The 71,112-nt window shown below is 32.7% G+C and overlaps 5 protein-coding genes, 1 long non-coding RNA gene and 1 pseudogene across 21 annotated transcripts; 4 read left to right on the top strand and 3 right to left on the bottom strand.

The window, feature by feature from the left end:
* The first annotated feature begins 23,488 nt into the window (after window positions 1–23,488).
* Window positions 23,489–29,520, top strand: LOC107941938 (protein EMBRYO SAC DEVELOPMENT ARREST 30). Of its 4 annotated transcripts, XR_005920488.1 has the most exons (12): window positions 23,490–23,889; window positions 23,996–24,216; window positions 24,341–24,425; window positions 25,037–25,107; window positions 25,188–25,276; window positions 25,360–25,603; window positions 25,800–25,912; window positions 26,116–26,206; window positions 26,346–26,474; window positions 27,229–27,782; window positions 27,936–28,470; window positions 29,393–29,520. XR_005920488.1 is itself a non-coding variant. In XM_016875566.2 (11 exons), the coding sequence occupies exons 2-11, from the start codon at window positions 24,191–24,193 to the stop codon at window positions 28,360–28,362; spliced, it is 1,821 nt and encodes a 606-aa protein (XP_016731055.2). In that variant the 5' UTR covers window positions 23,489–23,889; window positions 23,996–24,190; the 3' UTR covers window positions 28,363–28,779. The 4 variants fall into 4 exon arrangements, 3 of the variants coding, with proteins under 3 accessions (XP_016731055.2, XP_016731053.2, XP_016731054.2); XM_016875566.2 differs by lacking the exon at window positions 29,393–29,520 and having other exon boundaries at window positions 23,489–23,889; window positions 24,349–24,425; window positions 27,936–28,779; XM_016875564.2 differs by lacking the exon at window positions 29,393–29,520 and having other exon boundaries at window positions 27,936–28,779.
* LOC107941932 (syntaxin-132-like) lies at window positions 29,171–33,952 on the bottom strand (annotated as a pseudogene). The gene is made up of 13 exons (XR_001695723.2): window positions 33,622–33,952; window positions 32,928–33,029; window positions 32,693–32,749; window positions 32,133–32,181; window positions 31,834–31,922; window positions 31,672–31,745; window positions 30,927–30,969; window positions 30,772–30,832; window positions 30,656–30,681; window positions 30,499–30,575; window positions 30,094–30,174; window positions 29,641–29,706; window positions 29,171–29,541 (listed from the first exon to the last, which is right to left on the bottom strand). The product of XR_001695723.2 is annotated as a syntaxin-132-like (transcript).
* Window positions 33,953–34,910: 958 nt separating this feature from the next.
* On the top strand, window positions 34,911–36,287 carry LOC107941935 (nucleolar protein 58-like). 5 transcript variants are annotated; one of them, XM_016875562.2, is made up of 3 exons: window positions 34,913–35,047; window positions 35,218–35,287; window positions 35,427–36,287. In XM_016875562.2, the coding sequence occupies exon 3, from the start codon at window positions 35,498–35,500 to the stop codon at window positions 36,074–36,076; it is 579 nt and encodes a 192-aa protein (XP_016731051.1). In that variant the 5' UTR covers window positions 34,913–35,047; window positions 35,218–35,287; window positions 35,427–35,497; the 3' UTR covers window positions 36,077–36,287. The 5 variants fall into 5 exon arrangements, with proteins under 5 accessions (XP_016731049.1, XP_016731051.1, XP_016731048.1 ...); XM_016875559.2 differs by having other exon boundaries at window positions 34,914–35,047; window positions 35,415–36,287; XM_016875560.2 differs by lacking the exon at window positions 35,218–35,287 and having other exon boundaries at window positions 34,911–35,047; window positions 35,427–36,286.
* A 2,878-nt stretch (window positions 36,288–39,165) lies between these two features.
* Window positions 39,166–43,336, top strand: LOC107941934 (DNA ligase 1). 3 transcript variants are annotated; one of them, XM_041104102.1, is made up of 2 exons: window positions 39,166–39,458; window positions 41,001–43,336. In XM_041104102.1, exons 1-2 carry the CDS (start codon window positions 39,401–39,403, stop codon window positions 43,166–43,168), a joined length of 2,226 nt encoding a protein of 741 aa, XP_040960036.1. In that variant the 5' UTR covers window positions 39,166–39,400; the 3' UTR covers window positions 43,169–43,336. The 3 variants fall into 3 exon arrangements, with proteins under 3 accessions (XP_040960036.1, XP_040960038.1, XP_040960037.1); XM_041104104.1 differs by having other exon boundaries at window positions 39,308–39,564; XM_041104103.1 differs by having other exon boundaries at window positions 39,325–40,007.
* A 799-nt stretch (window positions 43,337–44,135) lies between these two features.
* LOC107941933 (uncharacterized) lies at window positions 44,136–49,376 on the top strand. 5 transcript variants are annotated; one of them, XR_005920484.1, is made up of 4 exons: window positions 44,140–44,287; window positions 44,799–44,912; window positions 45,327–48,657; window positions 48,940–49,376. It is a non-coding gene; the product is annotated as an uncharacterized lncRNA (long non-coding RNA). The 5 variants fall into 5 exon arrangements; XR_005920485.1 differs by having other exon boundaries at window positions 45,317–48,657; XR_005920487.1 differs by lacking the exon at window positions 44,799–44,912 and having other exon boundaries at window positions 44,136–44,287.
* On the bottom strand, window positions 49,343–52,752 carry LOC107941936 (beta-glucosidase BoGH3B). Its single transcript, XM_016875563.2, has 10 exons — window positions 52,592–52,752; window positions 51,943–52,195; window positions 51,647–51,851; window positions 51,484–51,574; window positions 51,255–51,400; window positions 50,920–51,163; window positions 50,743–50,847; window positions 50,485–50,667; window positions 50,204–50,408; window positions 49,343–50,116 (listed from the first exon to the last, which is right to left on the bottom strand). The coding sequence occupies exons 2-10, from the start codon at window positions 52,172–52,174 to the stop codon at window positions 49,629–49,631; spliced, it is 1,899 nt and encodes a 632-aa protein (XP_016731052.2). The 5' UTR covers window positions 52,175–52,195; window positions 52,592–52,752; the 3' UTR covers window positions 49,343–49,628.
* Window positions 52,753–55,834: 3,082 nt separating this feature from the next.
* LOC107941931 (beta-glucosidase BoGH3B) lies at window positions 55,835–59,832 on the bottom strand. 2 transcript variants are annotated; one of them, XM_016875555.2, is made up of 10 exons: window positions 59,592–59,832; window positions 58,956–59,201; window positions 58,648–58,852; window positions 58,466–58,556; window positions 58,215–58,360; window positions 57,440–57,683; window positions 57,221–57,325; window positions 56,967–57,149; window positions 56,620–56,824; window positions 55,835–56,534 (listed from the first exon to the last, which is right to left on the bottom strand). In XM_016875555.2, the coding sequence occupies exons 2-10, from the start codon at window positions 59,179–59,181 to the stop codon at window positions 56,005–56,007; spliced, it is 1,935 nt and encodes a 644-aa protein (XP_016731044.1). In that variant the 5' UTR covers window positions 59,182–59,201; window positions 59,592–59,832; the 3' UTR covers window positions 55,835–56,004. The 2 variants fall into 2 exon arrangements, with proteins under 2 accessions (XP_016731044.1, XP_040960035.1); XM_041104101.1 differs by lacking the exon at window positions 59,592–59,832 and having other exon boundaries at window positions 58,766–58,852; window positions 58,956–59,005.
* Between the last annotated feature and the right edge of the window lie 11,280 nt (window positions 59,833–71,112).

Genomic DNA, 71,112 nt, shown 5'->3' with positions numbered 1-71,112 from the left:
TTGATGAATTTGATGTTATTCTTGGTTTGGATTGGCTGACCGCGCATGATGCGGTTGTGAATTGCAAAAGCAAGACTATTGATTTGAGGTGCGCAAATAACGAAGTAATCCAAGTTGAGTCTACGGATTTGGAGGGGTTGCCAGCTGTAATATCAGCAATGTTGGCCCAGAAATATGTAAGAAAAGGGTGCGAAGCATACCTTGCGTATGTACTTGATGATAAAGAATTAGAAAAGAAACCCGAATCTGTGCGGGTGGTTTGTGAATACCCGGATGTTTTTCCTGAAGAATTACCGGGTTTACCACCTGTTCGGGAGGTAGAGTTTGGTATTGAGCTTGTACCTGGGACTACGCCGATTTCGATAGCTCCGTATCGTATGGCACCAACCGAGTTAAAAGAGTTAAAAGCTCAGTTGCAAGAATTGACGGATAGAGGTTTTGCTCGACCAAGTTTCTCACCTTGGGGTGCACCAGTATTGTTCGTGAAAAAGAAGGACGGAACCATGAGGTTGTGCATTGACTATCGTCAACTGAATAAAGTGACGATAAAGAACAAATATCCGTTGCCGCGCATCGATGATTTGTTCGACCAACTGAAGGGAGCCTCAGTGTTCTCAAAAATAGATTTGAGATCGGGCTATTATCAGTTGCGAATTCGAGATTCGGACATACCCAAAACTGCTTTCAGAACGAGGTACGGTCACTACGAGTTCTTAGTGATGCCGTTTGGGCTCACTAATGCCCCTGCGGTATTTATGGATTTGATGAATCGGATCTTCAGACCATATTTGGATCGGTTCGTAGTTGTGTTCATTGATGACATCTTGGTCTATTCAAGAGATGAGATCGAACATGCTGAACACTTGAGATTAGTGTTGCAAGTTTTGCGGGATAAGAAGTTATATGCTAAGTTCAGTAAGTGTGGGTTCTGGTTAAGAGAGGTTAGCTTCTTGGGTCATGTGGTATCCGCATCGGGTATTCGAGTTGACCCGAACAAAATCTCAGCCATACTTAACTGGAAACCTCCGAGAAATATTACTGAGGTTCGGAGCTTTTTGGGACTCGCCGGTTATTACCGACGATTTGTCAAAGGTTTCTCGATGATAGCCACACCAATGACGAAGCTACTTCAAAAGGATGCTAAGTTCGAATGGACGGAGAAATGTCAGAAAGGCTTCGATCAACTGAAAACTCATTTGACTGAAGCTCCAATTTTAGTGCAACCCGAATCATGCAAAGAGTTTGTCATTTATAGTGACGCATCCCTACTCGGGTTGGGTTGCGTATTGATGCAAGAAGGTCGAGTTGTGGCCTATGCGTCGAGACAATTGAAGCCACACGAGAGAAATTATCCAACCCATGATCTCGAGCTAGCCGCCATCGTATTTGCTTTGAAAATATGGCGACATTATTTGTTTGGCGAAAAGTGCCATGTATTTTCGGATCACAAAAGTCTCAAATATTTGATGACTCAAAGAGACTTAAATCTGCGACAAAGACGTTGGCTTGAGTTGTTGAAAGATTACGAGCTTGTCATTGATTACCACCCGGGAAAGGCTAATGTGGTTGCGGACGCCTTAAGCCGGAAATCGCTGTTTGCTTTACGAGCGATGAATGTGCACTTGTCTGTTCTACCTGACAATGTGTTAGTAGCTGAATTAAAGGCCAAACCATCGTTGATTCATCAAATTCGTGAAGCTCAGAAAGTCGACGATGAATTGGTTGCAAAACGAGCTGAATGTATTCCGAATATGGAATCCGAATTTCAAATTGATGATGACGATTGTTTGAGGTTCAGAAGTCGGTTGTGTGTTCCAAGGAATTCAGAACTCATTTCGATGATTCTGAACGAAGCCCATTGTAGCCGAATGTCAATTCACCCGGGGAGTACGAAAATGTACAACGATTTGAAACGTCGATTTTGGTGGCATGGTATGAAACGAGACATCTCCGACTTTGTTTCGAGATGTTTAACATGTCAACAAGTGAAAGCGGAACATCAAGTGCCTTCAGGATTACTTCAGCCGATCATGATACCCGAGTGGAAATGGGATCGAGTCACAATGGACTTTGTGTCCGGACTACCATTGTCAACAAGTAAGAAGGATGCGATTTGGGTTGTTGTTGATAGACTGACTAAGTCGGCTCACTTTATCCCCGTGCGTACGGATTTTTCATTGGATAAACTAGCCGAATTGTATGTTTCTCAGATTGTGAGATTACACGGGGTACCTATTTCTATCGTGTCGGATAGAGATCCGAGATTCACCTCACGATTTTGGAAGAAATTGCAAGAAGCTTTGGGTACCAAGCTGCATTTTAGCACCGCTTTTCACCCCCAAACCGATGGTCAATCCGAGCGGATAATTCAGATACTTGAGGATATGTTGAGATGTTGCATCCTCGAGTTCAGTAGTTCATGGGAACGGTATTTACCTTTGATTGAATTCGCTTACAACAATAGTTTTCAATCAAGTATTAAGATGGCACCTTACGAGGCCTTGTACGGTCGTAAATGCCGTACACCATTGTTTTGGACCGAGCTCGGTGAAAGTAAAATTTTCGGAGTTGATTTGATTAAAGATGCCGAACAGAAAGTAAAGGTAATCCGTGAAAGTCTGAAGGTAGCCACAGATCGTCAGAAATCATATGCGGATTTGAAACGAAAGGACATTGAATATCAGGTGGGAGATAAAGTGTTCCTTAAAGTTTCGCCTTGGAAAAAGGTACTCAGGTTTGGCCGTAAGGGCAAGTTGAGCCCGAGATTCATTGGGCCGTACGAAATCTCCGAACGAGTTGGTCCGGTTGCGTATAGATTGATTTTGCCCCCTGAGCTTGAAAAGATTCACGACGTCTTTCATGTTTCGATGCTTCGACGCTATCGATCTGATCCATCGCATATAATTAGCCCATCAGAGGTTGAAATTCAAGCCGATATGAGTTATGAAGAAGAACCGATACGTATCCTAGCTCGTGAAGTGAAGGAGTTGCGAAACAAAAGGGTTCCGTTAGTGAAGGTGTTATGGCTCAAACATGGGATCGAGGAAGCTACTTGAGAAACCGAGAGCTCGATGAAAGAACGATACCCAAACCTATTTATCGGTAAGATTTTCGGGGACGAAAATTTCTTAAGTGGGGGAGAGTTGTAACAGCCCAAAATTGACCCTAGTCGGGAAGTGGTTTCGGGACTACAAAACCGAGTCATAAAAATAATTAATTTCCATATTCTATGTTTATTATGTGTGTACATGAGTATGTGGAAGTTTCATTTTCCAATTTTGCCAATTGCATGAGAAATTATTAAATAGGGATCGATATGAGACATGGTGAAAATATGATAGGCTAATTTGAAATGGTCTATTAATGCATGTTATGAAAATGATGGGTTTGCATGTCAAATTACCCAAAATTTGAGCTAGTGGTTGGCCATGCTATGGGCGGAAACATGTTGGGAACATGTTGGCTTAGTGAGGTATGTTAGAAAAAAATAAAATAAGGAGTATGGGTAATAAAGAAATGAAAACAAAAAAATGAGTGGTTGTTTTCCCCCCATTGCCGTGAGCTAAAGAAAGGAAAAGAAAAATTTTGTTCATCCTTTTTCATCCTCTTTTGACCGAAAATTCTAAGGGAGGAGGAAGGAGTTCTTGCTTCATGTTTGGTTTGGAAGAGAATTAGGAGGAAGTTTGGCCATGCATGTAACTAGATTGAGGTATGTTTGATATTATTCTTTGAGATTCATGTATATTTTAAGTTGTAAGTTTGAAATCTACCTAGCCATGGTTCAAACTTTGTTAAATGATGGAGATGATATTCGGCCATGCATGTTACATTCTTGGTTGGTATTTTAATGTCTTTGGTGATGAGGTATGGAGATGGTTGACTTTGAGTGTTTGAACTAACTAAGGATCAAATAGATGCATGGGTACAAAGTAGGAAGAATCGGCTACTATGGTTGATACTAATGCCGAATGTGAAAATGTTATATTAAGTAATGTATGTGAATTGTGTTAATAATATGAAAAAAATATTTAGATGTATTATAATTGATAAAGTATTAAATCAAAAGTTGCTAAAATTGCCATTTCTTTAGCCGAATATGTGTTTGATCAATGAAGAATTTGTTGGAAAATATAGGTGAACTTGGTAAGAGTACTCGGCTTAGTGTATAAATGATATAAAGATTTTAGAAATTATTTTTGGTTAGGTGTATGTATGATTAGGTATATTCGGCCATATGAGTAAATATATAGATGATGTTAAATTTGATTATGTATAATGGGCCATATAGGGTACACATTGTGATATTAACTTTGATTCTCTATAATTGATCAAGTGGGTGATTAGTAAGGGTGATTGCCGAATATACTAACATACATATGCATGTGTAATTGGATTGTAAATATTTAGCAAGGCGGTTAAACTAGTTGATTTATTGATTAAGCTCAAGGAGTTAAAGGAGGAGAATCGAGCAAAGGCAAAGAAAAGATCATCGAGTAGCCGAGTTGGAACCATCTTACCCAACACAAGTAAGTCATTAAGCATATCTTTGGTATTGATTTAAATGATCGTAATACCTATACCATTGTGTTTAATGAGATGAAAGTATACAAATGTATATGTAAGTAGAGATGAAATTGTCGAATGTAAAAAGGAAGTGGAGCCTATAGAGTGGCTGGTTTTCGGCACTAAGTGTGCGGGCAAGAAGTGTTCACGGTCATGAGATTGGCACTAAGTGTGCGGGTTTAAATTGTACAGCACTAAGTGTGCGAGTTTAAAGTACATGGCACTAAGTGTGCGCGGTTGATTATTAAGCACTATGTGTGCGAACCCAATATATATTTTCTATAAATTATTTACATTAAGGGTGCGACTTTACCGAGTCGATTTTGGACAGCGGAAAAGGTAAGTGTGCGAACTTGAAATGCATGGCACTAAGTGTGTGAGTTTAAAGTGCATGGCACTAAGTGTGCGTGGTTGATTACTAAACGTTATGCGTGCAACCCAATATATATTTTCTATAAAATTATTTACATGAAGGGTGCGACTTTACCGAGTCAATTTTGGACAGCGGAAAAAGGTAAGTACCTTGAGTTCATGGCTAATAGGCGCTATGTTTATATTTGGAGTTGAGCTTGGTAAGTTTTGAACCTATGTGACGATTATAGTTGAAGTCACGTACAATGGGTTCATTGTGGAATAGGTGAAAGTTCGTTTAATTGTATGATTATAACGAAAATAAAATGATGTATGAAAGGTCAATGTAGGACTTGGTATGAGATTGAACCATAGGGTTTAAGGAACTATGGTATAGTTTGGTATGGATGGAGTACTTAACCTCATTTCATTGTTTCTTGTTGTGATAATTTTATTAATGGATGGTTGTGGAATGCTTATGGCTTACTGAGTTATATACTCATTCGGTGTTTGCTTGTCACCTATTCTAGGTTTCTTGGACTCGTCTCTTTTTGCGTGATCGTGCAGTCGTCGAAGTCATCACACCGGCTAGCAACCTTTGGTATTTTCTTCTTAGTTGGTCTAAGAGAACATTTCGGCATGTATAGGCTAATATGTTTTGTTGAAATTTGGTATGTAAACTTTTAGCCATGCGAAAATGGCATAATGTTCGGTTGAATTTGGTTCTAATGTTGGGTCGTAAGTCTTGGTAATACGATTTTTATGCCATATGTCATGGCTGATTAATTTTGGTGTTAAGATTCATGATACGGCAATAGCGTAGTAGGGAGATGTTTGACAATGATTAGCCTTTGGTATGGCTAGTCATGATTATAATTTTGTGATATGTATGATGAATTACTAGTTAGATCAATGAGAAATCACGAAATGGACATAGTTGCTTCAGTAACAGATGCTGGCAGCAACAGTGACGTGGGATTGAAAAATTACAAAAATTAGTAGGAATGGTATTAAATAGTGAATAAATTATGTAATCGAAGCTCGATGAGTCTATTTTCATATAGAAGTAACAAAACAATCATATGGACAGTATGTTAAGAGATATTCAGGTTCTCGTGAGACAGGGCTAGAACGGTTTCTGGGTTCCCTGTTCCGACTTTGGAAATTCATTATAAATTAACCAGAGATAATTAGGAGCCATGCCATATATGTATAGATTTCTCTCTGAGTCTAGTTTCTATAGAAACAAACGGCATCAGTATTGAAGCTCTTTACAGGGAGATATCTAGGTCGTAATGCGCAAAGGTCAGTGTAGTCGACCCCAGTAACATGGGAGACTTTGACTAATAAACTGTACTAATTGGCCCGACCAAAAATCCTAGAAAAAATATGTAGATGGGCATATGAGTCTAGTTTCAGGGAAAATTCACGGAACTGGATTTCGAGTTCTAGAACTCAAGATATTATTTTTAAAGCGACTAGCACGCAGATTGGCAGCTTGTCTGGAAAAATTTTAATAAGTGGTTTGAAGCCTGTTAACACCTCGTGTTCGACTCCGGCGACGGTCTCGGGTTCGGGGTGTTACAACACGGGTAGAGACACGGGCTTGTGTCCCATGTAGCTTTCAAAGGGTTACAAGTTAGGTTGTTACACAGCCTAGCACACAGCCTGGCACATGGGTGTGAGGGGTTATTTTGAAGGGTACACGGCCTGGCACACGAGCATGCGGTTTGGCAGTGTGACCCAAGTCAGTGAATTACACGGGCACAGACACGGGTTGGGACACGGTTGTGTGTCCCTATTTTGAATGCCCATACTGCTTGACCACACGGCTGTGTGACCCCTGTAGGTTTGAAAATTTTCCTTATTTCCTGAAAAATTCTCTAACTTTTCGATTTAATCCCGACTTGTTTCTAATGTGTTTTTAGGGCCTCGAGACTCTGTATACGGGACAATATGTAAGATTTGGATTGGATTTAATATGATTATTGATATGAATTGAAATGTTTGAAATTTATTTTCGTTTGATTTGTAAACTCCGATAATGCACTGTAATCCTATTTTTACAATTGGTGAGTAAAAAATATATAACAATTGACGATGTATATGAGTTAGGGGTGTTACAATTCAAGTATTTTTACAATTAACTCTTTATTTTTTAAATTTATTTACAACAAAAATATTAATTCTTTATTGCTTTAAATTGTTAAATATTTAAAATTTGAAGTTAACAAAATGATTAATATTTATTTTTTATCATATCATTAGATTTTATATTTTAGGTCATTATCTCTTTATTTTTTTTAAAAAAAAATTGTAACAATCTTATTTTTATTTTCTATTCTTTGGATTACTAGGAGTATTTTATTTTAAATTTGTTTGATATATATTTTCTGAATTGTTATATCTTAATATTTTCATGTATCATTATATTATAATTTTAGATTATTATCTTTTTATTTTAAAAGACATAATGACTTATTTGGCCCTTTAACTTTACAAAAAGAAAATCATTTTAGCCATTTATTTCATTTTTCACCTCTTTTAAGCCTTGAATTTGCATATTTGTCAAATTACTTCAAAATGGATGGAAAAGTTAGCGTATATTAAATTTGCTGACATATGGCATTTTAAAGTTTTAAATTTTAAAAAATAATTATTTGATGATGTGGTATCCACGTAACAATCCACATATATGTCATGTCAGTAAAGTTAATAGACAATAACTTTTCCATCCATTTTGGGGTGATTTGACAAACAATGTAAGTTTAAGGGCTAAAAAAGGTGAAAAATTAAATGGAGTGCTAAAATTATTTTTTTATAAGTTAGAGGGCCAAATAGATCATTATGCCTTTTTGAAAATTTTAACAACCTTATTTTATTAATAAAAAATATATAAAATATATAAAATAATAAAAAGTTCAAGAATGAATCTAGACAAATGTAATTTTTGTTCTTTTACATATTTATATATATTTATAAAATTTTAAAATTTTTATTTATATATTATATCTTGTAAATTGTTATATATTTTTTAAAATATTATAAGCTTTTTATATATTTTAATTGTATATATTTTTATATTTTATAGATTTAAAAAAAATAACCTAAAAACCCATATTTTATAAAAAAAATACTAAAAAATATCTAGAATGAATTTGGACAAATGTGTGTTCAGGTTCATTCTTGATGTGAAAACATATACTTTTTAATTAATTTATATATATTAAAGCTTTTTTTTAATTTTGAATTATGTTCACCATGTGCCATACTAAGAGACTATCACATGTCACCACTGGATTGACCATCAATGTCATATCAACACAAATTAGTGGTGTCAACCTGAGTGATAGAATACAAATTTATGTACCAACTAGGTATGTAATAGCTTGATTTTCAGTGGTGATGGAACAGTGGTTTTGGGACCACAGATTTCTGTCGTATCGACTCGTAAATATTATTTTTAGAACATTTATAGAGTCATTAGAGTCGTATTAAAATTTGGTTTAGAAATATTAACGTTTAGATAATTAATTAAAGAAAAAGGACTAAACTGAAAAGATGCAAAAGTTAGTAATTAGTTAATTAAATGACTAAATAGCCTATTAACCACATGAGGAGGAACCAATATAGCAATTAGTCCCTAATAGTTAATGTTGGACAACTAAATAAGTGATAATAATAAATTAATGTGTAATGGATGGCAAATTTTTATTTAAAATGAAATTAAAACAAAATTAAGTAATACAAAAATGGTTTCTTCTTCATTTTAATCTTCCATTACCGAAACACCATAGAAAGACTTGGAGAATTGGCTAAGCATTGAAGTCTTGCATGTGAGTTCAATTCTTACCCGTTTCTTGTAATTTTTCTGTTTTTGAGATCGTTGCAACTAGGTCTAGCTAGCCCGTACCTTTGTTTTTGATTCTGTTAAAAATGTTGGAAGTTTTCATTGATGAATATTGAATATTTTTTTATGAATACCATATATTTGGAGCTTTGATTATACTATTTGATGAATTTGTAAACTGATTTTTGTTAGATTTTGATTTTAGGATTAAATTGTAAAAATGTCAAAATTTTAGGGTTAATAGTGAATTTTATGTTTATTAGGGACTATTTTAGGGCCTATTATATTTGGATAAAATATTGACTTGAGAAAAATGGTTAATTTGATGAATTTCGAGTTAAGGGATTAAATTGCAAAAATTGTAAAAGTTTGGGGTAATTGTGTAAATTTGAAAAATAAAAGGGTATTAATTGTAAAATATATTGGAAATGAAATATATGCTAGTAAATGAGTAATTTTACATTTTAGATCAAGATCCAGTGGATACTCGTGGAAAAGGAAAAATAGCAGAATAGTCCCTAAACTTTTGTAGTTTCTACAATTCAGTCCAGTTAAGTTTGTATAATTAAAATTTAACATTTATATAAATTGATGATTGGTATTACATGATATTATATATATTCCATTGTTGGAAATGAATCATTATCTGAGGTATAATACTGAATTTGATGTTCGGTTTGAATTGAACGCGGAATAGAGTACAATCGTGTTTTTGGTGTATTAGGGGGGTTTGGAGTAGAGATGATATTAGGAGATATTTGTATATTACTAAAGTAAACCGAGGTTCATCATGTGTTGCAAAGTCTCACGTTATATTTTCTATTTGGCATGTTTCGAGTGGATCAGCTCTTATGAGCTTCTGTTCAACTCTTATGAGCTTCTATTGGTGTGTTTCGGGTGGACCAGCTCTTACGAGCTTCTATTTGGCATATTTCGGTTGGATCAACTCTTATGAGCTTTTGTGTGGTGTGTTCGGTCTATCTGACGGTATACTCTTATCCGTAAGCCATTCTTTGAATGGAAAGTTTCGATAAGGTAATTTGTTTAATGAATTTAAAAAATATGTTATTTATTCAATATTGATCTGAACATAGATGAATTTATTGATTGAAATTGTGAATGACAGGGAATTCTCATGGATGATTATTATTGTTTGAATTATTATAATTAGTTCGGTAAGATTTATTGTTTAATACATCAAACTTACTAAGCTTCATTAAGCTTACTTGTGTTGTTTAATGTCATTGTAGATTCTCGGAAGGTTGGATGATCGGATCGGCACTCAAGTCACACTATCCAGCTCATCTCGATAATTTTTGGAACATTTAGTTTAGATTATATGGCATGTATAGGCTCTTGTGTGGTTTTGGTTAATGTTTGACTTATGTAAATATTTTGAATAATATTTTGTGCAAATAACCAACTTGCATATTACTTGAGAATGAGGTATATTTTTTATGCTAGTATGAATGGTATTTATAAATGAAATGTTGTGATTGTGGTACCTTTGATAAGTATTTTGATTATGTATTGCTTGAATGAATTGATGAATTGAATTGATGTTTATTTTGATGTATAATTATATATACTTGCGGTATCAATGAGTGTACATTGGTTAGGCACTTATTAGGTTGGTTTTGGTGTGTTTATGGCTCGATTAATGTCATTTTGAATTGGTATTTTATTTTGTATTTGAGTTTCTTAAGGTCCAAGCAAACTTGAAATGGTAAACTTGTGTTTTAAGGTTCATTTTGAGACCACACGGCCTAAGACACGAGCGTGTGTCTCAGCCGTGTGTGACACACGGCCATGCGACACAGTCGTGTGTCCCCTGTAGGTTCAAGGCATGCAAGTCAGACAGTTATACGACCTCGCACACGGGCGTGTGGCTTGGCCGTTTGACCCATGTCAGTGAGTTACACGGGCATGGGCATGGGCACGGGTTGGGACACAGCCGTGTGTGTAACACCCCTAACCCAAATCCGTCGTCAAAACAGGATTACAGAGCATTATCGGGGTTTACAAATAAAACAGACAAAAAATGATAACATTTCATATCATATAGCATTCATGTAAAAAAACCAATTAAAATCAAACATATTGTCTCTTATACGAGCCCTCGAGGCCTAAAATACGCATTAGAAATAAATCGAGACTAAATTGACAACTCAAAAACTTTTTCTGAAACATTTAAAATATTCAAAATTGCAAGGGTCACATGGCCGTGTGGACATTCGAAATAGGGACACACGACCGTGTCCGAGCCCATGTCCATGCCCGTGTAACACACTGACTTGTGCCAAGTGTGTTTTGACCGTGTGAGCATACTGACTTGCACTCTTTAAAAGATATAGAGGACACACGACCGTGTCACTTGGCTGTGTGTCACACACGACTAAGACACATTGATCGTGTCTCTGCCGGTGTGGATGAAAATAAGCCATTTTACAAGCCATATTTCTCACCCAATTTGGTATCAAACTACATCCAACATTATGCATATCAACAAGCCATAATTAGGCATCCAAAACAAGCCAAAATCAAGCTTTAAACATATAATATCTTTACATACAACCAATGTGCCTTTAGGCACCTCAAATGACAGCTTATAACATGTGCAATCATGTATTCAATATATCCAAATGTAAAACTAATTTATAATATTTGTACCCAAAGTTTACCAAGCTAATTTGCATCATTTCAAACCAAGTCACTTACCTACCAAAACATACCATTTGGTGCCAAAATGTATATCAAATACTAACATATTTAGATATATAACCCTTACATATCAAGGTAATGATCAATTCATCACATCCCAAAACACATGTATAAAATGCACATTTAGCTAACATTTTACCTTTCACTATACAACCATAGACCAAACCATACATCAACCATATAAGAAAAATATGCACAAACCAAAATGTGCCAAAACACAAGCCAAATAAGTGGCTAATCTCAACAAAATACAAATAGGCTAACATTAGCCAAAACAACCTATACATGCCATTATAACTAAAAAATAACCAACCAAAAATACTGAATGAGCCGATGGATAGTGTGATATTGTAACACCCCTAACCCGTATCCGTTGCCGGAATAGGGTCAGAGTATTACCTAGTAACCGTAATCTAAATCATTCATTTTCAAACATTTAAAAAAAACAATCATAATATAATTCATCATTAACATGCCAAAAACAATCATCCTAGGTACCTAACCAATGTACTCTTATTGGTACCACATTTATATCATCAGAACATATCATCAATGCATCATTCAAATCAAAATTATAAACATGCCAAAATCCATCAATTTGGCCTAGCTCATATCTAGCTAAAACATTAACTTAAATTAACATGCACATATCAAGCTTTGGTTTAATTTACCATACCATACTATGGCTTCAAACACAAACACATGTTTATATATATACCAAACCAACATTACACATATAACCTCATTTACAATCCATCCACAAAATAAATATCATCTAGACATCCCAGGTACATGCCGACAAAAAAGATAAATATCACCACATTTGAGTTCGAGATCGTTGTAATTGATGATCAAAAGAGAAGTACCTAACTTGGGCACGGAAAACAAAACCGTACATTGAGTAAAACTCAGTGATATTTCTATAATCTGAACATTTAATATTAACACAATTAAAAATTTAAACACATGTTAATGACTAAGATCATAACTATCATATGTCAACCTTTTGAATTCATACATATTAGCACATCATTTCAACATCATTTCGTACTATACTCAAATTACACATGCTAACATCTTTTATTTGATTAACAATGTCCCAGTTCACACAATTGCTATATAAATAGCTATTCACATATCAAACCACAATTGTTTATACATTGGTATTAGCTATTCAATACTCAATTCATGAGTACGTAACTCATGTATCTCATTTAGTCACCACATATCTCATTTTCATGTTTCAAATCACTATCCCATTTTAAATTCACATACAATATTATCCAATATCAATTATAGAACTGTTTTATTTAATTACCCCTATTAACATGACTCGAACTCGGAGGGATACTCGAATCCAACCAACACATCAGTTTGGCACCCAGTGCCTCATTGAATAAATCCGAAGTAGCAACTCCGTCCAGCGCTATATAAATTGACAAACAATGTCTCATCGACTCGAAGTCAAAGAAATCCCTGAACTCTTCCTATCCTATGGCATGCCATCTATATCCGACTCAACCCGATACAGTTAATAGGGTGCCAATTCACTTTCCAAATACAACCAATATTCAATTATCATATTTGCACATTATCACATTTACACATATATATTCATTTCAATTCAAATCATCAATACATTCATAATATATATATCAATTCAATCTATTTCAATCAACTTTAATTCAATTCAATATCAAAGTTCCAAATACTCACCTCAACCACTTATCATATGCATTAAATCAAAATACAACAATTAGTAACTAGGTTCGGATTATAGAAATACAAACCGTGAATTCCGAGCTATTCAACATCAATTTTATCATTCCCCTTTTTAGTCGAGGATTCCGGTACGACATTAGCTACGGAACTAAAACAATTAAAATTCATCAATACAACACAATTTAATTTCATATTGAATATTTTAATTTTTACTCAATATTTACCTAAATTTCAATTTAGTCCCTAAATCGAGACTAATTTTTATTCTTTACATTTAATTATATATTTTCATACAAATTTCACTTTAAAATAAATTTAACTCCTTATTTTCACTTAAACCCCTAAATTTTAATTTTTTCACAATTTAGTCCCTATTACTCAAAATTTACAATTTATTCTATAATTTAATCCTTTTTATTTCTAGCTTAAAAATCTATCAATTTAATCCATAATACTAAAACTATTCAACATTAACAACATTTAAAATATTAATAATTGTGAAAATTTCGACATGGGTCGGGTAGTACTTAACACCGGGATTCAAAAAATATAAAAATTATAGGAAAATGGAGTAAATTAATTAACCAATTGAAGTTTAAACCTTAGAAACCCTAAGGTCGTGCGTTCTCCTTCTTTCTTGTTCCTTTTCTTTCTTCTTTTTACTATATTAATTATTATTTTTATTATTTTATAATACATATACACATTTAACTTAATAAATAAGATTTCTTAATATTGTAATATATTTTTATAACATATGTCGTCCACTATACATATCTATATAGGTATAATTACTACATTGGCCCTTTAATTAATTTTTAATCTATAATTCAACTTTTAACTCAAATGCGATTTAGTCCTTATACCTAATTACTTTTAATTCAAGTAAATTCGCTTAACAAAAACCTAATTAACTACACAACTAACTTTGTAAATATTTATTAAAAATATTTACAAGTCTGATTTACGAAAACGAAATCTCGGGAATATACTTTTAAACACCCCTGACTATCGAGTCGTTACAGATATAGCTCCAACAAGCTTATAACTCGAACGAGCTTCGGAATCACTATAAAATACAGAAAATAACACAGAGTAAGCATTTAAACTTAGTAAGTTCATATAACACAGAATTTAACTTATCATTTAACCATAATTTAGGTAAGTAAATATAACATATCCCAACCAATTTGGCCAAAAGCCTAAACACATGTTCACTAACATATTAGCCATGTAAATCACATATAAAATCCAATACACCTGGTTGAATTCAACAAGTAATCACATTTCATATACATGTATTATTCATTTCATATATCAATGTACCATGTAACATCACTTTCATGTATTTCATGTAAATACTTGTAATAGTTCATATTGAACTCATATAATCTTGTAATAGAACTGTGTCCGTTGAACCATTTAGAATATCATTGGATACGCGGGTAGTACACATGAGGTGCACTGAACTGTAATCCGTCAATTTCTAAACATGTATGCTCATACGAGCTCTGAATCGGTATGCTCTTACGAGCTGTAAACGGTAAGCTCCTCTGAGCTAAATAACGGTAAGCTCATGCAAGCTGAGAATCGATAAGCTCATACGAGCTAAAATTGGTAACCCTAATGACATGTCATTTGTATCCTACGAATTCTTAAGGTTCAAACGGGGCTCGGTAGTCGTCATATGTCGTCGGATATGCGATCGGTAATTATACATAGCAATTATACAATCCACATACATATATTTCAATTAAAACATATAAATACGCAATTTAATTACACGAACTTACCTCGACGAGTGTACGTAGATACGAAGGCGATTAATCCGAAACTTTCTCTTTGCCCTGATCTAACTCCGTACGAGGTTTAACCGAATCTATACGAATGAATTTAACTCAATTCAATATATCTCATATTCAATTTAGTCCAACACACATTTTTGGAAAAATTACCATTTTTCCATTATACTTTTAATTCCTTTGCAATTTAGTCCCTAGGCTCGAAAAATGAAATTCATGCAATTTAATCCTTACCCAATCCTAGTCGATTTTTATACATATTAATAGCAGTAGATATATTTTATAAATTCACAATTTTACCACATAATATTCTCTATTTTTCAATTTAATCCCTATTTAACAATTTTACTAAAAATTTCTTTAGAAAAGTTGTTTATCTAACAACAACCATTTATTTTCTACCATCAAACTTCAAAAATCAAGCATGCTCATCAATGGTAAATCCCTAACAGTTTAACAATTTTACAAATTAGTCCTCGGGCTAGCTAGATTAAGCTACAACGATCCTGGAAACATAAAAATCACTAAAAACGGATTAAAATCCTTACCTAATTGGACAAAACAAGGTTGGCTGAACCTAGGTCTCTCATGGCTTCCTTTCTTCTTCTAAAATCGATGGAAGATGATAATTAAAGATGATAGTTTTGTTTTATTACCTTTAATTTATCATTCATTTACTATTTATTTATTAACCTTTAAAATTATTCCAAATTACAAAATTTCCAAACCATTATCATCCACTAACTCATTAATGGCCTAATTATCATATAAAGACCTCCAATTTTAAGTTCCATAGCTATTTAATACCTTTAGCTATTAGAACTCAAGTTTTGCACTTTACGCGATTTAGTCCTTTTTATCAAATTGAACATGTAAACAATAAAATTTCTTAATGGAATTTTTATACGGTATTTTTATCATGCTGTAGACCATAAAATAATAATAAAATAAATTTTCTTACCTCAAAATTTTTGCCCTGAAACCACTGTTCCGATTTCACTGAAAATGGGTTGTTATAGTGTGTCACTATTTCGAATGTCCACATGGCTTGAGACACGGGCGTGTGTCTCAGCCGTAGACCCCAGCAGTACAAATTTTTCACTGAAAATGGGCTGTTATAGTTTGTCCCTATTTCGAATGTCCCAGAAAAATTTTGAAAATTTCAATAGTCGCCTAAAGATGAAAATGGAAAAGAAAGGATTTGGAGGAAAATCAACCTTCTAAGTTACTAACTACTTTATGCTTGTAGCCAGTACTAATGTTTTCTTTTTTAGATCTACTTTATTTGTGTTTTAAGTTTAAAAGCTTACTCGTTTATGGGTTAATGGAGATGAAGATAATATAGATATTGTTGAGTTTTGGTAAAGGGATGGACTTTGGTGAGATAGAGATAAGCAAGATGAATAACTAAAAATGGTGAATCAAAAGGTGAAAGGGAACAAAGTCAGATCTAAAAGCAAAAAATAAGGTCGTTGAATTCTGATATTAGTCACTGGAATCTGGAAATTTATGAATTTTTCTTCAAAGCCATGGATTTTCCAATTGAAGGAGTTAATAATTAGTTGAGCAAAGAAAAAAATAAGGGAAGAGGAAAATAAAAAATAAAAAGAAAAAAAAGGTATAAAAGGACGCCATATGGTGGCATGCGATTGGTCAGCGTTGCCACACCAGCAAAAAATTAACGACGTTAATGTCAGGTACCAATATAGTGGACGAAAAAAAGTTCGGGTACCAATTTGAGACAAAAAAAACCATAAGTACCAATCCGAGAGAAGTGGACAAGGTCGGGTACTAATTTTATATTTAACCCTATTTTTTACTAAATACATAATGAATCTAGACAAATGGTTGTCCAAGTTCATTTGAATCTAGACAACTATTTGTCTAGATTCATTCTAGAATTATAAAAACATAAAAATTTATAAAATATACAAAAAAATCATTAAAGTTTATTAAATTTATAATAATTATTATAAATAATTTAAAAGATATTTTACTAAAAACCTTTAAAATTTTATAAAAATAATTTATTGCTCATCTTTGATTTGCTTGCCACTAGATGAGCTTTCTTTCTGTCAAGTCTTCTTAATCTCCTTTTCTTCCTTTTTGTCTTCATAGATTTCCTCTAGTCTATCCCATATTTCCTTGACACTTCCACGTGAGCAAACTTTGTTGAAAATTTCTTTACTCATAGCACAAATGAGTATGTGCATAACCTTAGAGTTTGATTAAGCCTTTGCATTGTCATTTGCATCCCATCTTTCTTCCTCCTTAAGTACCTCTAGTGGACCTTTTGAGATAAGCTTCCAAGAACCATAATCAAATGCTTGGACAAAGAATTTCATCCTCGCTTTCCAATTGGAGCGGTTTTCTTCATTTTGGAGTGGAAGACACATGATGGAGTGACCTTTTTTGAAATTTGTTGACCTTGACTCAAATGTCATCTTTAAACTTGGTATTTTTGCCTTGGATCACCTCTCTCGGTGGTGAAACCTTTGATAGAGAACTAGCATTGATACTAATTATTAGGCCCGTAAATACTAAGAGGGGGTGAATTGGTATTTTAAAAATTTTTACAAACTTTTCTAAATGATAAGGAAAGGGAGGAAAAGCTTGGACAATTCAATTAATAGTGATTCAACCCCAATTGCGTACCTCTATTACCTTGGTATACCTCAACCAAGGATTTCCCAATTCACTATACTTGAATTACTACCTTTTAAGGAAAATGTATAACCTTTACAATCACTATCTTTTTCAAAAGGCTAAGATAGAACATTCCCTTTAGTTTTTATGGCTTAACTAAAACCCTCTAGCTTTTGTGGCTAAACTAGAAATCTTTTACTAGGGTTGAGCGTTCAATTGAATCGAATCGAATGAAAAAATTTTGAGTTAATCAAGTTGACAAATCCTATTTAATCAAGTTGACAAATCCTATTTTATCATCCTAACTCTATTTGAAATTTTCTCGAATCAAGTCGAGTGAGATGGAATTCGAATCGAATCGAATCGAATATATTTATTCGAGCTAAAGTAAAAAAAAAAGACTTTGGATCCTTATAACCATTGTCACCCACTGTAATCAAATTTGTTATTAACTTTCATTTCCTCATAATTTATTTATTAATCTTTTATATACAGGTTAGCTTCTTTGCTTGCTTAGTTGCTTCAATTATCTTCTGGTTTTTTTCACTATGTATTTTGACATTAAAAAATATATTAAATATAAAAATATGATTTTTTTAATAAGAGTTATCTTAAAGATAAAATGTGAAATGGATACCAACATAAAATTTTAACACGAATATTTTATGGCATCGTTAATAATTCAATTTTAGCATAAATTTATAAAGATTTAATATGATTAAACAATTCAATAATATAAATAGTATAAAATGTGAAATTTAATTAATAATATAAATAGTAGATATAAATAAAATTATTACTATTTAGGTTTAGGGATTTTTTTTTGGATTATTTTTTATTTTGGGGTAAATGGTGAAAAGTAAAAGTTTAGGGGGGAAATAAAAAGTCTTGAGGGTTGGGGAGTAAATTTTAGGGGGAAAGTAAATGGGGGAAATATTTAAAAAAATTGGGGTAAAAATGAGTTTGGGGTAGATGGGGGGTGGGATGGGAGAGAAGTAAAAGTATTAGGGGAATGCAAAAAGATTTGGGGGTTTGGGGTAAAAATATAAAATATTTTAATAAGAGTTATCATAATCCCTACTTTGGTTTATTCGATGATGCACTTCGGTGCTAGTTTGGTATGTTGGTTGGACGATTCGAGTATCTATTTGAGTCCGAGTCAGGTTAATAGGGGTTACAAATAATAAGCTGGTAAATAATTATGATAATATTTGATAATATTGTAACACCCCATACTCAACCCAGTCTTCGAGTTTGAGCTACACTGTGCCACATTCGTTGCCAAGGCAACTATAATTAATTTAGATGTGAATACACATCACAATTCATATAACTTACTTATGAGTTGAAACCAGAAATGAGTTGCGTGTTTGAATAGAAATGAACGGAATGAATAGGAAAAGAGAAATGAGAAACACTCAGGAATGATTATGGTTTTCTCCAAAATGGAGAAATGGAATCATTTAGAAATGAATGTAGGTTTCCAAATATGGAAATGGAAATGAAAATGAAAAACCATTCGATCATAGTGAACATGTTGAATTGTGAAATATTGAACATATGTTTTCAAAATTTTACCAGTGGCAAAATCGTCAAAATTTTGTTAGGGGTAAAATAGAGATGAGAAAATTGTTTCATATATAAATATTAAATTTTATTTTGTGAAATAGGAAATTTGAGTAGGGTTGGATCATATTACAGAATACTGGTCAAAAAGGTCAGGAAGTATTCATAATTGGACCCAATGTGAAAAAGGCTCAAAAACCAGTCATGGACATAAAAAGGGCGACAACCTTAATAGGAATACTAGGGTGTGCCACCCACCTAAGTCCTATTCTAAGTAGGATATTATTTTTCTATTTGAAATAAACCACTAAAACTCAACAAAGGTTCTACCTTCTCTTCCTATAAATAGATGGCACCGGTAGAACTATTATGAAAAACTTGAGAGATTGTTATTTTGTCGAAAAATAGAGAGAATTTATTCTCAACTATTACATATATTAAGAAGAGAGAATTTTTATTTTCATCCCAAAAGGAGAGAAAACTTTTTCTAGTTCTGTGTTTTGATTCAATTAGTTTGAGCCCACACTCGAAGTAGTTCGTGGTATGAGAATAGCGAAGAAGATTGTTTGGTTGAAAGTCGGGTACAACGAATGTTCGCTAAGCCAAAAACACATACAAAAATTCAGTTAAGGTTTATTGTTATAAATATCACAAACTAGGTCAGTTTTCAAAATTTTAATTTTTTACTGTGCAAGAAAACCGTTTTCAAACTAGATTTTTTCCAACACACCTTGTGTGCCAATATGCGCTTGTGCGCCAACGTGCACTTAGTGCCAGGATGGACTTCATGTGCTAGTATGCGCTTTGTGCGCTAGTATGTACTATATGTACCAGTTACCCTATTTTGATTTATTTGATGATGCACTTCAGTGCCAGTTTGGTGTGTTGGTTGGATGATTCAAGTATTTGCCCAAGTCCAAGTTAGGTTAATAAAGGGCATATTATAAGTTGGTAAATAATCTGAATATGGTAATATTTGTTACTATTGAGCCAAGAAAGTAACTATGTGAATTGTAATAAAGAAGGTATATGGTCATATTTTAAAATAAGTTGATGTTAGCTCGATAAATCAAACCGAAATCGCCAAGAGAGGGTGAATTGGCCTTTAAAAAAATTGGTGGAAGCAAAGAGAGAAAATGAAACAATGAACACAAAGATTTAGAGTAGTTCGACCCCAATTGCCTTCTCCACTATCTTAGCTTTCCACCACTAAGGATTATCCAAATTCACTAATCTGCTCAACCTTTGAGGACAAGGTTTAACCTTACAACTCTTTTAAGATTTCTACTCAAATCTTAAGAACAAATCATGTCAAGGAATTACAAAGAATCAAACAAAAAAATAATCCTCACAAGATTAGATTATTTGCCAATTAAGAACAAATAAATAAGAATACACTTGAGCTAAAAAAAAACAATAAAATTTCACAAGTGTGTACAAGAAAAAATGTCAAAGAATTGAGCACAAAGGTTGTTTGATTGATTTTAAGCTTTGATAATCTCTCTAATTGTTTTAGGGTCTTTGGAAGTTGGTATTTATACCCTCTAATTAATTTCCAATCGTTGAGGTTGTTGTAGTAGTCAATAGAGTCGTTGGGGGTGTGAAAACTAGAGAATTTAATACACTTGCAACAACGAGTATTGATACCAGATAAAAATGTATCGATATTTTTTTTTGCAATAAATGCTAAATTCAATTACTGTTGGTGTTTAACGATCAATACCAAAACAATTTTTGTCGATACTTTATGAAATGGTATTGATACTGTATCGATACTTTGTTGATTTTATGAAAAACATAATCCCATTTTGGTATCATTTATTTGAAGGGTATTGATATTTCAAAATTATTAATACTTGGCCAAAAAGGTACCGATACTTTTTTGCTTGGAGCAATTCTGACTTATTTGAAAAACAGTTTGATTTGTTAAAATCATTTTAACTTGGTTAAAATAATTTTAACTTGATTTTAAAGTTGTTTCAAAAATTTTCTAAGAGTTCAAAGTAAATATGCAAATTTTTTTCTCTTAGACTTTAAATTGAAAAACCATTTTTTCAATTTTGTTCAATTTTAACTTTTATTCAAAAACACTTTAATTTGTTATATCAAAATATTTTATCAAATAAAACTTGGTTTAACAATTAAAAATGAGCCCTAGGGGTTGAAATGAATACGAATGAGTCGCCAGACTCTAGAAACGAGTAGAATGGTATAAAAACCAAAGCAAAATAGATGAATGTCATGGTACATAAATCATATGATCTTATTGACATATTATATAAATGCATAAATGAAAGCTTAACCATGGAATGATATGGAATTGGTGTGAATTGAATGATTGTTAATGGTTTAATAAGTTGAAGATATATATGTAGAAATGTTGGTGAAGTTGCTTTGGACTTGTTATAGGTATGTTACTTATGCAAATTGATGGTTGAAAATTGCTTGTCACTTTGGGACCTAAATTGGTTGAATATTAAGTGCATATAAGCATGTTTTATCTTGAGATGTATTTTTAATTCTTGTTATATATATCTTGAATCATAAATGTACTACTGAGCATTATTGCTCAGCAGATGGTTTATTTTCACCGTGTGCAGGTTCAAGTGTTCCTTGAAGTCCTAAGATTTGAAGTCAGCATCTACAATACTGTTTCTAACTCAACAAAGTTTGTATAAAATATTTCGTTTTGGTATTTTGGCATGTAGTTAGGGACATTTTGTTTAATGTCACAAATGGTTAAGTTGTAAATGCATATGTGTTAATTATGTGAATTGATTAGTGTATATGCTTATAAAAGATGTGTTAATGTTGAACATGGTGTTTTAGGCTTGTTTTAATGAGGAATGGTTGAAGTTGAAGTCTTGAGATTTGTATATACGTGGTTAATAATGTTTTAGTAAGGTTCATTTAGGTACCAATTTGAAGTTTTTGAGTTGCAGGGATTACGTCGCGATGACATACCCCCAATTTCGTGACAAGAATTAGTTTAGGGCTCACTTGCGATGATGTAGCCTCGAGGTCACGACAAGCCCTAGTCAGAGAGTCACGTCACAACGAGGAAACCCCCAAAGTCACCACATCAACTCAAAATTTTGTAAAATTTACAATTTGATCCTAAGTTAATAAAAGAGCTTTCGTAGGCTTGTATAAGGCCTATAATTGATAATGCATTGTATATTTAACATGAATTACTTGTATTTAAATGTATATTGACATTGAATTGGATGTTATTGATTGTAATTGCTTTGACAACGAATGTGACACCTTGAACTCGAACCCGACAGTCGGGTCGGGTATCGAGGTGTTACAAATAGAAGTGGATTTGTATGGATAGAAGTGGACTTGTATTGGTAGAAGTCCCTTTTAAGTATAAAAAAAGTTTGGAGGAATGCTTAGGGTGCTCTCTAACTTGCTTCTATCGGTAGAACTTCCTCTAAGTATCGATGCAATTTCTTAGACTTATATAAAATGAGTTTAAAATACTTAAAAACATTTTGAATTGACTAAAAAGCATTTAGATAAATTATAACACATTTAAAACATGTTTTTGAGTAGTTTTACAAGTCTTTGAAATGCTTTGAAAATATTTAACAAAATTTTCAATAATTATTTTCACTAAATGAATTAGGAAATATCAATAAAAATTTATCTTAAATATTGCTATATTAAAAACTTGTGACATCAAAGCTAACAAACAAATTCAAGTGAAAATCTTTTACCGCTCCACCAATAATAATTTGTTAAAATACTTTTAGAAATATATGTTTTAATATAAAACATGTCCACTCACCTATGTCGTGGATGTGAGAAAATCTATTATTAATAATGTTGTTGATTAAGTTGGTATCACTAATTAACTCAATACCAACTTAGGATCGATGATAACACCATTATAAATAATTGCATTCATTTAATATTCTTAATCTGATTTATTTATGTGTTTAAAGTTTGATTTACTCACATTTTAATCTAATTTTTTTAATTTTAGGGTTGTAAATATTTTGTGTGTTATTATTAATTAATTTTAAATAATATATTTTATTATTTATTTATGTTATTTTAAAACACCTGATTTTCAAACTCATAAACTTTTTGTTTGTAATAGTTTTTTTGTCAAACTTTTAAAAAATAATTAAATAAATTAATCGTGATACACTCAAAAACTTTTTTACCCATTTTTCTATAAAAATTTAAAAGTGAAACTGAGAAAAAAAAGACAAAAAAGAAGGGGGTTAAAGAATAGATTTGGTTGGTACTTCCTCTAGTAAAAGATACCACTTGAATCACTTCTATTCCTCTCTTCTGTTGCTTTCACACTTCGCTGACACCCCCAATTATCAAAAACAACGACCTTCCTTTCTGATTTACGCTTCCGTATATACCACTTAACCCTCCTTACATTTTATTTATTTATTTTTCTCTTTTGTCACTTTCCTGGAATTTCCCATTTTTTTTAGTTTCCCTTTCCAAAGAGACAAATCTGTTTTAAATCTTAATCTGGGTCCTTCAAGTTTAGCCTTAGATCCTTTGTTTCTTTTTCAGATTTGAACACTACCCATTTCCAGTTCTCTATTTTCCTGTACAAATCAAAGGGAAAAAAAAGAGTTTAAATCTTGGATTTCGAGAATTGGGTTCTCTTCACTGGGAGCTTATACTACATTCCAGGTAAAAAAAAGTGTAGTTTTTTTTATTTATTTTTATATTATACTTTTGTTTGAGTGTCCTTTTAAATTTGGAAGGTTGATATGTTTATTGGATTTTTGGACAACAGGGGGAATTGGGTGTTAAATTCAACATCCAACAAGTAACTTTCTTTTATGAGCTAAGATGGTGTTCAAATCCAAGATTAAATGGGTTGCATTATTAGTTTTGACTTTATCATTGGGATCAATGGTGGCTCATCTTTCAATGACAAAGTTTTCAAGTATGAATTTAATCCAGTATAGCGCAAAAGATGCTTTAAGCCATGATTTTCCTAACATTGTATCGCCTGTAAGTTCTTTTTTTTTTCTTTTTGCGGATTTGGATTCAGATTTTAAATGTTCTATCTTCAATTGTTTGCATGTAATAATGTTGATTTGATGATCTTTATTTTGTTCTTATATGTTGATGAAAGGTCATCAGAAATAAGAGACTATGGGGTACTGTCAGGTCTTTGGAGTCTTTGCAGCCATATGCAAACCCAAGAAACAGCTATCCTGGTAATGGATTTTGCTTAAACCTCGTAATTATGTATTTATGCTTATTTACTGCCAATATTTAACTTAACATTCCCATCTATTTCATTGAGTAACTTTGTTCAATTGATACGATTTTGGAATGGAATAATGATGGATGTATCTTGGTGATGACAATCTAACTAGAACTTGCACTTTGGATCATATTTTTATCACATTCTTAAGTATCACATTGCCTGAATCGATATCTGAATGGAAATTCGTGATCAATTGAAAAAAGATGGAAAGATGATGATGGTAGCTGAAGTTTCAAGAATGTCATAGCACTGTCAATATTGAAACGTGAATGAGGAGTTTCGTTTTGATGATAAAGATGAAAGATACAGATTACATTTATTGTAGTTTGTTTAAGCCTGATAAAACTGGTATGTAATAGAGGCAGGCAGTCTAAAGAGTTGTTAACTATGAACTGTTAATAGGTTTCCTATAAGAACAAGGAAAGATTGAGATTTTCTACGATACGTGTTGTCTGAAAAGAACTATCTGGAGAAAAGTCCATCTAATCTGTTTTTTATGTCCTTGTTGCTTGATAATTTGTTTGGTCTGTTAGTGACTGATCATCTCTCTTTTAACAGTTCCGAATGAAAATACTAATGGTTTCATCTTTGCAAAAATCTTTGGTGGATTTGAGAAGATAAGATCTTCGGTATGATCTATTAGATCCGCTAAAGTTATCTTAGTACTATACTTTGTTGGCCGTTCATAACATTTTTGTTAAAATTTTAGATCTGTGATCTTGTCACCATATCCAGGCTTCTAAATGCTACTCTTGTAATTCCAGAGATACAAGAAAGCACTCGTTCAAAACAAATCAGGTATAGTCACTTACTGATTTTTGTTATTCATTTTTAGGCCCAATATGATATATATATTCTTATCCCCTTTCGTTATTATACAGTTATAAATTCAAGAGTTTCTCCTATCTTTATGACGAGGAGCAATTCATTGCCTCACTTAAAAATGATGTGAATATCGTAAAAAGCCTGCCTGAGCATTTGAAGGCTGCAAGAAGAAGCTATGAGTTCCCTATTTTCAAGCCCAAAAATTCAGCTTCTCCAAATTTTTACATCAAGGAAATATTACCAAACTTAAAGAAAGCCAAGGTTGTTGGCTTGATTATTACAGAAGGAGGATGCCTACAGGTAGATGAAAGTCTTATAATTGTACATAAACATATTTATCAGAACTGCGAAAAAAAAGGGTTCAAGCAAGCATGATGTGTATACGTTAAATATTTGTTTTTTGAAAAATGTTCACTGTTTCTGGTGATTTTCATGCTTTCTGATTATATGTCAATATATAAGATTAATATTAAAGCAGTAACGTTACACCTTTCAGTCGATTCTTCCACCTAGTATGTCCGAGTTTCAGAGGCTTAGATGCAGGGTTGCTTTTCATGCACTCCAGTTTCGTTCTGAAATTCAGACCCTTGGTCGACAGATGGTAGAGAGGTATAATTTTCATTTGCCTTTTTGCTAAAGCCTTAAGAAATGAGACTGCGAGTGTAAAATACATGAAACTGATCCATTGTGCTCGAGATTTATCTGATTCCTTGTGCTACTTGTCTTTTGCTTGGTAACATGTCTGGAACTATAATCACACAAATATTGAATGCCTGCTTTTGATGAATCCGAGCTTTGTAACCTTCCTGCAGGCTACGAGCGTGGGGACAACCGTTCTTATCATATCATCCTGGTTTAGTAAGGGATACCTTGGCATATCATGGCTGTGCTGAACTTTTCCAGGTCTGCTGTTTACACCTCTCCTTTCCACCATCCTTGTTGTCTAGCCTAGGTTGCATCTTTTCTTTTGAAGCATTTGATTGACATATTTGTCCAACTCTCTGCATTTTTCGTTCATCTTTAAAGTTGGTGTTTGTTGTAGGATGTTCATACAGAACTTATACAATACCGAAGGGCACAGATGATCAGGCAAGGGATCGTTAGTGACGAACTAAATGTTGACTCACACTTGCAGAGAGAAAATGGTTCGTGTCCTCTCATGCCTGAAGAGGTATGCTACAAATTGAATTCACTGTTGCAGTCCTGGGTCATGCTAATGCTTTGTATGTGTTTATTTGTGTACTATTCCTTGATAGTCCCAACAATTCCTTGTTTCTCTCCTTTTTGAAGTTCTTCTGATTGAAAATTAAATATCAAGGTTTATATGCACTAATTATTGAGGGTTTTTTTCCCAATAAATATTGTTTAAGTTTTTATTGGTTCTCCTAATAACGAGAGCGGACTATGATAAAATGTGGATTCTAATGCATTCTTTTATTGGTTCTGAATTCTAATTTGTTTTGAAAAAATGGTGATTAGCAAAGACTCAGTAACCACTTAAGAAAGCTCTAAGCTAGCACTGCTAAAAATGAGGGAAACAGCTTTGAAACAGAGAAGTACTAATTGGTTGTAATCTTTCGCTTTATTAGCATATGTGGCAACAGCCTTGGAACCACATACATATTCGGTGATGATAAACGCTATGTAGGGCTGGAAAAATACAATGGTGAGAAAAAACAGGACTGAAAGAGATGGAAAACCAGGAGAGAAAACGAGAGGGGTGGAAATAGAGAACAAGTTGGAAACAAATTGATTCGAATGATCAAATACTATTGTAACACATTACCTTAATGAAATAGGAAATCTAATCTAACCTTTTTCAAAGTATAGCCTAAAAAGGGCTTAAGGTAGTCCGTCATCGAGAAGACATAAGGATGTTTAGTGATATTCTTCACTTATATTTGCCTATTCCCTAATTTTTGCAGGTTGGACTTCTTCTTCGTGCAATGGGCTATCCTTCTAAAACAATTATATACTTGGCAGGTTCTCAAACTTTTGGTGGTCAACGTCTTCTGATCCCTCTACGTGCTATGTTTGCAAACCTAGTAGATCGGACTTCGTTGTGCAGCAAGACGGAGTTGTCAGATTTGGTTGGTCCTGAAACACCTCTTCCTTCTGATATTTTTCAACTACCTCGTCCTAAAAGTGAGTCGGAAATTAAAGAAGAGTGGAGCAGGGCTGGTCCACGGCCCCGGCCCCTTCCTCCACCTCCTGAGAGGCGCATATATCCACATGAAAAAGAAGGCTGGTATGGCTGGATTACTGAGACAGACAAAGAACCAAACCCTTCACCAAGGGATCTTAGGATGCAAGCTCACCGGTTACTTTGGGATGCCCTTGATTATATAATATCTGTGGAAGCAGATGCATTCTTTCCTGGTTTTAACAACGATGGTAGTGGATGGCCAGATTTCTCAGGATTGGTTATGGGACAGAGGTTGTACGAGAGGGCTTCTTCTAGAACTTATCGACCAGACAGGTTTGATATGCAGATGCATTCATTAATATTTTTGAATTAATTAAAGCAGTATTTTATCCCCCTTATTCTTTTTTCCTTTAATGGTAAGAGAGAAGAATTTCGTAAGTTGCACAATTTTCCTGTAACACCATCCTTTGTATTTTGTTCGGACAGGAAAACTATTGCTGCGCTTTTTGACATTACCCGTGGTAATATGTACCATCCCAAGCATGACTGGACACTCTCTGTCAAGGAACATCTCAACAAAAGTTTGAGCGAAGAAGGCCTCATCCGGCAATTGCTGTTGTCAAAGCCAAACTCTTTCCTATCGCATCCACTTCCTGAATGCTCTTGTAGAATTTCTTCTCTCGAACTCACAAAACAAACAGAAGGCAAAGACGGGAGGGTTTTATATGGAGATGAACATGAGTGCCCCATATGGATGCAGTCAGCTGAGGCTGTAGGGGTACGAAATGACGACGTTGAATCAGCTGAAGATGATAATGATGTGGTCGAACAGCAAGAACGCAATGGCCCTGATTTCACGACTAGCTTAACTTCTACGATTGATCATGATGAAGAATGGGATCCTAATGACTAACTGGATTTACAGATGAGTAGATAAGCAATTTCCTCTTTATAGCACCACCTGGCGGAATTGAGCATCTGGTGAAATTCGTCCGGAATGAAAATTTTCGTGACTCGGGGGGTAACAACCGAAACCATTCTTTCATTTCATAGTTCCCGTATAATATTTTGAGACAAATAAGGTAGTCAAATTTTGTCTTTTTGAGTAGATTCTTTCAAAGTTATCCAGTCATAGAAAACCAAAGATTTTATAACATAAGAACAGTGGAAAGATTTGATATGCAGTGATGAATTACAGCCTGTGTCAAAAAAAAAAAAATTCTTTTCTCCTTCAGAAGCTGAAATCCTTTGTGATCTTTGAAATGGTGCAACATTTCCTGTTGTGCCCTTTTTTTATTGTTAAAAGTGTAAATTTGTATTGTTATGATCATTCTTTTATTATGGATTAATTGAATTTTATTATTATTTTTTATATGGTGATTAAAGATTAAAAGAATTGGGTTGCTGAGAATTGAAGTAAATTTAGTTTCATTTCAAGTTATAACGCATGAGCTTTTTAATCATTTTAAGTTCAATGCTTTAAGTTTAAAATAAAATCAATTTAATATAAAATTTTAATCATTGGAATTGTTTTTCCAACATTTTGATAGGACAAATATAAATAATTTACTTCCCTCTATTTTAACTATTGATGCTAATATCCCACAAAATATACAAGCTCTATCAATTAATTCAATCAATATTTTGACAACTTTCAATACATTTCCATTATTAAAACATTTCTCTATATAAATCAATCAATACCATAACATTATATTCTATTTTTATATCAAAAGAATATTATATAAAATTTTCAAATTTATCAACCAACAAAGAGAAATGGGGCTGCAATGTTGACCAAAGATCATTGACCCAATTCACACATATATTTACATACATACATACACACACACACACACATACATACATACATACATACAAACAAATTAATTGCACACAACACAATCTAAGCACCTTTTTCTTTTTCTTTTTTGCTGTTCCAGGGCTTGAGCACAGCAAGTGCAATAATTACAAAAATTATGAGAACGAGTATAACTGCAATGCACCTCCACTTCCTGTTGCTCTTCTGTTTCTCCCTCGCCTTTACCAACACCTTATGCCCCGACTGCACGTGATCAACTGCATTCGAGACCTGGAAATTTCGAAATGGCAAGGGGAAAGAAGGTTCTTCTAAGGATTATCTAGATTGCTGATGTCTTTGATCAAAGATTCTATGGAAGGGTTCGGCTACCTGCGTTTCTATGTTGTCTAGCATGTCTCCTTGTGCGTTAACCAGAACCGCCATATCCAAAAATACCTGCATAAGGAACATTACTAATAATGTATTCCAAAAATACGTCCTCTGCCATATGTGATCTTCAATGCAACTTCAGTCCTATGGTGATCTGTATTTTCATGCATCTGCTACATATTGAACAACTGTACATATTTAAAACATATCCGAAGGGAATCGCTCCAAAACAACCACAAATTCAAAAGATCTGATAATAAACCCGCATACACACATAGGACAAGGATAGTCCGTATAGGTAGTTTATATGCTTTTTACCATGACATTAAAAGCAAAAACGCCTATGAATATGACTATTAAGATTCTTTTTTTGCAAGTACAGGCATAGTCCCGAATTTTTATTATTATTTTGATGAAATCAATGCCCCTCAAGGCAACAAGCTGATTAAGTACCTGCTGTAAATCAAGAAGCTTTTTCTCCATATCTTTTACTGCATCATGGCGCTCTTGAATTTCGGACACAGTGCTCATGATCTGCAAACGCACCCAAATTTAATTTAGCCATAACCAATTTCTAGTCACTTATATTCCACCAAAACACAGTCCAACTAAGTCCAACATGGATTGTGTCACTGCAACATGAGATGGCATACAAGAGAATACTGAAAATCAGTCTTCAAGCTGGTAAATGAAAGTTTGATTTTGTAACTCTTATAATAGTATAAATCATTATCCTTCCAATAAATTCCACAAAACAAAAGAAGGCTCTGGAGATGAACAACAAGTATTATCTTTGTGAAATTGCTGAAGTAAGAAGCTATATTAGTAAAGGAAGAAATAAGGAAAAGTAAGACAAACCTGGCCTCGCCCTTGCTGCTAATTGCTTTCTGGAATATTTGTTCGCTATCTCCAGTATCTATCAATCTGTCAATTGTCTGTACCATGTGCAACAATCAGACATGCTCTGAACAGGATAGAGAGTTATTCATAATACAAGGAGTGAAGCTTATCATACCTCTTCATCTGGCCTTGTGCCCGTCACTGGAAATCATAATAATCAGTGCAGATAAATATTAGCTGCATATCATGCAATATTGTAGCAATTAATAAGTATCAGGTGAACATCTTAACCTGCGAAAACACGTCGCTCAATAACCTCTCGGTACTCTTGCTGGATTCTCTCCTTAAGAATCTGCAATAGCATGTAGGAAGAACTTAGTAAGGCTAAGAAAACAGGAAATACCGGTTCAACAAATAACATCTTAAAGTATTGAAATCTGACCTACCTGAAACTCAGCCATTTTGTCTTTCAACTTCTTTTTCACGGCACTGCAGCAAAAACATGGCTGTTATGGGGTCAAATTCATAGCTTCTTTTCTTCTTTAGGACTGGACTTGGAGGGTATAGAATCGAAATCATTAATATGTTGGACTATATTAAAACTACAAGTTAAGAAACAGTCACTGCTCTTTCTTATACAGCCCTAATCATGAACCAGATGTAGCGACGATTTGAAACACCATGACAAGTGTAATCATAAAGAAATATGGCACAAAAACAAGCTTCAGGAACTGAAGACTACATTCAATCCATAAGTTACTTCCAACAAAAGCTATAAAAAGGCTTTCAATATAATATGCTAACAACACATGTTCCAACATTATGGAAAGCTTTGCCATTATAGCTCTGCTGCTCCAGCAATGAATACAATTAAATTTTAGTTTTTTGTTTTATACTTCTAGTATGTTTAACAAATAAAATGAAATAAAAAATTATACTACCACCAGTCATACGCGTTGCGAGAAATTAAGTAGAACCAATCATTTCATTTTTTAAGTATCAACAAAATAGTAAGCAGTCATGGATCCTTAGAACCTGTGTCAGATTTCATCAAACTAATCATGGCAGCAAAAGCCAAATAAACTGACTTCTGCTTATCATATTTTAGATCCACATTACAAGTACTCATAACAGTTTCGATCATGTATTAAAAGGGACTAAAATAAAATAACAAAAAGGATGGTATATTACAGAGTTGTTGCAACCCTTGACTGGTCAACACCTGATCCCTTTCTGCATCCACGCTTCTGCCTATTGGCTAAATTCTGTACAAAATCAAAAAAAGAAAAAAATAAAGAAATGATAAATCAAGCAGGCAGCAATAAACAAAATAAAAGCAGTAATTAGTCTTACATCTTTATCCAGTTCATCAATTTTCCCCTTTATAAATCGAGCAACTCTTAAAACTTCATCAATGTCTTTCTCCATTCGCTGTTTGATAGCTACAGATGATAATAGCATCCATCATGAGCTTTAAGTTCAAAACAGGGTAACCAAAATTCAGTTAATTAAGAATAGGCTTTTATTTTATAAATTCTCAACATCAAAGTGATAAATGAAAAGATACAAGCACAGACCTCATCATTTGTTTTCCCTGCAACTTTCACTGAAACTATGAATGTAAGAGAAGCATGAAACAGAATATTGCTTACATTTCATGGCAGGAGCCTTAGTTACTGTCCTTGATTCCTCATGTGCATCCTGCATAAAATATTTGAATGAAAATGGCATCCGAACATCTTAATCAATAGCCAATGATGTCGCTCACAAGATTCATCACTCACAAATCATCCAGCAAGTATGTATCTTGGCCTTGGATTCATGAAACACTAAATGGAAAAACTTGGGAATTTAGCAACCTAAATAGATTTCTTCACTATAGGTTTTATGGCTAGAGAGAGAGCGGGATGCTAGTGCTTTCACACTGCAGTCTTGAAAATCATAAAAACAATACTAAAGCTGAACAAACCTTAAAATCAGGAAGGGGTGAAAGATTAAGTAATGTCAAAGCTCAGGAAAGATCCAAGCCAAAATTTTTGCTCTTCTTCCATATCAGTCTTAAAAACTGAGGAATCCTCAAGGTTTCAGTCAGTTTTAGATGAATTACATCCAACAATTCCTAAAATTCATACTAGTAAGCAAAATATTGAAGACAGATATCTTGAAGCTTTGGTATCATACAAGGAATCGGGAAATATATTAAATAAGATACCTGAAGCATTTTGAGTAGCTTATCCAGCTTCTCATATTGTTTATCTATCTCTTGAACCTGGAAAAGACAAAACGTAGTATGAGATCAGTGATTCAAGCCATAGCTTATGCCATAAAGAAATTTAATTCCGCCTAAAGAGATGAACACGAAGAAAAGTTGCAATTGCAGTTACGAATCCAATATATTGCTGCTTAGCTTACAGAGGATAGTTATTACATCAAGAAGTCTATAGCACCTTAACAAAGAATTCTTGAAGGCAGAGTTCTCCAGAGTTCATTGGAGCTCCTAACTCGACATCTCTACCTTGGGATCCACCTCTAGGGATTTCACAGGACTCCTGCAAGAAATAGAGCACGAGTGCAACTAGTTTATACCAAGCCGAGATAAAAAATTACTAAAGCATAATTCAAAGCAGACAAGCTCATCCGCTTATTCTAAACAGACCAAGAATTTACAAAGAGAGCCATCTGAAAATATCTTAATTATACCTAAAAACATTTTTCTATCCACACAAAATTTAAAAATTATATAACACAAGTTCATGCTTAGTTTTTTTCCTTTTAAATTCAACGAATGCTGATTACATTCCTTTACAAGCTTAAGTTATAAGTTCTTTTGATCTAGTTTTCAACACCTAAGACTAACTAATTAATTAGCTTGATAAACTTCTAAATTGATTCAATTCCTGCTGAATTAACAGCAATTTCTATTAACCTTCGTCTTATAAGAAAAATGAGCTCACTAGTCTCCTGACAATCATTTTCCAATAACATTAAATTTCTTTTTTTTAATCAGGATCCAAATAAAATATACAAAATGCAGCTATCCTCATCAATAAAAATAATAAAGAAAAACTTAAATCGAAACAAAAACCAACACAGGCAAACAAATAAATAAGTAGCAACAATTTGAAAATTGCAAAATGTTACCATTAAAAGGTTGTTCATTGTGGAAAGATGAACAAGACTCAACGAAGCTTCAAAGAGAAGAAACCAAAAAATGGAGAAAGCTAAAACGATATTATTAAAAACATATTAAATATAAAATGTGATTAATTAATATTAATATTAATTAATAATAACACAATAACTATTATAATTGTTGATAAGACCTGGTTTTTTTTTTACATTTAAAAAAACCAGGTCTTTTTTTTAATTTTAGGGTTTCAACTTTTTTTTTCTTTTTTTTTCCCTGTGAATTTTTAAGAGAGAAAAGGGAGAAACAAAAGAGGTGGGGATCCGTTTCAGAAGAATGGCAAAGGCAAACTTTAAAAAAGCGTGGAGACAGATTATCAAGTACGGTGAATTGTAGGGAATTTATGTAATCATAGGCGTTGAAATTTGTAGGTCCCTCGTTTGATGGATGATTAACGGCCATTGTTGATTAGACACGGTTTCAGATGAGGAACATTCTCTCTCTTTTAGAGTTTAGGTCCGCGGAAACTCGAAACTTTGATTTTCCTTGTCTGAAAATGATTCTTTTTAACTTACACATTTGTCTTTGTTACCTTCATTTGTGGGCGGCGCCACGTTGGAGCAAAGCATTCAGCTTGTACAAGGTTGTTTTTTCAACCCATTTTAAACATAAATTTTATTTAATATTTTTATAACCTTTATTGTAATTATAATTACATGATTTATAAAATATATTTACTATTGCACATATATGAAGGATAATGTTTATAAATATATGACCAAGTGGTGTGGGTTTTTTTTTTCTTCATTTTATTGTTTGAAATATAATACGCATAACTATACTCATTTTCCTTTATCGACTTTTATTTAGATGAATAAATAATTTTTTTTGTTAGAATTTGATATTACAATATAAATTATTAAAATTTGATAAAATTAAAATTAAAATTAAAATTAAAAAAATAATTTAGAAAATATATTATATATCATTTTACTGATTTTATTGGAATTTTTTAAAATTATACTAACAGATCATTTTGGTAGTTAGAATTTTTAAACGTATATTTTTGCAAAAAAGTATTATTATTTTTTGAATTAAAAAGCATATTATTTAGTATATTAATAGTTTATTTTTACAAATAAAAACTATTAAGTAAAAAATATATAATATATAATAATATATTTTTAAATTAATATTTTTCGTATCAAGATCTAGAAGGGGGGGGGTTCATCCTCTGGCTCCAACTTTTTATTTACTTACTATTTTCTCTTATTCAACGTTCAACATTTTCATCCCTTCAACTACCTTGGATCATTGGCGGGCTGATTCAATCAAATATTTATATAAAACAATTGAACCTTCCCCATTTCCTACATAAATGTACTTCTGTCTTAAAAAAAAAAAAAAACCTTTGCATCTGCCTGTCTTAACAAGTCAAAGGTACATACATCTCTAGATTTCATTTTAATTATGTTGCCTTTGGATCTTTATTTCATTTTTCTGAAAGCTTGTTAATATAAAGGGTTTGATTTTTACTGATCAGTTGTTTTGATCGTTTAACTGGGGAAAATGAATCTGGGTTTCTTTTCTTGGCTTGTGAAATAATGTAGAGATAATCATCCATGTTGATGAATACTGTCTGTTGAAGAAGATCTTGATTGTCTTGTGTATCTGTCAAAGGTAATTTAGTGCTGGGGTTGCATTGGGAAACTGTTTTTCTTGTTTCAGATATTTTGAATATTCTTACATGTTGTAATGTATCAACCATTCCTTACACAGTTAAGTTTACTTGCTTATTTACATGCAGCATTTCTTTCAGGGAATTTGTAATAAAAAATAAAACACAGGAAGAGAAGAAAGAAGTGTATTTCATAGTCAAAGGCAAAGGATATGGAGCCAAGCCATGAGAAGGAAGAGAAGCTAAAGACCAAATCAATGGAGAAGGAAAAGCTAATGCATAAGGAGGAAAAGGGAGAGAAACATAAAGAGAAGGATAAGGACAAATCGAAGAAGGAGAAAGAAAAGAAGAAGAAAGAGAAATATAGAGAAGAAGACGAGGATAATGAAGTTGGAGAGATGAAGAATACATCAGAGAAAAAAGTTAAGGAGGAGACGATTCACAAAGATGATGAAGCTGGTGTGAACAATGAGAAGAAAAAGAAAAAAGATAAGGAAACGGAGATGAAGAAAGAAGGGACCATAGAAGAAGACGAAGAGAAAGATGAGAAGAAAAAGAAGAAGAAAGACAAGGAAGAGAAAGAGAAAAATAAAGAAAAGAAGCATGGTATAGAAGAAGATGAGAAGAAAAAGAAGAAAGACAAGGAGGTTAAGGAGAAAAAGAAAGAAAAGAAGTTGAAAGGTGAAGAGGAAGAGAGAACGAAAAAGAAAGACAAGGAGGCAAAGGATGATGAAGAAATAGAAGAGGTAAAAGAGAAGAAGAAGAAGAAAGATGAGGAAGAAGAAACTTAAGGGAAAAGCAAACTATGGGGGTTGATACACTATTTTCAGTTGAAACTTAATAAATATTTTTATTAATGATTTAAGGTTATGTAATTTGATCATGAAGCTTGTTTTCCCTATTAAACTCTAAACTATTTGAACCAAACTTCCTAATTTATGATATGAAAAAGAAAAAAAAATTCATTTACAACTAACAATGCTTAACATAACTAAAACCAATCAAATACAAATTAAGTCTTGATTTTCTCTCAATAACAAAAATTATCTCATAGTAATAACAAATCATTCATAATTTAGTACTTACATGTTCATCTGCTTAACCTGGTATTTGATATCTGAATTAAGGGTTTTTTTTTTCTTATTTGGTACTTAATTTCTTTTTGTATGATTTGGTATTTAAATTTGATATATTTTTTAAATTTAGTACCTAAATTTTTTATTGTCTAATTTGGTACCTAAATTTGTTAAGTATTAGACTAATTACTCCGATATATTAATAATATTATTTTTTATGAGGTAGCAAAAATAATCAATGTATGACCACGCGGTAGATGACATGGATTTTTTTATTTTAAATGTTTAATAATTTTTAGTTTAATTTTTTAAATTAACAGAATGAATTTATTTTATTTTGGGTTTCTAAAAGTCTTGTTTTCTTCTTCAATATCAATCCATTAAGTATAGCTCAAAACATAATTTTTTAACACCAATTTTTTGTGATACTAATGATATTTTTGTGAAATTGAGGGCTTTGTGAAGACGAGGCCATGCTTTAAGCATGCGGTCCCTCTTAAATCATTCCCACCATTGATAGTCAAAGTAAGCTCAATCCCAATAAAACATAAATTTTTAGTATATTGTTTAGCGAAACAGAGAAAAGTCCAAATAAATGTATTCATTCATACTATTAAATTTCATGTTATTTGTCACATGTTAGCTATACGTTAGCTATTTATGTCCCCTTATAAAAAAACTAACACAGTTAGTGTTTTGGTTAATTACTATAACATTTAACAAGTTTAGGTATTAAATTGGACCAAAAAGAAATTTTATATACTAGATTAAGAAAAAAACATCAAGTTGTAATATCAAAGTGGGCAAAAGAAGCTTAGGTACCAAATATTATATTAATCTTTTTAAAAATAAGTACCATATTTTAACGGAATAGTAAAAATGTAAAAAAAATTAATATGATATATTTTAATAATTAAATGTAAATAGAAATATTTTTGCTATTTTTTAAACTATAAAATAAGCTATTTGGGCAAGTCGTGCCTAGACCTAATAATGGGTCGGGCGATATGTAAAATTTTATAAAATTGGCCTAGCTTGACTCAAAAAAAAGGTCTAAAATTTTGCCTAAGCTCGACTTGGATAAAAAATACTAAATCTGAGCTTGGCTCGGCCTGTCCGTATTAATTTTTATATATATTATTTTTATATAAAGCAAATTAAAAAATATAAAACATCAAATACAATAAAACATAAATTTTTTTAACATGATAGCTCGTATGACAATTCACATGTGCTTTATGCTAATTTTTATTTTTTAAATTTATCATAAATTTTAAATTATTTGTTGACATGACATATAAGATAAATTGTACCATGTTAGCATGAACTACACACGATTCCCATGTTAGTTGCCATGCCAACATTGTTAAAAAAAATAAATGTTTTAGTAGACATTTTGTTAAAAATAAGCTATTTGACACTTTTTGAAACACAAATGGCTAAATTTAGTTAAAAAAATTAATAAAAGCTAAATTGACAAAAAAAAAGTCGAGGACTACATTTAAAATTATACTTTTTTTAACCACCTACGAAATTTTAGGAGTTAATAATAAACTCCACAGAATCTAATAATCAAGTTAAAATATGCCATAAATCTAGTACTTTTCACAAATTTAGAATTTAGTCTCTATAATTTTATTTCTATAAATTTAGTCTTTTTATTTTTTTTAAATTTCAAAATTTAGGTCTAATTATTAACCTTGTTAGTTTTTTTTTTGTGAATTTTGGTGTGACATTTTAAAATAAAAAAAATACTCAGTTGGTAGTTATGTAACTAAAAGAATGGCATTGTAATAAGCTTAGATTTAATAAAATAATTTTAACAATTTTAACAATTGGATCTAAATTATGAAACCAGCAAAATAAAAGAACTAAATTCCAAAAAATAAAACTACAAGAGCTAAATTTCAAATTTATAAAAAAATAAAAATGCTTATAACATATTTTAACCTCATCCAAATCTATAACTACTAATAAAAAGTAAACACACGAAAACACCGTAGAATGAGAGAAGGGGCTAATAAAAAAGAAAAATAAAGAAAATGTGGAGGAAATGAAGAAATGATAAAAAAGAATAATTTTGTATTATTTTTAAGTTAATAATTGGTATCATATATATTTTAAGTATCGATATTTATTTTAATTTTCATGTTACATTTTAAGTTTTTTTTATCTATTCAATTTAATTACTTATATATTTTTAAAAAGTTTGGTCAATTACCTATTTAAAAATATTTGAATAATATTGATTAAGTTATAGTTTAATTAGTATTTGCATTGTTATCAGCACAATAATACGTAAGTTCGAGTGCACTAAAACATATTATTTTTTCATTTAAAAGTTGGAGAGGGACTATGAACAATTTTAAACATTTTATAAAAAATATAATAAGAATTTATAATAAAATTTATGTTTAAAAAAATATTTAAATTTACATTTTAATGTTAAACTATTCATATAAAAAATTGGTTTTTATGTTTGACTCGCATATTATTGACAAATTAAAAATACAATTATGCTCATTTTAAATTTGAATTGAATGATTTACATATCCAGCATGGCCAATTCGCACAGAATTTCTTTTTATATTATTCTATAATTGATCTATAGAATAATTCATAAGTCAGTATAAAACTGGTATCCAATTTTAAATCATTATTTTAAATTTATAATTAATAAAATATCATAGATATTAATAATCATACGATTAAATTTTAAAAATAAAAATTTAATTAAAACTATTTGCTATTAATTAATTAAAATTATAATATATATATATATATATATATATATATATATAAGAAGGTAGAACCCCGCGTAAGCTGGGTGCTCATTTGGTCATTCTAGTATTTATAAAAAATGTATAATCTCTTTTATTTTTATATTTATGAAGATCTGGAATCTCTTGAGGCTTATAACTCCATTTTTGTTTATTTTATATTTTTTTATTTTGTCATGTCATCCCTTCAACTGACTTGACCCCTCTTTCTATCTGCAACTTAAGGCTTAAGTCTTTGTGTCCATTGCGTGTGCCAGCTATGCTTTGGATCCTTGGCGGGTGGAACAATCTATACCCAACTGCCTGCTATAAATTGAGTATGTGAACCTTTCCCACTTCCTACATAACTCCACCCACTTCTGTTTCTGTCCTTAAACAACAAAAAGAAAACTATTTTGCATCTGCCCCTCTTAGCCATTCAAGGTACATACCTCTCTGGATTTGGTTTTTGGATGTTTCAACATCTTTCTTGTTTATCTATTCCACCCATTTCTTTTTCTGACTGCTTGTTAGTATAAAGGTTCCATTTTTATTGATCCGAAATTGAATCTGGGTTTTTTTCTTGGTTTGTGAAGTGATCTGTAGATGCTCCTCCAAGAACGAATAACAAGTTCTATTGTTCTTTTGGCTAATAGCATAATTATAGTTTAGATTTAAGGAAGATGATCAATATATTTCAGGAAGCATGTGCTTCTCTTTCATTCCCTTTAAATCATCTTCATAAAACTGTTCCTTTGTATTGGTCTAGCTGCAACTTCTTAATTTCTTCCTTCTTACAATAATTCGAGTTATATCACTGAGAATAAGGAAATTGGGAATTTCTTGGGAGGCAAAAGTGTCAACAATGGAACGCTTATCTGTCAAAGGTAATTTACTGGGTGGGATAGCATTAGTTAAGCTTGTTCTAGGACAACAACTGTTCTATTTTAGATCATTTGGATTCTTACAGATAAATGATAAATATAGATTTCAATAACTTGTGTTTTTCTTTAAATACCTTCATGTTGATGAATATAGTGATTAAGATCTGGACTGTTTAGTGTATCATGTGGGTGAATATCTGTGTCTGTTGTTTTAAACATGGAATTTACGATAACATGCTTGAGTAAGGATTACAAAGGTCAACTCCATTGTGACTCGGTCGATCTTGAGGGTAGCGGCAACTGGTTGTAATGGCTTGTCCTCTAGGTTGTAGGGGTTGTAATGATGATTGGAGAGTGTCTGAATCTGGTAGCAGTGGAGTTTCTGCTCCCTGCAGTAGTATAGTGTGTTAATTGTGCAAGGTTACAATGTCGCACCAGGTTTGGCAAATGTTTTTGATATCTAAATCGATTTCTTATACGCATGCGTATTTCACCAGTCTATATTAACCTTCTTCTTGGAAGTAAAGTAGGTATAGGGAGTAAGAAAATGCCAAGGGTACGGAAAAACTTGTGTTGATTTATCATTGAAACCTTTTATGCTACCACTGTTTTTCCTGCTATTATATTTGCTTGAAATGTCAGTTTTCTCATTCCGTTGAATCAAATTAGTACAACTTTTTTTGGGTTTCGTTGTGGTTTATTTTTCTCTTTCTGTTTATTCCTTCTATTAGCATATGATTGTAGTGGAAGTATACGGAATCAAGTTACTTGAAGGGCACAAATTCATCCTTGCATAAAAGCCGGATCACTTTTATGTTTGAAATTTTGAACATCATGCTTCTATTATCAGAAGTTTTGTGCTAAACTTGCTTTTATATGTAATGCCAGTAGTTGTAATATACCAACCATCATGTTGTGTCTTTTAATGAATCTTATAGTCTGTTCATGTTTGGTTGTATTTTGTCCGTGCTTATTTATATCTGGCATCTTTTTTAGGGAATTTGCTGAAAAATCAGGGAAGACTTACATTCGAGTTTCAATTTGTGGCAAAGGGTTCTGAGTTGCAAGGTACATTTGAATCAATTGTTAGCGGAGGAAAAAAGGTGAAGAAGGAAAAACTGCATTTCAAAGCGAAGGTAAAGGATATGGAGCCAAACCATGAGAAGGAAGGGAAGGCTGAGGTCGAACTTGAATTGGAGACCAAATCAGTGGAGGAGGATAAGGGGGAGAAACATAAAGAGAAGGATAAGGAAAAACACAAGGATAGTGAAATTGGAGAAATGAAGAATAAAGAGGAGAAAAGGAAAGAGAAAAAGGAGAAGAAGGAGAAGATGCACAAAGATGAAGAAGATGATGAGAACACAGAGAAAAAAAAGAAAAAAGACAAGGAGGTGGAGATGAAGAAAGAAGGAAAACACGAGGATAAAGAGGTGGTAGAAGAAGATGAAGAGAAAGAAGAGAAGAAGAAGAAAAAAGGAAAGAAGCATAAGGAGAAAGAGGTGGAGGGAGAAGAAGATGAAGAGAAAGATGAGAAGAAACAGAAGAAGAAAGACAAGGAGAAGGAGAAAAGTAAAGAAAAGAAGCACAAGGATAAGGATCATGAGTTAGATGAAGATGAAGAGACTAGAGAGAAGAAAAACGAGAAGTATAAGGAGAAAAAGAAAGAAAAGAAGCTGAAAGATGAAGATGAAGAGGAAGAGGAGAAAGTGACAGAGACAGAGAAGAAGAAAGACAAGGAGGCAAAGGAGAAGAAGAAAGAAAAGAAGGATAAAGTAGAAGAAGATGAAGATGAAGAAATAGAAGAGGGAAAGAAAGAAAAGAAGAAAGACAAAGAAACAAAGGGGAAGAAGAAAGAAAAGAAGAAGAAGGATGAGGTAGAAGATGAAGATGAAGAATTAGAAGAGGGAAAGAAAGAAAAGAAGAAGGACAAAGAGGCAAAAGAGAAGAAGAAGAAGGATGAGGTAGAAGAAGATGAAGAAGAATTAGAAGAAGGAAAGAAAGAAAAGAAGAAAGACAAAGAGGCGAAGGAGAAGAAGAAAGGAAAGAAGAAGAAGGATGAGGTAGAAGAAGATGAAGATGAAGAATTAGAAGAGGGAAAGAAAGAAAAGAAGAAAGACAAAGAGGCGAAGGAGAATAAGAAAGAAAAGAAGAAGAAGGATGAGGTAGAAGAAGCTGAAGAATTAGAAGAGGGAAAGAAAGAAAAGAAGAAAGACAAAGAGGCGAAGGAGAATAAAAAAGAAAAGAAGAAGAAGGATGAGGTAGAAGAAGATGAAGAATTAGAAGAGGGAAAGAAAGAAAAGAAGAAAGACAAAGAGGCAAAGGAGAAGAAGAAAGAAAAGAAGAAGAAGGATGAGGTAGATGAAGATGAAGAATTAGAAGAGGGAAAGAAAGAAAAGAAGAAAGACAAAGAGGCAAAGGAGAAGAAGAAAGAAAAGAAGAAGAAGGATAAGGTAGAAGAAGCTGAAGAATTAGAAGAGGGAAAGAAAGAAAAGAAGAAAGACAAAGAGGCGAAGGAGAAGAAGAAAGAAAAGAAGAAGAAGGATGAGGTAGAAGAAGCTGAAGAATTAGAAGAGGGAAAGAAAGAAAAGAAGAAAGACAAAGAGGCAAAGGAGAAGAAGAAAGAAAAAAAGAAGGATGAGGTAGAAGAAGATGAAGAATTAGAAGAGGGAAAGAAAGAAAAGAAGAGAGACAAAGAGGCAAAGGAGAAGAAGAAAGAAATGAAGAAGGATGAGGTAGAAGGTGAAGAGAAAGAAGAGAAGAAGGAGAAGAAGAAAGACGAAGAGGATAAAGATACTAAGTACAAGGATGAAGAGAAAGAAATCGACGAGGAGGAAAAGAAGAAAGTCAAAGTGGAAAAGAATGTTGTGAAGGGTGACAGTGGCATAACCTCCAGGGAAATTGTAATAGAAGATACTGGGAAAGAACCAGAAGGTGAAGGAGACCAAGAGAAGCAAAAGGGTAAAGCAAAAGAAGAGAAAGATGATAACAATAAATGTGAGAAGAAGAGAAAATTTGAGGGGAAGGACAAAAGCAAAGATATTAGTAAGCTGAAACAGAGGTTAGAGAAAATTAATAGCAAAATAAATGCCCTACTTGAGAAAAAGGCAGACATCCTAAGGCAGATTAATGAAGCTGAGAACAAGACCAATGAAGATGCTGTGTAATTGCATACATGGACCGACTGTGGTATAGCACTATGTACTAGTATGTTTTACACACTCATACTGTGGTATAGCACTATGTACTAGTATGTTTTACACACTCATTTTTTCTTTGTAATAGTATGTATAATGTTTACATGGATAATATAGATTCTCCCAAAGGTTCATATATCCATCACTCGGATATGAAAATGACAGCTAGAAATTTACAGCGTGAAAATTTTTGACTTTGGAATTGTAAGAATCTTATAATAATGAATCGTTCCAGTTAGCATTGATGGAACTGTTGATATGGAGATGATCATTTTATGTATCCTTGGAAGAAAAGTTATCCTGGAGCCGTAATTGAATTATGTCTTTTAAAACTGAACTAGAGCATGTCAAGTAGCCACTTGCAAACTCCCATTAAATGAGAGTCAAATAGACATAAACTTGTGAATATGAGGGTTAAGTTTGCAGTATGTCAAACAGCAGTGTTGGACTCTTTGAGATTTAAATAATGTAAAGGAGACCTTTAGTATACAAAAATAATCAGGATTGTTAGTAACAACTGTCATCGCATTCTTTGTTCTGCTAATTTTTCTGTTCGTATCTTTTCAAGGAGCAGAAGCCATTGAATTTTTGAGTCTTTTCTGTATGTTCTAACTTATGAAACCTCTTTCATTTTTTCAATTTATTTGTGTTAAATTATAATTAAAAATTATTAAAATGATATTTATATTAAATTATAATATATATTAAAAACTATGCTGTATTAAACAATAATTACAATTATCTGTATTAAACAATAATTACAATTATCTTATATTAGAAATCAAATTATTAGGAAAAAAATCGTAATAGATGTATACTAAATAATATCTATATATATTAAAATTATGTTATATTAAGTAATAATTAAAATTATATATATTAAAAAAATAGAGATTCTTCAAAAAGAAAATAAATATGAAGGGGGTTAAAGGAGCAATTATTCTTTTGTTGGGGTTCCAGTCTATGCGCTGGACCTCTAACTTCCTGTTAAAACTTGAGATGGCAGTGAGATTGAAAGTAACACCCCAGTGGAGGTGTTCTAAACACATCCACAACTTTCTACTCCTCTTTTGTCTTAGCAAATTCAAGGTACATACATACATCTCTACATCTCTACATTTCTTCTTTTTTGTTTTGGTTTTGGGTTTTTCAAGATCTTTCTTTTTCTTTTTTGGCAGCTTGCTGAGATGAAGCTTTCATTTTTATTGATTGCTTGTTGTTTTGATTTCTTTTTTTTGAATTTTTGATGGGAAACAGAATCTGGGTATTTCTTGATTTGTATAATAATAACTTAGATTTCAGGAGGATGATCAATTTGGACATTTCAGGAAGCATATGTTTCTTTCCTTTTAAATCATCATCATAAGCTGGTTTTCTTCTTGTAGATAATTTGAATATTCTTACAGGTTCATAAATAGAGATTTCATGTTTATGAATATACTGAAAATGATTTGGACTGTCTAGTGTATAATTTGGGTGAATATCTAAATGACAATAACATGCTTGAGTACTAAGGACTACATAGGTCGACTCAATTGTGGCTCGGTCAATTTTGAGGCAGTGACATTAGGTTGTAATGGCTTGTCCTTGGTTGTGGCAGTTGTCATGATGGTCGGAGAGGGGCTGGGTTGGCTGCATCTGATCGCAGCATTGTTTATGGTGTTACTAGTGGTGCAAGGTCACAATGTCGCACCGGGTTTCACAAATATTACTGGTATCTAAAATCCGTTTCTTATAAGTATTCATATGTCTCCAGTCCATAGTAGCCTTATTCTTGGAAGTACGAAAATTATAATGGTTTGAAAATAATCTTACATTGATTTGTCATGAACACATTTTATAGTACCATTTTTGTCCTTTTATTGTATTGCTTGAAATGTAAGGTTACTTTTTCCAGTTGAATCGAATTAGTACGGATTTCCGGGTTTTTGTGTGTTAGAAAATTGAAACAATTTGCTGCTACCATCACAACTTCTGTGTTAGAATTGATATCATGTGTAACGCCGGCAGTTGTAATATACCAACCATCTTGCTGTGTTCTTTTATGAATCCTATACTCCATCGTCATTTACGGTTGTATTTTGTCCTTGTTTATTCACACGTCACATTTCTTTCAAGGAATTTGCAGAAAACTCAGGAAGGCTTTACATTCAAGTTTGAGTTTGTGGGAAAGGGTTCACAGTCGCAAGATACATCTGAATTGATAATCAATGGAGAAAGAAAGGTGAAGACGGAAGAATTGCATTTCAAAGTCAAGGCGAAGGATGTAGAGCCAAATCATGAGAAGGAAGAATTGCATTTTAAATTGACTGCGACTCTTTTAGTCTCGGAGTGCTGCTTTAACTTGGGCCACCAGCCTTGAAAGTCAGTGCCATCAAACCGGGGGCACTCCAGCTTGTGGGATCGTGAAACAATATCCATCCATACTACCTTGGCGCTGAGGAGGTCAAAATTCCAATCTCACTCGATGAGGGGTTGGCAATGACTCCCTAGGGGGAAAACATGGTGGAGGCCCTTCCAATACGCCTTTTCCTTTGTCTATTGATGGTCCAGCTCCTGAAGAACCAGTCAACTTTCCCAAGTACTATTCAAACAACTCCTAAAGGTCTGACTTGAACTCACCTCTCAAATCCTCCTTCAAATCCTTGAATCGTTCCTCCAAATGAGTATCCCACCGGGAGACCTTAGTTTGCAATTTGGTCATCTCCTACTGAAGATAGGTCACCTCCTTTTGCAAGCGAGTGGAAATCCCTTCACCGGCTATGAGAACCGCCAAGCTCTGATACCTTTGTTAAGGATGAATTCCAAAAATAAAAAAGAAAATGAGAAAGAAAGAGGCAGAGAATGAGGAGGAAGAAAAAAGAAGCAGTTTTCATTCCATAATTGTTTGCATAACCATTCCCTTCCCTCTGCTGATAAACACGAGGGAGGGAGGGAGGAGAGAGAGAGAGTTTGATTTTCAGTTAGAGGCCGTTATGGCCAGCTGGAGGTATGAAACACGCCGTCTCATTAAACGGTTATAACATACCCGTAGCCAAAACGCCCTCGTTTAATTACAAAGCAACAAAAACAAAGAAAATATAACAGAATTTACGGAATGAGAAAAAGAGGACAAGAATCAGAAGGTAAAAAGAGGATAGCAAAGGATAAGAAGAAAGATAAAAAATAATAAAGATGCAAAGCACAAGGATAGAGAAAAAGAAGAGAAGAAGAAGAGAAAAGAAACAGATGATGAGGAGAAAAAGAGGAAGCCGGAAAAAATGTTGTGAAGCATGAGTGGCATAGCCTCCAGGGAAATAGCAATAGAAAATATCAGGAAAGAATCAGAAGGTAAAGTAGAGGAAGGGAAGCAAAAGGGTAAAGCAAAGGAAGGCAAAAAGAAAGATGAAGATAAATACAATGAATGTGAGAAAAGAAAAGAAAATTTGAGAGGAAGAACAAAGGCAAAGATCTTAATAAGCTAAAGCAGCAGTTTGAGAAAATTAATACCATATTAGATGCAGATTAAAGAAGCTGAGAACAAGGCCAGCGAAGTTGCTCTGTAATTGCAGACATGGACTGATGATGGCATAGCACAATGTACTGGTATGTTTTACATTTCCAGTATTGCTTTATAATAATATATCTAATGCTCTCGTAGATGTTAGATTCCCCCTGGAGTTCATATATCCATCACTCTGATACGAAGATTGTCAAAACTATTTTTTTGAAAATAAAAATTTAGTTATCGACAAATAAAACTGGACTCGCCACCGATTCGTGATTTAGGTGTGATCGGCCCACCTTAAAAAACAAATCTGGTCTACGAAATTTGAGAAAATGAGTTCGGGAGTCGGTTACGCACGAGGAAGGGTTAGCACCCTCGTAACGCCCAAAATCGGTACCGAATTTGATTATTTAATGTCTTGATGTCGAAAATTAAAAAGATTTGGTTAAACTCCCGAACTTTGAATATAGCTTTTTAAATTTTTAAAGAAAATCTTCATTTCGAGGAAGCTATATGTCATGCCCAATACGTTAGACATAACATATTGAATTTCCGAAAATAATTTTTTTTTATAAATTTTAAATAACGAATATTCTCGATTATTTGGAATTAACAAAGAAAATCGGAACCCAATACGTTAGGGCTCAATTTTCCTCGAAAATCCCTTAACTTTGAATATCATTTTTTATTTTGAGAACCTTTGAATCATAAAAAATGATTTTAATGTTTTGACAAAATCAAAATGTATTTAAAAAATGTGTTAAAAAAACAATGCAATATGAAACAAATATTTTAATTTAAATTATACATGTATATGATATATATATAAATGATATATAAGTGAATTTTGCAAGTATGTGTATGAATATGAAATAAGAAAATGCATAAGTATTACAAAATGTTAGTGCATATATATATATATGATTTCAAAAGTCATGAAAAACAATAATAAAATACATATAAAGTATATTCATACATTTACAAAAAATAAAAGTAAAAGTATAATATATTAGTAAATTATGAAAATATGAAAATATATACATAAAAACATGTGAAAAATATATTTATAATAATTTGAATAATGTATAAATATGCATATTATAAAAGAAATATATATAGGATTATAAAAATATGAAAAATGTATAAATATTATAAAATAATAATGTATATACGTATGTATGTATATGTATGTAAAGCCTAAGAAAATAAAATAATAATAGAATATGTATGTGTATTCATTTAAAGAACATTTAAAATATATACATATATATTATAATAAAACATATGCGTGTATATGCATAAATATAATAATAAAATAAAAAATATGTATATATGTTAATAAAATATATATAATAAATAATAAGATACATATGCGCATAAATATATGTAATAATAATAAATAACATTATAAAAATAATAATGCAATAACAATATCGGTAATATAAAAAAAAAACTAAAGTAAACCTAAAGCTACCAATTAGGGATCAAACTGTAAAATAAACAAAATTGAAAGGCTGAATTTAAAGATATAAAACACTAAAAAGGACTAAATTAAAATTCACGCAACATGAGGAGGATCAAAAGCGAAATTAATCCCATCTTCCAAAACGCTGCGCAGCAACACGAACCAAATTGAAACAGTAATAAAATATTTTGCTTAATTTAAAAGAAATAAAAAACAATTTTAAAGCACTGTAAAAAAAAAAGGGACCAATTGCGAAAATTATCCATTTGAGAAAAATGCGCGGATCCTCCCCGGGTCGGATCGCACACGGGCATAGGCAATACGGCGCCGTTTTGGGGCCACTGAAACAGGCGCCAAACGGCGTCGTTTAACGACATATATAAGCCCAAACTTGGAACCCTAAAACACCACTCCTCTGCCATTTCAAGTGTTTGTGCCTCAGCCTTCCTTTCTCTGCCGTTCTCCCAACTCCGACCAGATAACGACGAACGAGGGCGCCCGACGACGGTAAGTCCTCCTTTCCCTCTTCTCTTTATTTATTTTTGTTTTAGGATAACAAAAGAAAAACAAAATAAAGTAAAAACAGTAAAATGAACAGAGGAAAAGACAAATAAAATCTGTCACCTTCAAAATCCTTGCTTCTTTTTTTTCTTGTATTTTCTTTTTCAGTTTTTTTCCAGTACAAAATTTGCTAACCCCGTTACAAAGAATGATTGGCCTTTTTATAGCCGAACCCTTTTTTACAAATTTCGTGTGTATATACAAACTGATGTTGTTCGTGATTTGCAGGTGCGTGCGTGTGTGAGCGGAGAGCACGCGAAGTGCGGGACTACCACGACGTGGGGCGTGCGCGGCGCTGGAAGTTACTGCGACGTGGAGAGCATGTACGGCGCAGGGTAAATTAGGGTTCTTAGGATCATCTTAGGATTAGGTTAATTGGGTTAGGCTAGATTTGGGCTTGAATTAATGAAATTGGGCTATTTTGGGCCGCATGTATTTGGTTTATTGGGCTGTGCAAATGATTTTGGGCCCCGGGCAACAATTGGGTATCACAAAGATGACAGCTAGAAGTTACAGTATAATATTTGTGGAACTTTAGAATTGGAAGAATATGATAAGAATGGATAGTTCGTGTTAGAATAGATGAGAATAGATGGAAATTGTTGATGTGAAGGTGATCATTTGAAGCAGCTTTAGAAGAAAAGTTGATGAGATTTATTTTTCAATATTCAGTTTTACTAATAGTAGATGCTATAGTTGGACTCTTGTATTGAAGTAATGGGAGGCTTAAGAAATCTCTCCACTTGATTTATTAACAAAAACCTCTACTTATAAAGTTAAAGATAAAGATAAATAATTACATATAATATAGAAATAAGATAAAAAAAATTCAAAACTAGGATAGAAAAAAATATAAATGTAGTTTGTAAATGGCTTCAAACTACTTGAAAGTAGATGTAACTTATAGAAAAGATTGGCTACTGTGCTTTGGCTGGTTGAGTGGTGAGGCCAAATCCTAATGGGAAGAGGGGATCATAATGTGGATCTCCAACATGCATTGGCAACTGATCAACAGTCTTGAACCAGGTGAATGAAAGCTTGCCGGTAAAGCCAAAATCACCAAACAACACATCAGCAACTCCTTGACCCTCGCTTCCTGGCAGCCACGCAGCGACAAGAGCTTCAATGGAGGCAACATAAGGTTGGATCACAACAGGACGACCGGAAACTACAACCACAACGCATTTCACAGTTCCACATACATTTGTGATTGTGCTTGGCCCTGGTTCAGGAATTGTCAAGTTTAAGTTGTCTCCTTTTGTCTCTGCATATGGATGCTCCCCTACTACAACAATTGCATATGAGAAACCACCGGATTTGACAAACTCAGCATCAGGGTTTTCATTGTATACAACTTTAGTAGTCGGTTCAACTGTGTTTTTGATGGCTGTGAGGATTGTAGTACCTGTTTATGGAAAGGTCAGTTGCATAGATTCTTAAGGATTCTTCAGCAAATTGAAACAAGTGGATAAATATGAAAGTATTTTATTACCGGTTGTGAGGTTGTTTCCACTAAATCCCATCCACTTAATTGTCCATCCACCACATTGGTAACCCAGATTATCAGCATGGCTACCAGCCACTAGTATATTTGATGCCTTCTTAGGCAAGGGAAGTAATGGAGCATCTGCAGATTTTCCATTCTTTAGCAACACAAGTGATTTTCTCACTGCTTCCCTAGCCAATTCTCTGTGTGCCTGTTGAATTGGTAAGGCAAAATCAGGAAACTATAATCATCTTGGTAATCGAAAGCAACCAAGCTAGTTGGCTAACCTCACATCCAAGTTGCTCAACGAACTTTTCATCTGCTAGTGGGTTCTCAAACAGACCCATCGTGAACTTAACTAGCAAAATTCTCTTCACTGCATCATCAATGCGGCTCATGGGAACAAAATTATTCTTCACCAGGTAGGTTAGTCCATCAATAAATTCTGTGTAGTTGTATGGAAGCATAATCTGAAGGATTAAAAAACAATGACCATTAGCATTTAAAGGGGAAAAAAAAAGGATGAAACTGCTTAACAAACTAACCATGTCAAGGCCAGCGTTTACTGAAGCTTCAATAGAATATGTATAGTTAGCATGGGGTGGAGAAGTGATTCTATCAATACCCTCCCAATCTGAGATGACAAAGCCCTGAAACAATGTCCCAACATACATGCATAAGAAGATTTCTTTTTATTGTTGTAAAATTAGAGGGTTTGGTACCTTGAAACGAAGGTTTTTTTTAAGGAAGTTGGTGACCATCTCATAATTAGCATGCATCTTAACTCCATTCAAGCTCGAATAGGAGATCATGACTGTTGCAACACCTTTTCTAATTGAACTGACGTAGCCTGGCATATGAATGCTAAGCAAACCTTTATTGTCAATCACTGTGTTGTTTTCATTGATACCTTTGGTTGTTCCACCATCACCTATATAGTGCTTGGCACAAGCTGCAACACTTTCCCTGGATACCAAAGCACGGATGAATTTACCTTTTCATATTACTTAAACATGCCTCAATTATGTGTTGTTCTTGTTTATAATAACTTGCTTACATTCCACCCACAAATGGAACACCCTTGGGATAACTAGAAGGGATTTGTCCTTGTAATCCTGGAATAATCTGAGTCATGTCTTGAACAATCTTGGGATCTTCACTGTAACTTTCATAACATCGACCCCATCTCGGATCTCTACATACCTGCTCCATATATAATGCAATTCACTTAAAAAGTTCCAATCATAAACAAGAGATAATATTTAACGTGGTTCGGGAATGTTTACCGCAATACAAGGTGCAAAAACATAGTGAATGCCTGTGGCTCTGACTTCAAGAGCTGTTACAACTCCAATCCTATTAACTAGTTCAGGATCCCTGGTTCAAAATTAATGAGAACTTCCTCCGATTTCTGATAAGGTGATGGCTAGCGAAAGTATTCAAACTTGCCTGGTAGCACCGAGACCGATGTTGTGAGGAAAAATGGTTGCCTTGTAGACATTGTTATGGCCATGAACAGCATCAATCCCATAAATCATTGGAATTCCTAATCTGGATGATAATGAGCCCTTTTGAAATTCATTGACCATGTCGATCCAATCCTTCGGTGAAGCTTGTGGAGTTGGCTCACTCCCTCCTCCACTCAACAAACTACCTGCCAAATGCAAATTCATTCGCCCTTTGAGTCTAGAGGTGTCCATGGGCAATATCATTACATTATGAAAGTAAATAGATGATAGGCTTACCGATGAAATACTTTCTCATGACCTCAGGTGAACTAACGTTGCGCTCAATCTGGATCATTTGTCCAATTTTTTCCTCTAATGTCATCCTTCCGATCAAGTCTTTGATTCTAACATTATACGGCTGGTTTGAATCTTTATAGATCATTTTTGTATCTGCATTTGCTGAAGTTGCCATGCAGCACCAAACCAGGATTCCCATCAAAAGGATGCCAACAATTCTTGGTGTTTCCATTCTACTCTTTCAATGATTTTCCTTCAAAATTGAAACAAGAAAATTAACAATCCCAGTTTCAGGGTAAAATCTATATTATGACAATCTATGTTATTCATATGACACATTCTAAAATAAATTATAAAGTAAACCTAAGATTATTGAAAAGGAGAAACAAAGAAAAGATTGAAGAAAAGTATCCAAATATCCATATCATACTCCATAACTACTTTATCAAAAGATCAAATAGAAAGAAAGGACTCCAAACATGCACCACAAAGACTCAGACTTCTAAAACACCCTAAAATTTAAAACCAAAATTCACCAATCAAAAAAACATCCTAAGCTTGTTTTGCATGTCACCATGGATATTGCACTTATCAGCTTCATACATACATTATGCAAGAAAAGAAAAAGAAAGGTAGAACTGGAACATACAGGAAAATCCCAGAAATACAATAATGGTGTGGTAGTGCCTACAAACGAAGATACAGAAAATGGTGGTTTGGAAAAGAGAGAAGGATTATAATGTTGAAAAAGAAAGCAGGGTAGTTTGGAAAACAAAACAAGAATTTTTATTTATATATGTCTTACATCCTGAGTTTCGTAGTTGCTTTAAATCGTGTAAAAGAACAAGCGAATAACACGGATTCTCCATTTAAAGAGATGATGTGGTAGATAAGCAATCATTTATTTTCTTACCTTTTTTTTTACGAACTTCAATTAATTTGTTTATCACTAAATTAGTTACGATTTTTTTGCATTAGCATTACATAACAGATTTCTAAATCAGATCATAAACCAATATCAGTCTATGATTTAATTCTATATTTGGTCATTTAATTTAGTGGATGTCAAATAAAAAAAAATTAGAGTTTCTTTTGCTAGGTGTGATTGTTCACCTAAAAACATATCTTTCTAATAAAATTTTAAAATATTCTAATTAAAATTGATTAAAAAGATAACTTTTTGGTCCACAAAAAGGAAATTTGGGATCAAGAGTTCAGCTACGTGTGAGGAAGATATTAATACCTTTACGATGCTTGTTAACAAAAATGATATCATTTAATCATGTGTTATTCGTAACTTAAAAATATTGAATTTAATTTTGATGTTTAAAAGAAATTCATTTTCTTCTAAATAGAAAATTAAAAAAAGAATAACTCGACAATGACCCTTATTTATTAAAAAAAAGAAGAACAGAGAAAAATCCAAGCTGAGAATCCCAACAAAAATCCAATATAAATTATAAAATTTTACCTTCTTGAGATTCCAATAGTGACAAAAGTTGGTGTAATGAAAATATCCAATGGAATTTCTTAAAATGTATTCCTTTTGAAATACGTTACATGTAAACTCATTCTAAGGACGACCAACACTGTGCTTTATGGCCGACTTGTATGAAGATGAAATGAGCCCTCTTTTCTTTTTCCTTTTTCTCTTTAACTCTAAAGTCCTCCCTACCACCCTCTCAAAACCTTTTAGTAATCTAGTAATTAAGTTGGAATCCGATTATTGGTAACATCAATCCAACCAAAGTTTCATTTTTAATTTTAATATATAGAATGGATTTACAATTTTTCTTATCCATTTGCAACGTTTTTGGTTTTTAAAAAATATTTGTTAGAAATTTGCAATTGGGATACCAAATAATACGCAAATGTTGATTGAATTTAGGTTAGAAAAAATTAAAAATTAAAAAGAATTGATAAGAGGATACTGGAAAAGTGAAAGGAGAGACAAAGACAAAATAAGAATGATGTAAATTTAACGTGTATATTTATATTTACGTTCGTTTTACAGTTCATGGTCGAGGTTCGTGGTTGCCCCTCTCAATAATATCATTTTCAAAGTTTGAACCTCGATCCTTTCATTGGGAGTACAATGTACCTTACCATTACACTCAATTACTAATTAGTCTTTTTTTTTTAATAGCTCACATGTATAAAAAGGTCCATAACAAAAAAAAAAAGAAAAAAGAATTTAATTGAGCTTAAATTAAATTTGTACTCAATTGAGCCTTTGTTGTTAATAAAAAAATCACTTAAGTTCCTTTGCTAACAATATTCGTCTTTGATCACATTGATCGTTTAAATCAATTAAGAGACCAATTAAACGGTGATGCGAGGCATCTTTTGGTTTAATCTTATATTTTTCATAAAAAATTATAAAATACATAAAATATTAAAAATTTATATAAACTTATAAAAATTATAAAAAAATTCATAAAACTTATAAACATTATAAAATTCTAATAAATTATAAAAATAATTATAACAATAATAAAATTAAAACATATTTAAAATATTTAAAACTTATAAAGAATTCATCAAAACTTATAAATATTATAAAAGCTTATAAAAATTCAAAAAAGTTATAATAAATTATCATACAAATTATAAAAATTATCATTAATTGTAAAACTTATAAAAAATCATAATAAGTTCTAATAAATTATAAATAAAAATATATTTTTTGAATAAAATTATAAGATATTAAAAATATATAAAAATCATAAAAAAATATTTATTAGATCCTCATTTTGGAAATTAAACCCCTAAAATCAAAATAAACACCTGACATTAGACCAATAATTGGATAAAAGAAATAGCTGTTAAAATCAATGTTATTTGAATAGGACCGGATTAATCGATTTGACCAGTTGGATCAAGAATTGGTAATGGTATTAATTTGGAAAAAGCTATTTGACTGATTGACTCAGAAATTGATACGGACCTGTTGAATAGGATTTTTTTAATATTTTTATTTTTTTAAAAAAATTAATAAATTTTTTAATTGAATTGGATGGACTAATCAAACTGATCAAATCAGTGAACTAGGGACCTAACCAATTTGGTCATTAGTTTAGTTTTGAAAACTTTGATTAAAATATTTCATACTGATATATGCTAATGCTTACAATTATTAAGTAACGAAATTTTGGTTTGGTAGGATCTAATTATACCGAAAACACTTTCTATATCATACAATACTTAGCTAACAATTTTCAATTTTTCAGTATACAAACTACTATACCTAAAAATTTAGAGATAAATTTTTAAAAATATATATTATTAATAAAAAGGAGGGGTTCCACAATTATCGATTTATTTGTAAAAGATTAAAATATTTTATTAATATGAAAAAGACTATCGATTTAATGACTATTCTCATTATCTAGCGATTGGTCAAATCTCATGTGTTCGTTATGATTTTAGGAATTTTAAATGGCTTTTTTTTTCTATTATTTGTAATTATTTAAGATTTTTTATAGTTTACTATAAAATTTTAACTATTTTAAATATGTTTTATTAATTTTATAAAAAATTATAATTTGTTATAACTTTTATAATATTGATAAGTTTTTATAATTTTTATAATATTATATAAATTTTAATATTTTTATGATTTTTAATCATTTTAATGATTTTTTTTATATTTTTTTAATGAGAAACTATAAGATTAAACTATAAACTACCATGTGTCACTATTTGATTAGTCCGTCAATTGATTTTAATGGTTAATATGGTTAAAGACAAAAACTGTTAACGGAACAACTTAATTGATTTTTTTTAAGGACATGAACTCAATTTAATGCGAATTTAATATAAGGAATTAATTTTCCTTTTTTTAAGATATTTTTGTACTTATAAAATTTTTTTAATCATACTAAAGAATAAATGGAAGGAAAATATTTTTTAATTAATAATACATATCAAATGTTGAAAATCTGACTTTACTAATAGTATTGAGACTTTCCAATTTTTTTCCTATAAAATATCTTACTATATACATATAAACATATATAAAGAATTACTGAAATTCAAAGCTAGTTGTATAACAAATGAAAATTAATTGAAATAAGATGAAATACTTAAGAATGGATTGTCATCGCTTTGCCTTGTAGTTGGTTCAGTAGTAATGCCAAACCCAAATGGATAGAGAGGATCATAATGCGGATCCCCGACGTTCATCGGCAGTTGATCGACCGTTTTGAACCATGTACGAGGAAGCTTGCCTGTAAAACCATAATCACCAAATACAACGTCTGCAACACCTTGTCCCTCGGTACCAGGTAACCAAGCGGCGACAAGAGCATCTATGGAGGCAAGATAAGGTTCGATTACAACGGGGCGACCGGATATTATGATAACAACGCATTTCATAGCTCCACACACATTTCTGATCGTGGTTGGACCAGGGTCTGCAATTGTCAAATTCATGCTATCACCATCTGTTTCTGCATACGGATGTTCCCCTACTACCACAATGGCGTAGGAGAAGTTGTTGGACTTGACGAACTCTGCGTTGGGATTCTCCTTGTATACGACATTGGTGCTTGGATCAACCGTGTTCTTGATGGCAGCTAGGATTGTTGTACCTGTTGGTAACAAGAGTCATTGTAATGGTTAATGCTTTAAGGTTTATAAAAGCTAGGAATATATTGGCACAGGGCTGAGAAATACCAATTGTACGGTTGTTGCCGTTAAATCCTTGCCACTCCATTGTCCATCCACCGCATTGATAACCCAAATCGTCGGCATGGCTACCTGCAACTAGTATTTTTGAGGTCTTCTTAGGTAGGGGAAGCAATGGCTGATTCAAAGATTGCCCATTCTTCAGCAAAACAAGCGATTTTCTCACTGCTTCCCTAGCCAACTCTCTATGTTCCTGTCGGATTGGTTCGGAAAAGTTACGACATTATAATAATCTTAATCTTTAAAGCTGAAAAACCAGGCCAATGATTTGTATGGTCCAGGAAATCCCCAAGAATAACCAGTTCCATACAATTAAACATAGCTAATAAACTAACCTGACTTCCTAGTTGGTCAACCAAGCTATTATCAGCGAGTGGGTTCTCAAATAGTCCCACTACAAACTTAACTCGCAAAATTCTCCTTACTGCATCATCAATGCGGCTCATGGGGATGACATTGTTTTTCACATGGAAGGTTAGCCCATCTATGAATTCTTTATAGTTGTACGGAACCATGACCTGCGATTAGTTCACATTATTATTATAAGTACATCCAACACTTTAAAAACATAAGAAAAATGAACTCTAACCATGTCGATGCCCGCATGAATTCCAGCTTGAATTGAATATGAATAGTTTGCGTGTGGTGGATATGTTATCCTATCAAGACCTTCCCAATCCGAGATGACAAACCCCTGAAACAATGTGCAGAATCTATGTTATGCTCCCGGGTTCTTTTGAAAAGCGATGTTGGTGGGCCTATGTTACTCGAACTTTTTATTTTTTGGTGCTATGAGAAACAGTTATACCTTAAAACCAAGTGTGTTCTTGAGGAAACCCGTGATTAACTCACGATTAGTATGCATTTTAATCTCATTCCAGCTTGAATAGGAGATCATGACTGTTGAAACACCTTTCATAATTGAAGTATAGTAAGCTGGCATATGAATGCTGAGCAAACCTTGCCAGTCTATCACTGTGTTGTTCTCATCTATGCCTTTGGTTGTTCCACCATCACCTACATAGTGCTTAGAACAAGCCACTACATTGTTCCTGCATACCACAGGGAGAAAAACTTAGACAAATTGGTTTCGACTTTTACAGGCTGCATAAATTCTGCAATTAGAAAGTTGGAGTATGATATTTTACATAAAAATAAAGTAATACACCAACATTAAAACATAATAACCTCTTATTTAAATGATTTCAATCTGTCATTAAAAGCTTAGAATAAGAAAGTATAGGTATCTATAGGTTCCTTCTTAAAGAGCAATAAATGCTTGGAACTCCCTACATATGTTGTGGATAAGAAGTAAGACCAACCAAGTTAATTGCATGAGGCATTCAAACTTTGTATTGTGGATGCAAGTGGGGACTATATTTCTACTTTTGTTTTCTCTTTATAAGAAGTAGAATTCAGTTTACACAACATTAGTTTTTCCCTTTCAAAAATAGAGGTACAATAATTTATGGCATGACATTTATGGCATGACTTCTTGTTATATACAGTTAACTATATAAAATAAGATGATCTCTTAAATGTGAAATTGAGTTGAACATGTGTAGTTTGTGAAAACTGCTTACTTTCCAGCAACAAATGGAACTCCCTTAGGAGAGTCAGTAGGGATGCCTCCTTGTAATCCAGGTATAATGTCTGTCATGTCTTGAACAATCTGGGGATCTTCACTGTAACTTTCGTAACATCGACCCCATCTTGGATCTCTACACACCTGTTCAAAGTTTACTAGTTAAATTTGCTTAATTATATACCATCATAAGAAGTTCATACATCCCCAAAGATAAAAATGTAACAGGAAAAGGCAAATGAAAGCTACCGCTATACAAGGTGCAAAAGCATATGGAATGCCAGTTGCCCTGGTTTCAAGTGCTGTTGCAGCCCCAATTTTCTTAACTAGTTCAGGGTCCCTGGTTTATAAGAAAAATAATTCAGCAAGGATGTAGAAATGTAGAACCATATTAAAGAATAAACCCAAACAGCTAAAGCGCATCTACATGCCTGCTTGCACCTAGACCAATGTTGTGAGGAAAAATAGTTGCCTTGTAAACATTGTTGTTCCCATGAACAGAATCAATCCCATAAATCATCGGAATTCCTAATCGGGTTGATAAACTACCTCTTTGAAAGTCATTGACCATGTTTATCCAAGTTTCTGCAGAAGCTTGAGGAGCTGGGACACTCCCTCCTCCACTCAATACACTTCCTGTCAAAGCAAAAGATACCCTTTTACTTTTGAGTATGCCTTACTCAAAAATTGCTTAATTTGGTACAACTTGTCAAAGAAGAGTGTGATGGATGTTGCTTACCAATGAAATACTCCTTCATCACCTCGGCTGAAGCAACTTCGCGTTCGATTTGGACCATCTGTCCTATTTTTTCCTCTAATGTCATCCTATCCAACAAGTCCTGGATTCGAACAGGTATAGGTTGTTTTGGATCTTTGTATTTCATATATTCTGCTTTTGCTGGGGTTGTCAAGCAACACCAAAGCACAACTCCCATTATTAAGATGGGAACTCTTGATCTTGCCATTCTGATTTTCTTCCAATTTCCTGCAAATTAAAGAATAAGCATCAATCCATGAAGCAATATATGGAACAGCTCAAAACATTCAGTTATAAGTACTTGAAACAGTGGGACCAAGAATTGCAGAGAACCCATTTATGAAATAGCTCAAAATAACCCAAAAATGCAATGGAAACTACATCTTGAATTGAGCAAAAGCAATTCAATCATAAGTAGTTGAAGTTCTGAGGGTTGTTTTCTATGTGATAATATTTGCAAGTACACATTAATGGTTTCCAAGAGAAGAAAAAAGATCAAAGCAACATGAATATTTTCTTGAATTTTGACAACACGGCATAGCGAAATATCGAACACAATGCAAACAGATTATCATGCAAAGTGAAAATGAAGAGAGTTCATAAGTTAGAAGAACATACAGAAAACCCAGAATTCCAATGGCTTCTGCTCCTTGAAAAGAGACACAAACAGAAAGATTAAGAAAGAGACTAATCAAAATGTCATGTAGCTGACTCTTTGGGAAATCAAACTTGGAAAAGGTGGTATTTATAAAAAGATTGCTTCCAACTTCCATCAAAAGTCCAACTCCCATATTTGTTGATTAAGGATTCACTCGGATTTTAACAGGTTCGTGCATTGAATATATTTGTATCTTATGTGATCGTACATCCAAAGTCAAAACTCCAAACAGTTCCTTATTTTTTTTCCCTTAGAAAATAAAAAATAAAATAAAAATAAAAATTGTTGAAATCATGAAATGGAAAAATGGAGATGTGACTCAGCACCGCAGGTAATCAAATCGAAAATAAAGTATTTTAATGGGGCCTGCATATTATATAACCCAAATCATCATCATTATCTTTTAAGAAATTTTCTCTTCAATGGAGATAATATTTTTAAATAATTTTCTATTATGGTCTTTGTTTCTCTTAGCTTCCGTAACGTTAACGATAACAATTAAAACACTTTGTGAATTCTTCAAGCCTCAACCTGTGATTTTAAATTTATGGGAAACAACTTCTTTTAAGTATTAGATTAAACACGAATATTATCTTAATTTGATTAACTTTGATTTTAAATTGTAAATCCGACGAGGATATGTATGATTAAAAAATTATTTTGTAAGAAAATTATGAAGTGCTAAAATTTATTTGATAAAAGATTTCTCTAGTCTCTCTCAATTTTAAAATTGAGTAAATTAGCCTCTTTAAAAAAAATCGAAGCAATTTAATTCTTATAAATTTTGAATGTGTGCAATTAAGTGCAATCAATCATGATATTAATATTTTTCATCAATTGTACATAAATTTGAATGGTTTAATAATAAATTTAGCTCTAAAAGTTTATAGGTTCTTTCAATTTTGTTTTGATTTAACAAATTCAACTCATAATATTTGTACAAACGTGTAAATGTTGAGTCTAAATTTGTTGATTTTTTTTAGAATAAAAATTAAATTGACAAATATGTAAACATCAAGGGCTAAATTTGTTATTATACCAATCAAAATTATGTACAATTGAAAGGAAGACATTGGCTTCTTGATTAATTGCTTTACTTGCTCACTTTCAAAATTGACAGGAATTCAATTGCTCTAATTTTTTTAGAGGGGCCTATTTGCTCAATTATGCTTATTGGAAAGCTCGTATGGAGGCTTACATTAAGTCCATTGGCGAGAGGTCATGGTTTGCTATGTTAACTAGATAGGAACCACCCAAAATGGATATTGAAAGTGGAAGGGTTGTTAAGCTAGAAGCACAGTGGACCACTGAGGAAGAGAAGTTGACAAATGCTAACTCAAAAGCTTGATATGCAATATTTTATGGAGTTGACATGCAAGAGTTTAAGAGAATGGTAAAATACACAATTACTTAGACTACTTAGGATATTTTGGAGATTGCACATGAAGGGAACATCCATTGTCAAGCAGTTAAAGATGCAAATGTTGACTTCGAGGTTTGAGAGCCTAAGGATGCAAGAATTAGAAAAAATTGGAGAATTATATGCTAAGTTGTGCGACTTATCGAATCAAGCTTTTTGCCTTAGGTGAATAGTATTCTAATGGCAAATTGGTTAGGAAGGTGTTACGGTCTCTTCCTAAGATATTTTCCATTAAGGTCACAACCATTGAGGAGGCCAATGATATTGAAAGGTTGGCCATTGATGAACTCATTGGTTCCCTACAGACCTTTGAAATCAATTTTGATAACGCTAAACATAACAGAGCAAAGGGGGACAAAAATGTTACCCTTCAAGTAAATGAGGTAGTGCCAAATCCCCAACCAGCTACCATTGAAGACCTTCAAGAGCAAATAGCTTTACTTACTAAGAATTTCAGTAAGGCTTTCAAGAAATAGGTTAGAAGCCAGTGCTAATATTCCCCCAAAAAAGTCAAAGGGAATAGTTATCAAGGAGGAACTTGATAAGGACAAAAAGAATAGGTGCAATGCTTTGAGTGCCAAGGATATGGTTATCCAATTTGAGTATGCTAATAATCTAAAAAGGATATGTGTATCTTGGAGTAATGAGGACTTATCTAATGGATTTGACTTAGTAGAGGATCATTACAATTTTGTTGCTTTTGTTGCTAGTGCTATTAATGATGATAATTCTGATAGTGATTCAGATCTTAGCTTAGGTGAAGAATTTTTCAAGACATATAGAGAGACATTAGGCAAATGAGGACAGGTCTATGAAATCAACATTCAGCTATCATAAGAAAACAATCAATTGAAGGATGAAAACATTGTGTTGATTAAACAAATTATTGCTAAAAAAATCTCTTCTTATAAAGGAACTAGATAATCTTATGAAGATAAAGAAAAGAAACTTGAGAGACCAAGCTTATGCTAAAAAAAGTTCACTATTAGTAGCAACAAGCTTGATGAGATTTTAGTAGGAAGAAGAAAAGATTTAGGTAGAGGAGGTCTAGGCTTTGTTGATAAGGGAAAGGTTGTAATGGAAAGCCCCATAGTCTTTGTTAAAGAAACTAGTTCAAAAAAGATGGTGAAAGTTCTAAACCAATGTTATTCAAGTCATCCAAGAAGAATGCTCATTCCCATAGGTGATTTGACAGTATTATGGTGGCCCTGGCCATATAAGAGCACGTTTCTTTAAGATGCTACATGATTTAAGATGGAAGAATTTAGTGCCTAAGACAGTGCCTACTCCCCCTAGCACTACAACTAGAAAAGTGCAAAAATGAGCATGGGTAAAGAAAGAAACTAAATGTTTGCTAGTTTCTCATTGTTCCTTGAATTCCACTTTTGATGGAATTTGGTATTTTGATAGTGGTTGTTCACAATGACAAGTAACCAGACATACCTCACTGACTTTGAAGATTATCTTGTTGGAAAAATGACTTTTGCTGTGGAAAGAAAGGTTGTATACTTGGTAAAGGCATCTTGAATGTTCCTGGCATGCCTTAATTGAAGAATGTGTTTCTTGTAGATGATCTCAATGTTGGATCTGGTTTCCTAAGTGTAGTATATTCGTTTGTCGTTCTATTGTAATTTGATATGTCAAATTAGACTCCCATTACGCTGAAAGAGCTTATTTTCGAGCAATTTATATATTTTTGTCATGTTTTTACTTAGTCTTACTTTTTTGCCTTAATAAGTGAAATAGTGAGTTTTATGCCGCTTTTGAGACCCAAAATGGCCAAATGCACCATAAGAAACCTAAAGGTTGATTAAGTGTTGTAGGAAGTTATCGGAGACCAGAGCATGAGTGAAAATATCACCTAGAAGGGGGTATCGTGATACCCAAGCCTAAAAGTCGTGATACCTCTAATACTGTTGAATTGAAGACGATCAAGGTTAGCCACAGTGGTATAGATATACCAACTACGGGTATTGCAATACCCAAATCCCAAGGATTCCCTCAAGTCAATACTAACATATGTATCATAATACCAAACCATGGGTAGAACGGTACCCCTGACAAGAAGAGACAAAAAATGATTGCAGGGAAAAACCTTGTCCAAATTTAACTCTAATAAAAAACACACTAAGGGACATTTTAGGCATAAATGTTGGGTTAGAAAAAAAGCTAAAATTTGCCAAAATTGGCTGAGAGAACAAACACACTTCACATTATCTAGTTTTACATTTTTCTCTTCATCTTTTAGGGTTTAGTTCTTATTCTTCATAGCTAAGGGTTTATTCTCTTGTTCATCTATTGTTTTTCTTAGTTCATTTTATGATAGTTAAGTTAGTTATTGCTGTAGCTAGGATTTATTTACTTTTTAAGCCCTTCAAACTTTCTTGTATTTGAACTTTAATCCATTAACTCAATATCATTCAGCTCTGTTATATTTCCTCTATTAAAAATCTTATCTTGGGTGTTTTTATTCACCTTTTTTGTTTCCATTGTTGTGTTCCTCAAGCTTTTATAAGGAAGCTTGAGTATTTATTAACTTTTTTTTATATTAAGTTAATTGTGTTTCTACTTGATTCCTTGTTGTTAATGAGTTTAAATATAAATATGAATAGCTAAATCCTAAGTGAGTGGTTGATGGAAATGATGGTAATTAATTTTTGGGTTCAGGGACTAAATCGTAAAAATTAAACTAAATCAAATAGACTTTAAAACTTATGATTGATGATCCTAAGGGAAAATTAAGATAAGTGAGACTGAGAGGAGATCTTATTAGGCATTAAGTTGATAGTCTCGGGTTAGTTTGGTGAGGTTGAGAGATAAATCAGACTAATTTGTCAAAATGGGTAAAGTTGAGGCTGAGAGGTAAAATCGAACCAATTTAAAACTAATAGCGATTTAGATCCCTAATTTGAAGATTAACCAATCCCACAAAAATCAACCAACCACTATCTATTATCATATTTTTTTTGTATTTGTTAGTTTCATATTTTGTTTTACTTACAATTTAATCCTTTATTGTTTTTAACGTAATTAATTAGTGTAATTAAACTCGTGAATGACCTGCTGTAATTTAGTACTTAGTGAGTATTTAGTTAGACTCCTTTGATTAAATGTTTATAATTTATGAATTGCTTAATCATCGACTCCTTTGGGTTTAACCCTTGGAACACTCTTGTGTTCCATTAAACAATATAAATATTACAACTGACATTGTTCGCTTGCAAGTAAAACCACATTTTAAATTTTTTTTATAAAATTATTTGTTTTATGTGAACAAGCAATGCAGGTGTCAATTGTAATATTTATATTTCCTAATGGAACACCGAAATGTTCCAAGGGTCAAACCTAAAAGATTCAGTGATTAAGCAATTCTTAAAATATAAACATGCAATCAAAGGAGTTTAGCTAGCTCTTATGGGATACATTGTTAAGGCCATGGACAATGACGCCAATTTGGACCAAAACACTTAAATTGAGATGGTGTTCAAGAGTTTATCCAAGGACTTTGCTAGCTTTTGGGATGTATATAACATTGGCAACAAAAATCTGATACTTACACAACTCATGAAGGAGTTACAATCCTATGAGTTGATGTTGAATAGTGGTCAGTCGGTTCGAAAAGCATAAGCAAATGTAACTATCGCTTCTTTCTCAAAAGGGAAGGGAAATCGCGCTAAGAAAGGAAAGAATAAGGTCTCTAGGCTACCACAAGTGGAAAGGAAGAGAACCAAAATGCTTAAAGATTTATTTAAGTCTAAATGCTTCTTTTGCAGTAAGAAAGGGCACCTCAATACGAACTGTAGAGAGTGGAAGGAAAACCTAGCCACCAAAGGCAAAGGGGTTCGAAGAGATGAAAGATCTTATAGATAAGAATCTTTCATTGTGGGGTGGAAATGGGACAATTGTGATAGCTGAAGCAGTGGGAGATGTACATTTATACTTCGAAAATTTTAGGAAGATTATTTTGAAATTCATTTTCTATGTACAAAGTTTCAAAAGAAGCTTAATTTCAATTGTAGGTTTATATAAAGGCGACTTAATTGTGACTTTTAATAATGAAATTACAATATTTAGAAATCGAAATCTTATCTGTAATGGATGCATGTCAAATAATCTCTATTTTATCAAACCAAAGATGTACACACTACTTGAGACTGAAATATCGAATAAGAAACTGAAAAATCTCTCTATTGAAGTGTACATTTGGCATTTGAGACGTGGTCATATTAACCAAGAAAGAATCACTAGACTTGTGAAAGACGACAACTTAAGTTCGCTTAAAAAAAATCAAACTTCCACAATGTGAATCTTGCTTGAAAGGAAAGATGACCAAGTGATCTTTTAATGCAAAAGAAACGAGGATCGTAAAACCCCCTAAAACTTGTGCACACTAACATATGTGGCCCCATGAGTTTCAGTGCAAGAAGTGATTACGAATATTATGTAACATTTATTGACTATTATTCTAGATATGGGCATGTGTACCTAATGCACAACAAGAATGAAACCTTTGATAAATTCAAAGAGTTTCGTATGAAAGTAGAGAAAAATCTAGGTTTACCTATAGAGGCACTTCGGTCTAATTTAGGTGAGGAATATTTATCACTAAGTTTTTAGGATAGCTCATAGAGAATAAGATTTTTATCCTAATTGAACTTATCGGGTACTCCACAACAGAATGGCATGGTAGAGAGTAGAAATCAAACATTGTTAGAAATGGTGCTTCAATGTTAAGTTATTTAAAGTTTTCAATCTCTTTTTGGGGATATACGGTATAAATGGCTTGCTATGTTCTGAATGATGTACCTACTAAGGGAATATCAAAAACTCCGTATGAATTATGGAACGACAAGAAGCTAAATCTTATCATTTAAGAATTTGGGGATGCCTAGTTCACATATCAGACAAAAATGCAAGGAAGTTGGACTCATGGACAAAATTATGCATATTTGTAGTATATCCAAAGGGAAAAAAATGTGGTTTGTTTTATAACTCGAAAGAGCAAACTATAATAGTTTCAACTCATGCTACTTTCCTTGAAGAAAGTTATATGAATGACTTCAAACCTTGAATTAAAGATGTACTCGAGGAACTTTCCAGAAATATACAAAACCCTACAGAAACAGTTCCAGAACCAACTCCTAATAGTAGACCTGCAAACAATCAGTAGCATAGGGTGCTTCGTTGCAGTGGGAGGGTCTCTCATAGGCCTGACTTCTTTCAATCTAGCGAGAATGTTTTTAACACTAAGTCTATCGAACAAGAAGATAATAACCCACTCACGTATGATGAAGCAATGCAAAATGTTGATTCTAAGTTCTAGGAAATAACTATGAAAACTGAGATGGATTCTATGTATTCAAACTCAGTGGTGGAACTTGTAGACTTACCGGAAGGGTTAAAACCTATAGGGTGTAAATGGATCTATAAAAAGAAAATAAATGCAGATGGAAAAGTGGAAACTTATAAGGCCAGACTTGTAGCAAAAGGTTATACTAAAAAAGAAGGTATCAGTTACGAAGAAACCTTCTCTTCGGTTACCACATTCAAGTCTGTCCGTATACTGTTATCCATTCGATGGCTCTTAATTATGAGATCTAGAAAATGAATGTCAAGATAGCATTTCTGAATGACTATCTTTAAGAGAGCATCTATATGATGCAATCCACCAAATATATAGCTAAAGTAAATGAGCATAAAGTTTGCAAACTACTTAGATCCATATATGGACTTAAGAAGCATCCCACTTATGGAATCAAAGATTTGATCAAGTGATAAAGACTTTTGGATTTGAGCAAAACGTAGATGAATCTTGTGTTTATAAATGTTTAGGGGATGGAAATATGGTCTTTCTCGTTCCATATGTCAATGGCATTCTACTCATTAGAATTTATGTAGGGACGTTATCATCGGTTAAGTTGTGGTTAACCCAATAATTTAGCATGAAGAACTTAGGAGAAGCTAATTTTGTTCTAAGCATTCAAATCCTAAGGGATCGAAAGAAAAAAGTGATAGCACTGTCTCAGGCTTCATACATAGTGATCGGCAGCACGCATACGTATTAAAATACTAAATTTATAAAACTATTTTTAAAGTCTGGTTTATTGCAAATGTACATTGTCAATTGTAATATTTATAGTTCCGATGGAACACGAAGTATTCCAAGGGGTCGAACCCAAAGGAAGAGGTGATTAAGCAATAGCTAGCATACACAATAGAGTCTAAGTGACTACTAACACGATTTTATTGTACGATGATCCATAACAAGAAGAATTTACAATAAGATTAAATGTTCTATTCTAAGGATAAAATTGCAAAAAATGTAAAACTAAGGGACTATCCAAAAAATAACTAATGGGGGTTGGTTTATTACGATTTTATCCAATTTATTACAATTTAGTCCTTGGTCCAATTTATTACCTAAGTTCTTAGTTGTATTTGATTTAGTCCAATTTATTACTTAAGTTCTTAGTTCTATTCAATTTAGTCCAATTTATTACGATTTAGTCATTGGTCCAAAGATTTTAGTTTACCCACATTTCCATCAACCAACCTTCTTCAAGGTTTAAATACTCATACTCGAAGTGAAGGAAATAAACATGGAAATGGAAAACAAAGTAGCCATGAAAGTAAAGCTTAAGGAAAAGATAAATGTTGAGATTTTTGTGCAAGAAAACTTAAAGGCATTCAACAAGAAAATCTAAAGTAAAGAACATAAAAGGAATAAACTTTAACAGATTTAAATTCAAATAAACTGAAATACATTAAACTAAAGCTAGAGTTTTGAAAGCAAAATACATGGACTGTAAATGTAAATAAACCTTAGTAACAGTAAATGCAAGAAGTAAATGCAGAAAATGAAACCTAAAGTAATAGTAAATTCAAGAAGTAAATGCAGAAAATAAAACCTAAAGTAGGGTAGAAGAAGAAGAAAATAAAAGCTCTAGAAAAGTGCAGAGAAAAAAATAAAAAAACCTAGAAAAAACTAAACCTAAAGCTAAGCTAATGTGTGCGTCTCTCCTCCTTAGCAAATTTTGGCTGTTTTGAAGTGTATTCAGGTGACTTTTCGTTGCCAAAAATGCCCCTACACGAGTGTTGTGTGATTGGTGGTCTGGGTAGACAAAGACAACCCTTTTTTTCTAATTTTGTCTACCTAACAAAGGTGGTATCACGATACCAAGAAAAGGATATCGCGATACCTTGGGGAATGTTGAGCCTTGGAGTCTTCCTTGGAAGGTGGCTATCGCAATACCCAAAGAGGGTATCATGATACCACTGAAGGGAGTCTTCACTCTCCTATATTGTTAGAGATATTGTGATTCCAAGGAGTGGATATTGCAATACCCTTTGCCTTGGTGCCATTCTCACTTATTTTCGACCTTCAACACGTCCTTACATCACTTAATGACACGTTTGGCCTCTCAACGGCACTATTGGCCAATTTAGGTTACAAAATGATAAAACAATGAAACATTTCCACTTATTAACCAAAAATATGAAAATAACGAAAAACTACACTGAAGACGCTATTTTGTTCGAGAAAAAACTCCTTAAATGCGTCGGAAAAGCCTAATTTGCCACATCAATTTGTGGCAGATCACATAAACAAGATATTAGAGCGCTATGCAATGATCGATTTGAAGAAGAAAATCAATCTTCTTTGTCGGGATTTCATCTCTCTTTAGAGGATTGTCCTAAGAAAGCAGAAGAAAAAGAGAACAGAAGAAAGGTTCATTATGCTTCGATAGTAGGAAATCTCATGTATGCAATGTTATACACACACTCAAATATCTGTTTTGTAGTGGGGTTGGTGATAAATCTAAATTATATAGACTTTTTTAGCATCTTTTGACTAGTAATTCGTGCAAATTTTGAGTATTTCTACAACAAATCTTGTGATTTTATTATAAAATTACAGACATGGAAAAAATTTTAAAAAAAACTCCATTTTTAAAGTGTTTATATGCTAAGCTTACATATTTTTTTTCTAAATTTGAAGCAGTTTGTTGAAAAAAGAGAAAATGCAATCTCAAAGCTCACTTTTTTTTACAATAAAATGCTATATCATTCATGTCACACTTGCCATGCAGCAAAGGGCTAATAAGTAATTAGCTGTGGACATTCAAATTTATTTAATTTAATTTATGGATCATGAGATAGACTTGACCCAACTTATAATTAGATCACGGAAGTAGGCTAGCTTGTTGCTTAATTTTGCAGCCAAACCTTCCATTAAGAAGAAAATAGCCCAAATTCAGCTATGAGCAACCCAACCATCCATGGATTAATTAATTAAGGGTCTTTATACTTGTTAAATAAAATCACAAAACAACCCTAACAATTTTTCTAAGTGACTGTTCAACTCCATCCCTTAAATTAAGCCTTGGACTAGTTATTTTTAGCAAATTCGTCCACTCCATTCCTCTTCTTAAGGAGGCCGGCCATAGAGGGGGGATTGGCATGCTATTTTTAGCAAACTCAAGCCATCCCCTCCTAGTATAAATACACCCCTTCACCCCCCTCATTTGATCATCCCTTATTCATCCATCTTTCTTTCTTTGCTTTCCTTTCTTATTTTTCCATTTTCGAAGTGAGTTGTGCAATGATTTGAGAAGTAGCCTATTCGACCACTATGGAAACATTTTTCCTTGGCTTCTGCGGCAAGGAGTGGAGCAAAAAGGAGGAGCAATGAAGTTGTGTCACGGAGAACCATTGAAAATGGATTTGCAATTCTTTCCCTTTACTCTTTTAATTTCTTATTGTTTAGTTTAAGGAAACTTGTTTTCAACTAAAGTTTATGTTTTTAATATAATTATGGTTTCTTAATTCCTTTGGTGTTAGAATAATTTAATTTCCATGGTTTAGATTATTTATGCTGTGAGTGATGTTATGTGTTTCAGTTGTTTATGCATTTAGATAAAATTATGACTATGTTATTCATACATTATAATCGTAAGGATGCAACTGAATTAATTTTTGAATCCTGTTTGGATTGTAATAAATTAACATAATATCGAAATTGTTAATATTTAATCTAGATTTGGGATAATAAGGTTAAAGTTCGTAATAATTTGTGAGAACCTTATTACCTTGCATAATTTTAGGATTAATGTGATGAAACTATTTTGGTATAGAAATATTATTGTTACCTCATGTAATTTGTTTTTCTACTTATTAATTTTACTCAGTTGTTGACATAGGCATATGCTATACTTAATAACTTAGTAATTTGAATTCTTAGACGATGCCTGAAAAGGTGACCTTAAAGCCGTGACAAACAAGCGATTAAACTTTGGACTTCTAGAGAAGCCAAAGTACCCCTAATTAAAATAAGGTTAATAAACAACTGAGTTGCCATGGAATTTTTCGTAACATGCATACTATTGTGATTTTTCTTAAAGACTTGAATAATTACTTTCTCATTTATTTAATTTTAAGCATACTTAGGTTAGTTTAATCTAGTTAAAACCCATCACTCGAATTTAGTTCCATCCCAACCAATTTGCTAGTAATTAATTTCACAATACTTGATTCATATAAGGCTGTCCCTGTAGATACGATAACTCGATATACTTATCAATTTATTACTTGTTACAATTGTGTACACTTGCACATTTTCACTTGTTACAATTCCACTTGTTACAAATGTTTGGTGCCGTTGCCGGGGGACTGTTACTTTAATCATTATTTGTGACTTTATTTTTGCAATTTGGTTTAGTTTTTATTCATAACTTAGTTAAATTTTGTGATTTTCTTTTCAGGTACTTATGAGCATTGATTGAATTATCAACTTACTTTAAGTAGACCTTGAAATTGAATGGACATTCAAACAAAGAAGACGAGAAAGACAAGCCGCAGGCACGAATCCTAATCAAAACCAAGATCAAAGAAATGAAGCCGCTTATCTTCGCAATCCAGTTATTGCTAAGAACAAAGACCGAACCATAATGAAGTATGCCATGCCACTTCTTTATGAACTTAATCCTAGTATTGTTAGACCTGATATCGAGGCACCACAGTTTGAGTTAAAACTTATCATGTTCCAAATGTTTCAAGTAGTG

This window comes from Gossypium hirsutum, chromosome D11, assembly GCF_007990345.1.
Source record: "Gossypium hirsutum isolate 1008001.06 chromosome D11, Gossypium_hirsutum_v2.1, whole genome shotgun sequence".
Taxonomy (NCBI): Eukaryota; Viridiplantae; Streptophyta; class Magnoliopsida; order Malvales; family Malvaceae; genus Gossypium; species Gossypium hirsutum.
Note: the sequence above shows the minus strand (reverse complement) of the source record. Positions and strands in the feature narration are given on the sequence as shown.

Excerpts from the sequence above, each read along its gene's own strand:
- LOC107941938 (XM_016875564.2), top strand. The coding sequence starts at position 24,052 with ATGGTGTTCAAATCCAAGATTAAATGGGTTGCATTATTAGTTTTGACT. Across the intron at positions 24,426-25,036 it reads CCCAAGAAACAGCTATCCTG|TTCCGAATGAAAATACTAAT; the intron begins GTAATGGATTTT and ends CTCTTTTAACAG. Across the intron at positions 26,207-26,345 it reads GCTGTGCTGAACTTTTCCAG|GATGTTCATACAGAACTTAT; the intron begins GTCTGCTGTTTA and ends TGTTTGTTGTAG.
- LOC107941934 (XM_041104102.1), top strand. The coding sequence starts at position 39,401 with ATGCTTTGGATCCTTGGCGGGTGGAACAATCTATACCCAACTGCCTGC. Across the intron at positions 39,459-41,000 it reads AACTGCCTGCTATAAATTGA|GGAATTTGCTGAAAAATCAG; the intron begins GTATGTGAACCT and ends CATCTTTTTTAG.
- LOC107941936 (XM_016875563.2), bottom strand. The coding sequence starts at position 52,174 with ATGGAAACACCAAGAATTGTTGGCATCCTTTTGATGGGAATCCTGGTT. Across the intron at positions 50,848-50,919 it reads AAAAAAACCTTCGTTTCAAG|GGCTTTGTCATCTCAGATTG; the intron begins GTACCAAACCCT and ends ACATTGTTTCAG. Across the intron at positions 50,409-50,484 it reads TTGAGCAACTTGGATGTGAG|GCACACAGAGAATTGGCTAG; the intron begins GTTAGCCAACTA and ends CCAATTCAACAG.
- LOC107941935 (XM_016875562.2), top strand. The coding sequence starts at position 35,498 with ATGGAGCCAAGCCATGAGAAGGAAGAGAAGCTAAAGACCAAATCAATG.
- LOC107941931 (XM_016875555.2), bottom strand. The coding sequence starts at position 59,181 with ATGGCAAGATCAAGAGTTCCCATCTTAATAATGGGAGTTGTGCTTTGG. Across the intron at positions 58,557-58,647 it reads ATTGGTCTAGGTGCAAGCAG|GGACCCTGAACTAGTTAAGA; the intron begins GCATGTAGATGC and ends CTTATAAACCAG. Across the intron at positions 57,684-58,214 it reads GTTCCATTTGTTGCTGGAAA|GAACAATGTAGTGGCTTGTT; the intron begins GTAAGCAGTTTT and ends TGTGGTATGCAG.